We start from the raw sequence: 72,089 nt of genomic DNA, 5'->3' as shown, positions 1-72,089 counted from the left end.
AAATACTGTTAAAAATAGTATCATCAGACTTCAACGGACCTCTCTATCTTTGCTGGTAAGTGACCCAGTTATGGGGTACATAACACTACCCAAAGAGACATGTTTGTGGATCTTGGGTAGGATGTAGAAGACAGCTTTGTGGAGTAAGGGAACTAGAAGTCTGGTGGCAGTGAATGTGGGTTCCCCAGGTGGATTCATTGATGATATCGGAGACAATTTTGTGATGGTCCAGAGTGTGGTTCTCTCCAAGGTGTAATTAAGAGGGGGTATCTGAGAGTTGCTGCCTCGCTTCAGTAAGGTAGATGTCAGTCTGCCACATCAGATTAGCATGCCCTTTGTCTGTGGAATTGAGAGTAACTTTGGGTTGATGTGGCAACAGTGGAGTCCAATGCATTCGAGGAGGACTGAGGAGTGCTGACAGTGAGCTGGTTGATGTCTGGCCAGCACTTAGATTCGAAAGATCTAGGGAGGCAAAGAACAAGTGTGGGGTGTCCAAGAAGAACATTAGGGTTGGAGCTGGGAGAAGAGGTTATTGGTGCAAAGTGCGGAATTCTCCCCAAAGAAACAGGCTCAGAGATGGAAAAGATGGAAGAAGATCTTAGCATCATGGCAGGCATGGAACTCACTGAGGTGCAGATGTGGGGGGTAGGGGTCAAAGGTAAGTCCTTTGCTGAGGACAGAACACTTCACCACAGAGAGGGGAATGTTGGAGGGAATGGTGAAGAAATGGCTGAGTATAAAGTTAGGGTTAGAAGATTGGGTGAGCAGGGGGTGACTCTTCTTCAGACTGATTCAGATTCAGAGTCTGATTAGTTTATTGCATGGAACCTATTATGAAAATGCTCTAAGCAAGAAATTTAGAGTAAGAAGTAAATGTGACAAAAATAAAAAGCAACAATAAATACAATGACTAGCGTACAACCCTCTTCAGCTGTGGCAACGGAGAATGAGTTCAGACGTTTATGGGGCACACACGTAAAAGAAAACTGGAGCACTATGTCTGAAATTAACTTGTTGTTAGAGTAATTTGGGAGGTCAGCAAAACATAGTGGGCTGAAGGGCCTGCACTGTGCTGTAGTATTCTATGCTCTCTGTAACAGCTGCAGAGTTTTACGCATACTGTGATTTCTGTCACCCACAACACCCTTTAGTTTTACAGACTTACTATCTTTATTTTAGTTGTTATGTAAGCTCAGTGGCCACTTTATTATGTACCTCCTGAATGTACGTTTGTGGTCTTCTGCTACTGTTGTCCATCAACATCGGCTTTAAGTATACCCAGTGATTTGGCTTTCACTGACTTCTGTGGCAATAGCTTCCACAGATTCACCACTCTCTGACTAAAGAAATTCTTACCAGTCTCTGTTCTATGGTCCTAGACTCCCACACAACAGGAAACATCCTCTGCACATCCACTCTATCTGGGCCTTTCCATATTCGGTAGGTTTAATTGAGATCCCCCCTCATTCCTGTAAATTCCAGCAAGAATGGGAGACATCAAATGTTCACTCTCAGGATCATTCATGTGAACTTCTCTGGACTCCCTCCAATGCCTGCACGTCCTGACTTAGATAAAGGAATATAGGATCCAAAACAGCTAATAATACTCCAACGTGTTCTGAATAATGTCTTACGAAGTTTCAGTATTACATTCTGGTGTTGACATTCCATTCCCTTTGAAATGACTCCTAACATTGCATTTGCCACCGTTACTACCAATTCAACCTCAAAAGTATATCCTACAGTTGGACTCCCAAGTCTATTTGCACTTCTGATTTCTAAATTCCCTTGCCATTTAGAAAACAGTATTTTCCTTTATTGCTTCTACCAAAGTGTATGACCATACATTTCCCTGTGCCACTTTCTATTTGCCACCTCTTCACTCATTCTCCTAATTTGTCCAGATCCTTTTGCAGATTTCCTGTTTCCAGACCATGACTTGCTCCTCCTATACATCAAGCCTTTACTGATCAGATCTCAGACATTATCTTCCAAATTTGTCACATAAATAATGACCAACAAAGGCATGAGTACCAGTTGCTGTGGCGTACCAACAGTCATTGGCCTTTATTACAAAAATCCTTCAACCCACACTGTGTGTTCCCTTCTTCAGAACCGTTTTTTAATGCACCTAACTCATTCTTCCTGGATGCCATGGGAACTAACCTACTAGGTCAGCCTACCATGTGGAACCATGACAAATGCTTTACTAACGGCAAAATAGACAACATCTAGACAAATAATTTACCTTCAAAAATTATCTAAACAGGTACAACAAGCACGACTTTCAAAGCACAGACCCATGATGATCTTTCTAATCCAACTTCATCTGTCCAAATTCTGGCAGACCCTGCCCTTTAGAATTGCTCCCAGGAACTTCTCCCCCTGCAGATGTTGTGCTTAAAGGCCTTTAGTTCCATGGCTTGTTATTGCTCCTTTTCTAGTCAATGAAATGGCATTAGCTACCTTCCATTCGTTGGGAACTTCATCAGTGTCTAACAAAAAGAGCAAACATATCCAGATGGAATTCCCCAATTTGTTCTCCAGTTTCTCACAAAGTCCCTGCTTGCACCCAGGCTATGAGGGTTTATCATTCTTAATGTGCTGTAAGGCATAGAATACAAGTGTCTTCCAGATCACCTCCACTTGCTTCTCTTATCACTCGAAGAACCACAATTATTTACTCACTGGACATCTGGAAGAGATATTCGATAAAACTCTCACTCATCTCTCATGTCTTTAGAGATAAGCGTAGCTGTCAAAGGAAGCCGCACTCTCCCCTCTCCTCTTTTTACTGTTTCCACAGCTTTCAAACTCTTGAGACTTTCCTTAACCTCACCTCCCAGGTGCATTTCATAGCTCTCTTTGCACACTTGATTTCCATCTTCAGAATGTCCTTAATCTTCTCATCATCATTGCGCAATGCTATTCCCCAGACCTACAAACCTCTCTAATTGGTAGTTTTTTCTGGAGAGCCACAATCCCTCTCTTGTCAAGGGGGTAATGGTGGGGAGGGATTTTTTTTTATAATTTGAGGTCTGTGACCAGTAGTGCACCACAGTAATTGACGCTAATACTTTTGCTATTTGTGGTTTATATGATTACTTTGGGAGGTTATATGGGAGGTTTGATTAGTAAATTTGTGAATGACATGCAGAATGATATGAATGTTGGTGATGTTCTGGTTCGCAAGCGTGGTTGTCTAAGGTTGCAGAAATATATAGAACAAATAGAAACATGGGCAGCTCATGGGGAGATGCAGTTTAATTCACACATTCGTGATGATGCATTTTGTTAATTCATATGCAGTAAGTGACCAGGTACTATGGGATGTTGCTGATGACAAAGAACTGGAGGTCTATATCCAAAGCTTCCTGAGAGTGACAAAGCCAGGCTGTAGGGGGTAAAGATGACATACGGCATGCTTGCCTGTGCAGATCTAGGCATGGAATATATGAAAGAGTTGCAGCTTCCGATTGTGTATTGTGTGCAGTTCTGGTTGCCAAATAATAGGAAGGATGAAACTGTACTGGATAGAATGCAGAGAAGATTCACAATAAAGGCTGAATTAGACAAGTTGAGTTATGGGGAGAGATAGGAAGAGGTGAACCTGTTTTCCTTGGAGACCAGAAGTGTAAAGGCTGACCTAAGTGACGGATATAAAGTGGTCAGGCTTCTGGCATTCAGTCTGTCTTTACGGTATATAGTCAGATCTTCATTCCTCATTGTAGGATATCCATGAGAAGCAGGGAAGACTGAAGGTGAGAGGAAGTACAAGTATAACCCTTAGGCTCACCCAGCTCATGTTCATCTAGGGAATCAGCCTTCAGCCCTGCATAATCACGTTTGTGTGGATGCTGTGTAATGCAGCCCCAGTTAAAAACCCACAACGCAAAATATCAGACAGTACACCATATGCAATTAAATGATAGAGTCTATGAAACTTACTCTGAATATAAGGTTAGTAATGAAAATAAAAAATTGACCAAAGGCAAGTCAAAGTCATGTTGGAGCTCACTCAGTTGTCATTCTTCCACTATTGGTCTCCTTCTAATGTTCCCAAACTTTGGACACTCCGATCCCAGTTCACTCCGTCCAGTGGTCTACCAGCTCTCTCCACATGTGACTTCCCTCTTCATCTCTCCTCAACAAAAGACCGTGAAAAACACAATCCTTCCAGCTACACAAGACAAAACACCAATCCTCGGTACCCAGGTGTTCCTCGTGCAGTTCCTCCAGCAATCTGGTGCGTAGCTTGGAAGGAATCACAACTCATGAACCACACATTAGTGTTCCCCGACACATTGACAACTGCTCCTTCCTCTCTCAGAAGGCTGGAAACAGTGTGATACCCCATGCTGGCCACCCCTTTACCGTGATGTCATACATTTTTGACAAAATAGGGTCATTGCGTGTTTCCCTTTCACTGAGGCTGTCTGCTGCTGGTAACTGTTCAACTATGCTTGTGTAAAAGACCTCTGCTGAATCCATTTGTGTAGTTATTTCAGAAGTGGGCAGTGGTAAACGTGACAAACCATCTGCTTTGCTGTGTTGCTTGGTGCCCTTGTGTTCAATGTCATACATGTGATCTCCTAAGAAAAGAAACCATCACTGCAGCCTTTGTGCTGTCATCACTGGAATGCCTTTATTGCAAAGGCTGATGGCCAGTCAACAGAGTAAACTTTTGGCCATACAGGTAGTGAATGAATTTCTTCACTCCCCACATGAGGCTTAGGACATCCTTGTCAATCCGTGTGTAGCTGCATTCAGCTGAAGTTAGCGTTCTTGAGGCAAAGGCTATTGGTCTTTCGGAGCCATCTGGAAACTTGTGCAATAACACAGCTCCTACCCATGGGGCGAGGCATCACAAGCTAGTCAGATAGGTAAGGAGGGGTCAAAGTGCACGAGCTCCACTTCTGAAGTTATGAGTCTTTTAGTTTCTTGAAACGCTTTCTCACAGCTCTCAGTCCACTTTCATTGTGTCCTTGTCTGTAATAGTGCATTTAGTGGGTGTAGGACTGTGGATAGGTTAGGAAAGAACTTGTGGTAATAGTTCACTAGACAACGATATGCTCTCAGCTGAGACACATTTTCAGGTGGTGGTGCCTTAAGCAACATTCTATCTTATCTTGAGACATGTGTAAGCCATCCTTGTTGATCACATGCCCACAGTATGAGATTTCCTTTTTGAAAAACTCACATTTGTCGATCAGCTTTGAACCCATATTCTCATAACCTGGTGAGCAATTGTTTTAGGTTAGAAAGATATTTGTCATCATCTTTGCTGGTGACAATAATGTCATCCAGGTAACACTGAGTCCCTGGATTCCCCTGCAGGACCTGGTCCTTTGCCCTTTGCTAGATTGCAGGAGCTGCTGCTATCCCAAACACCAACCTTTTGTACTGTAAAGTCCTTTGTGTGTATTTATTGTCAGGTATTTCTTTGATGCTTCCTCGATTTCCATTTGGAGGTAAGCCTGGGCCAAATCTATTTTTGTGAAATATTCCCTCCTGACAGGGAAGCAAATATGGGGTAGGGGATACTGTACTCTGTGGAGAACTGGGTTAACAGTCACTTTAAAGTCTCCACATATGCACACCTTGCTTAGTTTTTCTGGTTTTGTGCTGGAGGTCTTCTTCATCACTGGAACAATAGGCATGGCCCATTCACTCCAATCCAACTTTGATAGGACCCCAGTCTGCTCCAGATTTTTCAGCTCTGCCTCTATTGTAGGACGGAATGCATATGGCACTGGTCTGGCTTTTGAAATTTTGGACATGCATTTTCCTCAATTTCAATCTTTGCCTTCACGCCCTGAACTGTTCCTATTCCTTTCATGAGCACTTCCTCAGAGTCAGCAAGTATTTGTGACAGTCTCTCAGATGTAGTCTTGCTGCCCTCCTTCATGGACACATGTAGTGCCTTGATGGTGTGCCAATCCAACTGGATTTTCCTGAGCCATTCATGTCCCAGTAATGGTGGTCCTCCATTTTTCAGTATATAGAGGTTCATCTGCTGTGTTTTGTCTCTGTAGGTCACTGTCACTTTAATTTTGCCTTTGGGATGCACTTTTTGCCCTGTGTAAGTTTTTAGCAGCAGTTTAGTTTGTTTCGGAGGTGTGTGAGAAAACAGTCATTTGTAGTTGTGTACAGGGATCACTGTTAAAGCTGAGCCTGTGTCCAACTTCATTTTCATTCTCACTCCTGCCACTTGTGGAGTGATCCATATTACTCCACAATATTTTTTGCAGTTTTGCAGTTTTGGTCTCCAAATTTGAGGAAGGACATTCTTGCTATTGAGGGAGTGCTGCGTAGGTTCACAAGGTTAATTCCCGGAATGGCAGGACTGTCATATGTTGAAAGATTGGAGCGACTGGGCTTGTATACACTGGAATTTGGAAGGATGAGAGGGGATCTGATTGAAACATATAAGATTATTAAGGGATTGGACACACTGGAGGCAGGAAGCATGTTCCCGCTGATGGGTGAGTCCAGAACTGAAGGCCACAGTGTAAGAACGGGGGTAGGCCATTTGGAACAGAGATGTGGAAAAACTTTTTCACCCAGAGAGTGGTGGATATATGGAATGCTCTGCCCCAGAAGGCAGTGGAGGCAATTCTCTGGATGCATTCAAGAGAGAGTTCGATAGAGTTCTTATAGATAGTGGGGTCAAGGGATTTGGGGAGAGGGTAGGAATGGGGTACTGATTGTGTATGATCAGCCATGATCACAGTGAATGGCGGTGCTGGCTAGAAGGGCCGAATGGCCTACTCCTGCACCTACTGTCTATTGTCTATTTTTCGATCATCTGTCTCTTTCACGCTGTGAAGTTGCAGACAAAACAATTCACTTTTGTCTGAGTCATTTTCATCAGAACTGCTTTCTTTCATTTTGTGTACATTGTTGTTCCTTTCTGGGGTCTCTTGTATTTTGTCCTTTTCCTGCTGTTTACTAGCTTTGCACACTCTGCCAATGTAGCCCTGTTTGCCACAGTTTCTGCATTCTTTATCTTTAAACCAATGGTCATCAGGGTCATGTGACCCGTTCCCACAACTGTAACGTTTCTTTCCTTCATTTCTATTCAGTGACATTTTATTTGTAGCATATTCCAGAGAGGTTTTGTTGTATTTCTGAAGTACCCCGTGCTGCTGTTTCCTATGATATTACAATGTTCAGCACAAGGTAAGGTCTTTTTCACACAGGAGTTTCTTTTGTGTGGTTTCACAGTGCAAGCCACACTCTAACCTGTCCTTCATTATGTCCAATAGACCAGCTCCAAATTGACAATGTTCTGATAATTTGCACAATTTAGCACAATATTCCAAAATGCTTTTCATTTTTGCTCTGATTCCGATTGTGAAATTTAATTTTTTAAGCAATGACCAGTGGTTTGGGGTTTAAATGCTGTTGGAGAGTGTTTATTATTGGTTTTCTTTTCATCCTTAACACCATTTGTATGGTGCTGTCTGGCAATTCCCCATTATCTCTTTAATTGATCCTTAAATCCCCTTACTTGATTTCCAATTGCTCCCAATCCAGCAAATTATACACACCTGCTTTCTGTCAGTAAATGCAGGATAAAAACTCTGAAATCACAACAAGGAACTGCCAGTTTGTCGATCAACTCTTGTATGAGTAACCTTGTTTCATGGTTATTTAGGACTGTCAGTTCTAAGTTCTGCATCATCTCCTGGATTCTCTACATGAATGTTGTCTCTGTATAAAGACTCTCCTGGATACTGGCTCTCCGTTTGCAGTGGTGCTAATGCCTAATGACTCTGCCTCAGTGCCTGTGTCCTGCACATGATTTCGTCCCCAGCCACGTCCTTGCAACAGAACAAACCAAGAATGAACCCAGCGGATACGGACCCCGTGCTACAGGCCCTTGTCAGCCAGGGCTACTTACTGGGTGCCCACAACCAGCTGCTCAGCGAGTCATGGGAAACCTTCGTGCACTATCCACGAATGTGAGGAAGGTCAGTGAACAGGTGGACCAGGTGTCCGCTTGCCTTACTCCGTCCCCTCCAAGAACCCTGATAACCGAACCCCAGAGTCTGGGATGGCTACATCCCTGGGATCAGCAATACATTCCCCTTGAGAGCTGTATGTACCCGAGCTGAAACCCTATGCTGGGGACTAGGGAGGTGCCGGACCTTCCTATTACAATGCCTCTTGGTCTTCGAGCTACAGCCACGTACGCACACTTCAGATGGATCAAAGATTGTGTATATCATGGGCCTGTTATGAAGGGATGCCTTGGCCTGGGCCACCACGATATGGGATAACCGACCAGAGGTTTGTTCTTCCTTCCCCTCCTTTGTCACTGAAATGCAGAAGGTCTTCGAATAGTCCATTTGTGGTAAGGACCCTGCTAAACGCTTGCTGACTCTTTGTCAGGGTTCGCGGAGCGTAGCGAAGTGCTCCACGGAGTTTCGAATCTTCGCAGCTGACGGTGGAATGATGAGGCCCTATGGGAGGTGTTCTGACAGGGCCTCTCAGATAAGATAAAAGATGAACTGGCAGTAAGGAATGACATGGTCAGCCTCAACTCTCTGATCTCTCTAGCCACCAGGCTAGATAATCGACTTCAGGAGTGTCTGAGAGAAAAGATCAGTTGCCCCGCTCCTCAGGTCAGCCCATGTCCCACCTTACCATCTTCAACCAGCCCTAGCCTCTCTCTACCCTCTGTTCCTCACAGAGCTCCTGCTCCTGCTGTTCTGATGAGTCAGACGACACTCCCTTCAGTTCCTCGAACCTGGACGCAGATTCCGGCTACCATGTATTATCAACAGCAATCCCTGTCCCTATCCACCTTGGTGGACTCTGGTGCACGAAGGCAACTTAGTGGATGAGGACATAGCCTCCCAGGTCAGAACACCTTGGAAGCCATTAAATACCCCTCTGGAGGCCTGTGCACTGGATGGAAAACTGCTGGCACGGGTGACCCACTGTATGCTGCCCCTGACCTTGATTCTAAGGGAAACCATCGGGAGGAGGTAGGATTCAACCTCATCCATTCGTCTCAAGCCCCGGTACTTCTAGACACCCATGGCTAAAATACCACAATCCCCACATCGACTGGTCTACTGGGAAGATAGCCAGCTGGAGTCCGTTTTGCCACGCCAACTGTCTGCGGTGGGCCCCATCTCCCAGGGAGACTACAGTGACCCTGCCAGCCTTGGAACCCCTCAACTTGTCCAGAGTCACCACCAAATACCATGACCTGGGGCCGGTGTTCAGAAAACAACTGGCTCTTTCTCTGCCTCTGCACCGCTCATATGATTGTGCCGTCGACCCCTTCCCCGGGGCCTCAATACCCACCAGTCGTCTCTATAACCTATCCCAACTGGAGAGGGAGGCCATGGAAAAATATAGTAGCGAGTCTCTCGCGGCATGCATTATTAGACATTCGTCGTCATCAGTAGGCGCCGGTTTCTTCTTTGTAGAAAAGAAGGATGGGTCACTTCATCCTTGTATTGATTACAGAGACCTAAACAGTATAACAGTTAAAAATAAGTACCCACTACCCCTCATTAGTTCGGCATTTGAACTACTTCATGGAGCCACCATGTTCTCAAAGTCGGACCTTGGTGACGCATACCATCAAGCCTGGATGAGGAAGGGTGACAAGTGGAAGACGGCATTTAATACACCTCTGGGCCACTTCGAGTACTTGGTCATGCCGTTTGGCCTCACCAATACTCCCATCATTTTTCAAGCCCTAATCAACGATGTGCTGAGGGACTTTTTCAACTGCTTCATATTCGTTTACCTCAGTGATATCTTAATATTTTCTAGCAGCCCCCAGGATTACACTCACCATGTCTATCTAGTCCTCCAGAGACTGTGGGAAAACCAATTATTTGTGAAGGTGGAAAAATGCAAGTTCCACGTTCCTTCGGTCAGCTTCCTGGGTTATATGATCGAGAGCGGGCAGGTGAGAGCAGACCCTGAGATGATCCGGGCGGCGGAATAATGGCCTAGGCCCATGACCTGCAAGCAACTTCAGTGGTTCCTGGGGTTTGCAAACTTCTACCTCCAATTTATCAGGGACTACAGTCAAGTGGCGGCCCCCCCTTACCCAACTTACCTCGTCTACCAAACCCTTTTGTTGGGACTCTGAAGCTGACTCTGCATTCACTGACCTGAAGCGACTTTTCACAACCACTCCCATCCTGGTCCATCCGGATCCAGCCCATTAATTCATTGTCAAAGTGGATGTCAATGAGTCCGGGATAGGAGCAGTCCTGTCCCAACGATCAAGTTCGGACAAAAGATTCACCCCTGTGCCTTCTATTCCGGCTAAGTGGAATTACAGTGTGGGGAATTGGCAGAACACCCATTTATTGTTTGGATGGATCATAAGAATTTGGGATATATTCAGACCGCCAAACTTTTCAACTCCCGCCAGACCCGTTGGGCATTATTTTCTGGACATTTCAAGTTTTTTCTCACATACCCTCCAGGGTCCAAGAACGGGAAGCCGGATGGGCTCTCCCACCAATCCGACTCCAATGTGGACATTTCCAGCCCAGAGATCATCCTCCCACCATCCTGCATGGTGGCCACCCTCACTTGGGAGATCAAATCCAAAGTAAAGGAAGCACAATGGTGTGGCCCTGACTCCAGCAATGGACCCGGCGGTCGCCTGTATGTGCCCGATTCTGTCAGGTCCCAGGTTCTGTGGTGGGGGAAAACATCCCACTTCGCCTGCCACCCCGGGAGTGATCAGTCCCTGGGCCTCCTGAAAAGATACTTTTGGTGGCTTTCCTTGGGGGCGGATACCCATTCCTATGTCTCTGCCTGTTCCATCTGTGCCCGTGGAAAAGCCTCCCATCATCCACCTGCAGGATTACTTCATACTCTACCTGTCCCTGGTCACACACTGTCCTAGACTTCGTCACCAGTCTACCCCCTTCCCACGGAAACACCACTGTCCTCACCGTGGTAGACCAGTTCTCCAAGACAGTGCACTTGGTAGCCCTCCCAAAACTCACTTCTGCTCAGGAAACTGCATACCTTCTCGTCTGCCACGTCTTCCACCTCCATGGAATCCCTGTAGACATCGTCTCTGATCGAGGTCCCCAATTCATCTCACAGGTTTGGAAGACCTTCTGTCAAGCCTTAGGTGCGTTGGTCAGCCTGTCATCTGGCTTCCACCCCCAGACAAACGGGCAGACGGAACGGGTCAACTAGGACTTGGAGGCGACGCTATGTAGTGTAACAGCAAGCAACTCATCTAACTGTAGTGACCACCTTCCGTGGGTTGAGTACGCCCACAACTCTTTAGTGAGCTCTGCAATTGGGAGGTCTCACTTCAAGTGCTCTCTTGGGTACCAACCCCCGCTGTTCCCCGTGCAAGAAGAAGAAATTGCAGTACCATCTGTTCAGGAACACATCGATCGGTGCCTTAAGGTGTGGGAGGAGACACGCAGGATCCTACTCAGATCAGCAAATCGCAATAAGAAAACTACCGACCGACATCGGACTCCGGCACCTGAGTACCAACTGGGGCAGATGGTGTGGCTTTCATCCAAGGACATCCCACTCAAAAACAAGCCTAGGAAACTCGCCTTAACTTCCTGGTACCGTTCAAGGTCGAAAGGGTCATCAATCCCACAGCAATCCAGCTTAAACTCCCAAGTCTATGCACATCCACCTTACATTTTATATTTCTCAAGTAAAACCAGTTTCTGTCAGCCCTTTGTGTCCTCCGACCAAAACCCCTCCATCCACCCGGATCATCGACATATGTCCAGAATACACCGTTCATCGGCTACTGGATGTGCGCCGTTGGGGCAGGGTCCTCCAATACCTGGTTGACTGGGAAGGGTACGGCCCAGAAGAATATTCCTGGGTTCCCTGCTCTTTCATCTTGGACCCCTCCCTCATCCAAGACTTCCATCGGGACCATCCGGACAAGTCTGGAGCATTGCCTGAAGGCTCCCGTTGAAGGGGGGGGGGGAGTTAGTATTTTCATGGTCCCGTCTGGCAATTCCCTACTACCTCTTTAATTGAACCTTAAATCCCCTTGCCAATCATTCTCAATTCTGCAAATTCCACGCACCTGCTTTCCATCAGTAACAGCAGGATAAAAACCCTGAAATCACAACAAGGAACTGCCAGTTTGTTGATCAACTCTCGTATGAGTAACCTTGTTTCATGGTTATTTAGGACTGTCAGTTCTAAGTTCTACATCATCTCCTGGATTCTCTATGTGAACGTTGTCTCTGTATAAAGACTCTCCTGGAAGCCAACTCTCCTATCGCAGTAGTGCTATCGCCTCTGTCTCAGTGCCTGTGTCCTGCACCTGGGTTCATCCCCATCCATGTCCTGGCAACACTGTTAGCCTCACAATACAACTCCACTCTTTCAAGGTAAGTTGCCCAGTCTTCATGCCACTGTCAAATGCTGTAATGGTTCCAATCATTGCCATCTTCGTTATGTTAATTTAGCCCGTTTTCCTCTTGTTTTCTTTTTGACTCACTTAACCCTTTTGCCTGCACCATGAGTGCTTTCTGCCTAGCTGTGTGTGTTGCTTCTTTTTATCTCCCTTCAGGGGCAGGCAGACCCTCAGACCCTGTGGGTCAGCGTCGGCTGTGGTCTCGCCTGGACGTCCTGCAGCTCCGACTGTGCTCTTGTCTCCCGACGTTCCGGACCCCAGCAGTGCTCCTGTTTCCCTTCGGACTCGTGGTCTAACTCGGCCTCCTTTTGCCGCTCCTTGGCTTGTTCCTTGCGCTCTTCCACCGAGTGTCTTTATCATCTAAAACACGGGGTTCCAACAAGATGTAGGTTCATTAACCTTGTCACCAAATTGTTGTGTATGTGGCCTGGTTACACAACAATGTTATTAATGAAAATGCTGGAGACAGGAGCTAAGTTTCATGGTTCTTTACTGGTAGAAATCTGAGCTGGACACACACGTAGAGATCAATACTCCACTTTTACCCGCTCAAAATCTGAACCTTCCCTCTCTCCTGCTCTCACCTATTACCTGCTAACTTGTATTTTATAAATACCCCACCCCACCATCCCCTCTGCTCACCACCTTCTCAGTCCTGTCTCTGTTTCCCCTCCTTTCCAGTCCTGATGGAGAGTCTCAGCCCAAAACCCTGACTCCTTATTACCTCCATAGATGCTGCCTGACCCACTAAGTTCCTCAGCATTTTGTGTATGGTTATAAAAATAATGGTGGTTTCCCATAAGAAAACAGACATGGGAAAATGTGTTGGTCTGCAGTGAAATGTATTATCAAGAATCAATCACATATTGTGCTGTTCATGATGTGCTGGGACCATACAATGATGAAGAAGCGGTGCACATTGGACTGGTCTGTGCTGAGATAAGCCATGAGTCTGGTTTCTCCTTCTCTCCTCCTAGCTATGTGTGATGATCCATTGTGTAATTTTATGTACCTTCTTATCCATGCCTTAATCACGTCCTTAAGGGTAACAGGGTGACCAGCAACTGCATACGGTCCTCCACGTGTAGTCTCAGAAATGTCACATACACTTCTCATATCACATCTCAACTCTTATCCTCATTGCTCCAACTGTTGTGTCAAATGTGGCCAATATGTGAAATACCTTCTTCACCGCTCTGTCTATGGTGCAAATACTGCTGTGTAGCTGAATCGAATTCTGCTGTGAAAATCAGTGTAGCAGCTTGTGTAATGCTATGACAGTGACAGTGACTGGGGTTCAATCCCAACGACTGAGGTTCAATTTCAGCTGCTGTCTTGAAGGAGTTTGTTGGCCTGCCCCGTGAATGAGTGGGTTTCCACTGAGTGATCAGGTTTCCTCCCACATTCCAAAAACGTGTTAGTAGCTTAATTCATCATTTGGTGTAGGGATTATACCCCTCCATGACTCAGCATGGTTGCAGCGGGGTCACCATCAAAGTGAATGGATGGTCTTTAGCTGTAATAAGGACAGCCTGCAGCAGGTGGCAGTGGTACAGCACAGTGCCACAGGGACTGGACTCTTGTCACAAGTTTAATGTTAGATGGGGGAAGAGTTGAGCATTAAACAACTTAACAGGTAAATCAGGAGGGTAAAAAGACATTTGTTAGCTTTGGCAGACAAAATGAAGGAGAATCCCAAGGGCTTCTATAGAAATACTGAGTAAAAGAGTAGCAACAAACAAAGTTGGTGTGTCTGAGAATCAGCATGGTTATCTATGCATGGAACCTCAACAGATGAGGATGATCTAAAACCTTTTATTTTGCCATCTTCTTTTATATTGGAAATACATACAATAAATATGGAAACAGTAGTGAGCTCATGGACTGCATCCAGATTACCTAAGGTGATGTTCTTTTTGAAGTGAATTAGAATTGGTTAGTTCCCAAGACCTGACAAGGTGTGTCTTTGGATTTTGTGGGAGGCTAGTGAAGGAAATGATGGACATTGGCAGAAGCATGTAAAACGTCCTGAAGTCAAAGGTGAGGTGCCAGAGGTCTGGAGGATGCCTAATCTTCTTCTATTGTACAAGAAAGCCTGTAAGGACAACCTGGAAATTATAGGATGGTGTTGGTCATTGCTAAGTTAGTGGAAAAATTCTAACAGCAGGATATATTAATATAGGAGTAGAAAGTTCTAATTAGTGATTATTAACATGCCTTTGTGCATGGTTGGTCGTGAGTAGCCAGTCTTGTAGAGCATTTCAAGGAAGTTATCAGGAACATTAATGAAGAAAATGTAGTGGATATAGAAAACATGTTCTTTAGTAAAGCATTTGACAACGTCTTACATGGGAAGCCTGGTCAAGAAGGTTCAATCACTTAGCTTTCAGGGTGAGATGGCAAATTAGATTCAGATTTGACTTACCAGAAGAAGCTAGAGCATATTGTAAATGATTGTCTCTTTTACTGAAGGCCAGAAACTTCTGGAGTGTTGCAGGGTTTGCTGCTATGTCTGTTATTACTTGTCATCTAAAATGCCAATGATCTGGATGATAATGTGGTAAAATGTGCGGATGGCACTGTCATTGGTGTATAGCGAACATGGAAGAAGGATACCAAAGGCTATATTGGGAAATGGACTCATTGGAAATATGGGATGAAAAATGGTAGATGGGATGCAGTGCAGAAAAGTGTTAGATGCCAAACTTGAGGAAAAACTAGGGAATATATACACAGTAAATGATAAGGCATTGAGGACTGCAAAGAACAAACTGAACTGGAAATTCTTGAAAGTAAAATCACAGGTAGATAATTTCCTAAAGACAGTTGTTGGCGCATTTGCATTCACAAATCAGAGTACTGAGTGAAAAGATCATGATCTTGAGTGTTAGGAAATACACTCAAAAATTTCTCTAGATGTACTCTGGACAGCATTCTGACAGGCTGCATCACTGTCTGGTATGGGGTGGGGGCGGGGGGCTACGGCACAGGACCGAAAGAAGCTGCAAAAGGGTGTAAATCTAGTCAGCTCCATCTTGGGTATTAGTCTACAATTTACCCAAAGCATCTTCAGGGAGTGGTGTCTCAGAAAGGCAGCGTCCATAATTAAGGACCACCAGCACCCAGGTCATGCCCTTTTCTCACTATTACCATCAGGTAGGAGGTACAGAAGCCTGAAGGCATGCACTCAGTGATTCAGGAACAGCTTCTTCCCCTCTGCCATCTGATTCCTAGATGGACATTGAATCCTTGGACGATACCTCACCTGTTTTTAATATGCAGTATTTCTGTTTTTGCACTATTTTTAATCTATTCCATATATGCATACTGTAATTGATTTACTTATTTATTATTATTATTTTCTTCCATATTATGTATCGCATTGAACTGCTGCAGCTAAGTTAACAAATATCATGTCACATGCTGCTGAGCCTCTGGCGATGATCTTTGCATCATCAATGGGGATGGGAGAGGTTCTGGAGGATTGGGGGGTTGTGGATGTTGTTCCCTTATTCAAGGAAGGGAGCAGAGATAGCCCCAGGATATTATAGACCAGTGAATCTTACTACAGTGGTTGGTAAGTTGATGGAGAAGCTCTAGTGAGACAGGATTTATAAACATTTGGAGAGGCATAATATGATTAGGAATAGTCAGCATGGCTTTGTCAAAGGCAGGTTTTGCCTTACGAGCCTGATTGAAGTTTTTGAGGATGTGACTAAACACATTGTTTAAGGTAGAGCAGTAGATGTAGTGTATATGGATTTCAGCAAGTCATTTGATAAGGGTTATTGGGAAAGTCAGGAGGCATGGATCCAAGGGGATATTGCTTTGTGGATCCAGAACTAGCTTGCCCACAGAAGGGAAAGAGTAGTTGTAGATGGATCATATTCTGCTTGGAGGACAGTCAGGAGTGGTGTCCCTCAGGCATCTGTTCTGTGATCCCTACTCTTTGTGACTTTTATAAATGACCTGGATGAGGAAGTGAAGGGATGGGTTAGTAAACTTGCTGATGACACAAAGGTTGGGGGTGCTGTGGCTAGAGTGGAACGCTGTCAGAGGTTATAACAGGACATTGATATGATGCAAAACTGGGCTGAGAAGTAACAGATGGAGTTCAACCCAGAGAAGTGTGAGGTGTTTCATTTTGGTAGGTCAAGTATGATGGCAGAATATAGTATTAATGGTAAGACTCTTGGCAGTGTGGAGGATCAGAGGGAACTGGGGGTCCGAGTCCAAAGGACACTCAAAGCTGTTCCGCAGTTTGACTCTGGTTAAGTAGACATCTGGTGCATTGGCCTTCCTGAATTGTGGGATTGAGCTTAGGAGCCAAGAGATATCATTGCAGCTAGATCGGGTCCTTGTCACACTCCATGGTTCTGGTCGCCTCACTACAGGAAGGGTGTGGAGACCATAGAAAGGGTGCAAGAGGAGATTGACAAGGATGTTGCCTGGATTGGGTAGCATGCCTTATGAGAATAGGTTGAGTGAACTCGGTCTTTTTTCCTCAGAGCAATGGAGGATGAGAGGTGACCTGATAGAGGTGTATAAAGTGATGAGACACATTGATCGTGTGGATAGTCAGAGGCTTTTTCCCAGGGCTGAAATGGCTAGCACAAGAGGGCAGCATTTTAAGGTGCTTGGAAGTAGGTACAAAAGCAGCATCAGGGGTAGGTTTTTTACAAAGCCAGTGGTGTGTGCGTGGAATGGTCTGTGGTGATGGTCGTGGAAGCAGATAATCTTATCTGCTTCCTGGATAGCTGCACGGAGCTTTGTGGGCCAAAGGGCCTGTATTCTGCTGTGGATTTTCTATGTTTCCAATAAACCTGATTCTGATTCTGTTGGAGTTGCATATGATGGTACTGAGTTCATATTTATTGTGTGTAGTTCTGATTAGCTATCTACAGGAAAGCAATGAATAATATTGAAAGAGTACGGGGAATACTTACAAGGATGTAGCTGAGAACTGAGGTGTAGAGAATGAAGGCTGATTTGATAGAGGTATGCAAATCTATGAGGGATTTGGCAGGGGAACTGCATTGATTTGCTGCTGGTAAATTAACAAATTTCATGACATGACATAATAATTAACCTGATTGTGATTCTGATTGTGAAGTGCAAGCAGGATTATACCACTAATGTTATGAAATGGAGTTCATAGTTTAGGGGTCAAAGGTGAAACATTTAAAGGAATCTGTGTGAGAACTTCTTCACTCAGAAGGAAATGTGAGTGTTCACTGAGCTGCCAGTAGAGCTGGTGGATGTGGATTTGATTGCAGTGTTTAAAAATAAAAGCTTGGATAAGGGCATGGATGGAAAGAGTATGGTGGCCTATGGTTCCAATCGATGGGACTAATCTGAATTGATTTTATGCACGGACTAATATTGCTGAAGAGCCTGTTTCTGTGTCGTAGTGAGTCACTGTAATCATTGTTTTCACTACTTCATCCCCATTTGGATTAGTTGGAATAAAATATACCTGTTCAAGTGGGAGAGCATTTTGGTTGCAAAGACAACAGGAAGGACAATGATAACCAGCATGTATCAAGAAGGGACAGGGTCTGTCCACAAGTGTACCAACAAATTAATTCAGGGGAAGAACTCATAAACAAAATTAAAGACACGTGTAAGAGGAAAAGTGAGGGCACTTTAGATTAGGCCTGGTTAGGGATTTCAATAGTAGTGGAAGCAGTTACAGTTGAAGTCAGAAGTTTACATACGCTTAGGTTGAAGTCATTAAAACTCATTGTTTAACCACTCCACAGATGTCATATTAGAAAACTATAGTTTCGGCAAGACATTGAGGACATCTACTTTGTTCATGACATAAGTAATTTTTCCAACAATTGTTTACAGACAGATTATTTCACCTTTAATTCACTATATCACAATTCCAGTGGGTCAGAAGATCAGAAGATTACAAACAAAGTCAAAAGAAATCAGCCAAGACCTCGGGGGGGGGGGGGGGGAATTGTGGACTACCACAACCTGGCTCATCCTTGGGAGAAATTTCCAAATGCCAGATGGTACCACATTTATCTGTACAAACAATAGTATGCAAGTATAAACAACATGGGCCCATGCAGGCATCATACAGCTCAGGAAGGAGACACATTCTATCTCCTAGAGATGAATGTACTTTGGTGCAAAATGTGCAAATCAATCCCAGAACAATAGCAAAGGACCTTGTGGAAATGCTGGAGGAAACAGGTAGACAAGTATCTACATCCACAGTAAAATGACTCGTATATCGACATAACCTGAAAGGCTGCTCAGCAAGGAAGAAGCCGCTGCTCCAAAACCACAATTAAAAAGCCAGACTACAGTTTGCAAGTGCACATGGGGACTAAGGTCTTACTTTTTGGAGAAATGTCCTCTGGTCTGATGAAACAAAAATTGAGCTGTTTGCCCATTGTTATGTTTGGAGGAAAAAGGGTGAGGCTTGCAAGCCGAAGAACACCATCCCAACCGTGAAGCATGGTGGTGGCAGCATCATGTTGTGGGGGTGTTTTGCGGCAGGAGGGACTGGTGCACTTCACAAAATAGATGGTATCATGAGGAAGGAAAGTTATGTGGATATATTGAAGCAACATCTCAAGACATCAGCCAGGAAGTAAAAGATTGGTTGCAAATGGATCTTCCAAATGGATAATGATCCCAAGCATACTTCCAAAGTTGTGGCAAAGTTGCTTAAGGACAACAAGGCCAAGATATTGGAGTGGCCATCACAAAGACCTGACCTCAATCTGACAGAAAATTTGTGGGCAGAACTGAAAAAGCATGTGTGCGAGCAAGGAGGCCTACAAACCTGACTCAGTTACACCAACTCTGTCTGTAGGAATGGAACAAAATTCCAGCAACTTATTGTGAGAAGCTTGTGGAAGGCCACCCAAAATGTTTGACCCAAGTTAAACAATTTAAAGGCAATGCTACCAAATACTATCAAAGCATATGTAAGCTTCTGACCCACTGGGAATGTGATGAAAGAAATAAAAACTGAAATAAATCATTCTCTGTACTATTATTCTGACATTTCACATTCTTAAAATAAAGCTATGATCCTAATTGACCTAAGACAGGGAATGTTTTCTAGGATTAAATGTCAGGAATTATGAAAAACTGAGTTTAAATGTATTTGGCTAAGGTGAATGTAAACTTCTGACTTCAACTGTATATGGAACATGTAGTGTTAGTGTGATAAGTATAAGTATCAGAATCAGGTTTATTATCACTGGCATGTGACATGAAATTTGCTAACTAGCAGTAGCAGAGAAAAATAATAAAAAAGAAAAAGAAATACTATATATTTGAAAAATATTTTTAAATAGTGAAGTAGTGTCCAACTATTCAATGTCTATTTAGGAATAGAATGGCAGAGAGGAAGAAGCTGTTCCTGAATCACTGAGTGTGTGCCTTCAGGCTTCTGTACCTCCTACCTGATGGTAACAGAGAGAAAAGGACATGCCCGGGGTGCTGGAGATCCTTAGTAATGGATGCTGCCTTTCTGAGTCACCACTCCCTAAAGAAGTCCCGGGTACTTTGTAGGTTAGTACCCAAGTTGAAGCTGACTAGATTTGCAACCTTTTGCAGCTTCTTTTGGTCCTGTGCAGTAGCTCCCCCCCCCCCCCCCCATACCAGACAGTGATGCAGCCTGTCAGAATGCTCCCCACAGTACAGCTCGAAGTGTTGACTGTTTACTCTTTGTCATAGATACTGCCTGGCCTGCAGAGTTCCTCCTCCTTTTTGTGTGTATTGCTTTAGATTTCCAGCATCTGCAGATTATCTTGTGTTTTTGGTACTGTAATTCACTTTTTTTTATATTATTATGTGTAGCTTTGTACAGCCGTCCTAAAATTAACACATTTCACAACACATACCACTGATATTGAATCTGATTCTGATTTGAGATGCAGACATGGATATAATGGGAATGATGATATGCAGGAGAAGGACAGTCAGTATGAATTACATTCAAATCAGCACAACATCCGGTAGTGAATTGCCAGACAAGTGCTGTATTTTTGTCTTGACTATGCTATATTTCAGGGTACTATGCATTCAGGAAGTGGAGAAAGAAGCAATGTTAGTTGAAGGGGATATTATGGTGAAGGGAGAGAATAGTACAGAGGGATTAAAGACAGAATTAATTTAATTCAAGCTCAGAAACAGTAGATGGACATTTAAACTGTCATAGTGTGCAAACCTTGTAAAATGTTTCTGGGATAATTTTTTGGAGCAGCATGTTTGCCCTGCAGTGAAGAAAGAGGCTGATTGTGTGGAACAGGGTGGGTATATGCACCGAGATTTAGTAAAGTTGTGTTTTGGAGGTAATAGCAATAACATTGATTTTTAGCATATTTGGAGGAAAAGACGTGTAATCCTATATATTAAAAAAATCATTAAAGGCAGGATGTTTTCAGTGGGGTGTGTGTGGATCTGTAGCGGGTAAATTAGAAGCAGATCATGCCAGGCAAATGAAGGAAGAGATAGTTATCGAGTAATACAGCACAAAAAGAGACTGATCGCAGCATCCTCCCTGTAAGTCGCAGTTGCCGATGTTCTTCTGATAACATTCTAAGCTGCTCTTGTACACATCCCGATCTAAATGCCCCTCCAGGTTTTCATTTATACCCTATTGACCACCTACTCTCTTACTCTGTCAGCTCATTCGTTTGAAGGAGTTTCCCCTCAGGTTTCTTATACCCAACCTTTCCCCCCCCCACCCCCATCGTGTATCAGTGCCCTCTAGCTGTGGCATCACCAACTCTGTGCAAAAGACTCTGACTGTCCATTTTATCTAAACCCCTCATGAATTCATTAATTTACTTGAATTCACTTTCACTCTCCTGTTCTCCAGCTGATTAAAAAAATCAAGCAATACACACAAAATGCTGGAGGAACTCAGTAGGCCGAGCAGCATCTGTGGAAAAAAGTATGGTCGATGCTTCGGACTGAGATCTTTCAGTAGGAATGGAGTAAAAAAGATGAGAAATAGATTTAAGAGGTATAGGGAGGGGACAGAGGAATATCAGGTGACAGGTGAATCTGGGAGGGGTGGAATGAAGTAAAGAGCAGGGAAGCTGCTTGGTGAAAGAGATACAGGGCTGGAGAATGGGGGGTCTATAGGAGAGAACAGAAGTCAATGGAAGAAAGAAAAGTGGGTGCAGCACCAGAAGAATGGCAATGGGCAGGCAAGAAGATAAAGTGAGAGGGCAAAAAGGGGATGGGGAATGGTGAAGGGTGGATTGGGGTTCTGTACTGGAAGTTTAATTGGAAGTATCAACATGTCAATCCATGAGCTCGTCTACTGTTGCGATGAGGCCACACTCAGGTTGGAGGAACAACACCTTATATTCCGTCTGGGTAGCCTCTAGCTTGATGGCATGAACATCCATTTCTTAACCTTCTGGTGATGGCCCACCCACCCTTCACCTTTCCCCATCCCACTTTCCCTCCGTTACCTTATCTCCTAGCCTGCCCAAACCTCAGGAAGGGATGAGTACCTTTAAATTCCTGGGCGTTATCAGATCAGAGGATTTGTCCTGAGATCAGAACTTAATTGCCATCACAGAAAAGGTCAAAGGACAACACCTCGTCAATTTTATTTTAGAAATTTGTATTAATTTGGTCTGTTTCTAAAAAAAGGAACCCCTTATTTAGATGTATCTGCACACATGCTAGCCGCAGAATGTACATTCACATCCAAATCATTTACGTGAATAGTTCATAACAGAGATTCCAGTACTGATCCCTGGGTTTTTAAATCTTCACAGGCCTCCAGCCAGAAAATCAGCCAGCAGCCATCACTCTTTGCTTCCTGTCAACAAGCGAATTCCAAATTCACCTCATTATATCCCCCAGAATCCTATTCATTCCAGTCTTTGAGATAAACTTGCCTCGTGGGTCCTTGACAAGGGTCTTACTAAAGTCCATATACTAGCCAGTATCCACTATCCTATCACAATCTGCTGTTTCCATACTTATCTCCTCAAAAATAAGCCCAACAGTTAATTAGCCATGACTTCCCACCCACAAAACTCACTGACTATTCGATGCTGGATATAAACTCTCAAAATTACCTCCAGTAAGTTCTGTACAACAGAAGTCAGGCTCACTGGCCTGCCATTGTTACCCCTTCTTGAACAGTGTAACATCATTAGCCACCATCCAGCCTTAATTTAATGGTGAATACTCAAAATGTGGTTTTGTGATTTGTTCCCCACCTCCTTGAAGTGCAGGTTGCATTTTGTCATCCCCGGTGTTTTGTCACCTGAATATGCTTCAAAGCCGTAAATAAGTCCTGATGAAGGGTCTTGACCCGAAATGTCAACTGTTTACCTTTTTCCATTGAAGCTGCCTGGCCTGCTGAGGTCCTCCAGCATTCTGTGTGTTGTACATATTCAGAACTGTGTTTTCCACAAGTAATGTTGCCAGTTTTGAGTCAAATGTTGAGAATGTTACCTGATAAGCGATTTTCTAAGGGTTGCTGGAATTCCGAACCATCATCTTTTTAAATAAAAAAAGTCACACGATTTATTTAAACTTTATTTATTTTTGATAAATTCTAAACATTCAATTTCTTGCACACTGCAGCTCAGCAGGTTTATACTTTGGATTTCCAAGGATTACAAACATTAACTGTCGGATTACAAACATTAACTGTCCTTCTTTATACCACAGACGATTTATGTGATTTATTGAGTATCTTCCCATATACTTTTTTACATTCGCTAATTTCAGCTACCATCAGAATACCCGTCCGTAGACGGCAAGATTACAGTATGAGGCAGTACGTGGCTCCATAGATCAGCACTTTTAAGATGTAATTATGAGATATTTGTCAATATTTCTGACCATATTATCCAAAGCATACAGGGCAAGAATGCATTTTGCCCCCTTGATATTATCACTTGTCCAGTGATTTGACACCACAAACATGAGGTGCTTCTCTATCTGAGTAGATTCTGACAACTTCTGAAACTGAGGAAAACAAGTAGAGAGATAAGTATTAATGCAATTATAACCTCCTCAGGATAATTACACATTTTGCATCATGAACCTGAATATGAGAACCAGTTCCTCCACAATTATTCCAAAGCAGTTATGGGATCTTGCTCTGCACAGATTTGGTGCTGTCTTCCCATGCCTTATAACAGGATAAACATAACTGACTGAAGTTCTACGGGACCCCCTTAATCCATAAATACAATGGCATGGAAACAGTGGCTCACTTTTATCCATCAAAGGTTTTGAGCACATTTGCACCATCCACAAAAAACAGGATTTCCCACTGGCCAATCATTTTAATTCCTATCTTCATTTCTTTTCTGGCATATCAGTCCATGGCTTCCTCTACATCCTCGATTACTCCAGCTTCTGGTAACTTTTTTCCTACCTACCCAACCTCTTTTTTTTCTTCTCCTCATTTGCCTATCACCTCCTCCTTCTCTTTCCCCAACATATTCTGTCTCCAGCCTTTACTATTTCCACCTACAGTATCAACTATCAGCTTCTTACTTCATACCGCTACCCCCTCCCATCCTCCAATCTGTGCTTCACCTATGACCTTCTAGCTTGCAGTCCTTCTCCTATTACACATCCTTATCTGGTTTTGTCTCTTGTCTTTTTTAGTCCTGATGAATGGTGCTGGCTCAAAATGTGGACAATTGCTTCACTTCCATCAATGGTGCCCCATCTGCGGAGTTCTTCCTGGATTTTGTCTGTATTGCCATGCATTTACAGCTTCTACAGAATTTTTGTTCTCACTGTTATCTGTCTGAATCTGATCAAGAATGGACAAGAAATGATGGATGTGTCAGCACATCCGCACAGCAGGAGTGGTACGTGCTAAAGACGTTGCACTAATACAGGCATGGGCAAACTGCGGCCCATTAAGCTTTTTCATCCAGCCCGCAGAACTTGATGAAATTATATTAATAAACCTTGTTAACGTTTTTTCCCCGCAATTCTAGCATTTTCCCAATAGATGACGCACTCTATATACATTGACCTTTGTTGAGGTGCAGCGTATTACTCCACATTTGCGCTTTACACTTGTTCGGCTCGACCTATTTGTGCGAACAGGCGTTCAGCGTCATGAACATCAACAAAGCCAGCCACAGATCCAAGTTAACTGACCAACACCTCAGATCCATCCTGAGAATCGCCACAACAAAACTAAATCCAGACTTTGATGCGCTGGCTAAAAAGGGAGACCAACAGCACTGTTCCCACTGAAATTAAAAATAAGTTTCTTCATTGTGTTATGTAAAAAATGCATTTGAAAATATTTTTTTCAATAAGCCTTACATGTTACATGTCATTTCTGTTAAGTGATGGACATGAGTAGTGCGCAGGTGCACGTACATTCTCAAAATAAAAAATGCGCTCCAGATCAAATAACACGCTCTGCATACTGGCGCGCTGTCACTGTTCTGTCCTTGTGCTGGTCGTTGTTGAGTTTTGGCACAGGGGACAATTGAATAAGAAGGAGCAGGACAAGTAGACCTGCATCTCCTACCATTTTTGAAATAAAGACAGTCAGGAGGAGAGTGATGATGATAATATCTTGAAGGATAACAGAACTTTCAGTGCTTTAAAATAATAACTGTTACTATTTAAAAAAAGCTGTATTTTATTCATTTAATTTTCAGTGTTTTAGAAGTCATTTCAATAAATAGCTAAATACCATGGGACTTCAAAGACAGATATTTTGTTGTAATGCATTTGTTCATTTTCAATTGAAATTAAAGCACGTTTTCTACATATCCCATGATATTTTATTTTCTCTTATGAGGTGTATTACCAAAACACTCTGTCCATCTGCTCCTGGTCCGGCCCCCCTGTCAAATTTTAGAACCCTTTGTGGCCCACAAGTCAAAAAGTTTGCCACCCCTGCACTAATATCATTGCTTCCGATTCTACTGATTATTACCTTCTTCTGCAGTGGTCTGTATTCATAAATCCGCTCATGGTCGCTCTCGTCTATATCTAATAGGTCAAACTTGGTCCTAATGACAATACTGTAAACACCTGGAAATGATATTGATCAAAGTACCAATAATAGTTTATTACAGAATGTTGGCAATGGTGACACATGCCTGCAAAAAGTACTTACATTTTTGTGCCACGAGCATCTGTATTTCCTGAAACTTGTTAGCTGTGTCGTCACTGATGTCCTTAGTGCTGACGTCAAAAATTAATGCGACTCCATGAATATCATTTTCCGGATTTTCTGGATGATCATTAACATTACAGTCACGTTCCAATTCATACAACTAAATGTGACAAGGAGAAATGGTTACAGTGAAATCTGAAAAGTACCGATCATCATATTCACTTCACACTAAGGTTGAAATAACAACTGGGACTATTGGGAAGACATGTCAGAACAGGCAGCATCTATGGAGAGGTCAATGCTGTAGATCCAAGAGCATTCAAAAGAATTAGAAATGTAGGAATGTTCAGTTTACAAGAAGGATCAATGGGGCGTGTCAGTTAGGCTAAAGAGAATACCTTTGATAAGGTGAGGCCAGTGCACATGAGGCACTGTCTTGCCTCGTTAAGCTCCTCTGCAAGCTCCTTCGAAAAGTTAATCAAGTTTGTAACGTATAACCTGCCCTGCAGAAAATCACAATCTTCTGGATGAGCAGTGTCTACAGTGAGTAAGAAACTGCCAATATTTTGGGTCAAACCCCTCTATTCAATCTGCAGAAAGACATGCTGACTGTCCTTAAACAGGACACAGCTTTTTAAATGCATATCAGTCCTACTCCTCAGTATCCTCTGCAGTAGCTTCCCCTCCATTAAGGTGAGGCTCACAATTGTAAAGCTTTATGGATGGAACTGAAGAATATAAAAAGTGTGACCATGTTAATTGGGCTATAGTATCCAATCAATAGTCAGTGGGATATAGAAGAACAATTTGTGGAGAGTCTGTTTTAAGAAACATAAGGGTGCTAAACTATGTGATTTTACCTTTCCACATATTGACTGAGACTCCCATACTGTAATAGGACTAGATGGGATAGAGTTTGTCAAATGTGTTTAGGGAATTTTTTAAAAATCATTACATAGAAGTCCCAACAGAAGAGTTGACGATACTTGAACTCTTATTTGGGAAGAAGCAGTGCTCGTGGCAGAAGCTTGCATATTAGGAATATGTTGCATCTAGTGATCATAGTGCCATTACTTTCAATTTTAATCTGGAAAGACTTCAGTGGCTGAGATTCAAAATTGGTTAAAGGCCTATTTTGATGATATCAGAAAGGATCTGGTAAGTGTATATTGGGACAGGCTGTCTTCTGGCAAAGGTGTACTTGGTAAGTTGGAAACATTCAAAATGAAATTTTGACAGTACAAAAATTGTATGTGCTTGTCAGAATGAAAAGTAAACACAGCAGGTTTTAGGAACCTTTGTTTTCAAGAGATATTGATGCCCTAGCTTTAAAAAAAAGAGGAGCTTAATAAATAAAATAAATTAAGTAAAATAAAGGCAGGCAGGAACTAATAAAGTATTTATTAATAAGTATTAAAGTAAATAAAGTTTATTAAAGTATTTAGTAATAAACTAATAAGAAAAGGAGAACACATAAGAAATAAATCAGGAGGGCTAGAATAAGGCATGAGGTTGTCCTAGCAGACAAGGTGAGGGAATATCAAAGGATTCTACAGACATGTCAATGGCAACACCACACAGGATGAAACTGCTCCTCTGTAAGATCAGAATGGTAATGTATGCATGGAATCAAAAAGAGATGGGCAGATAATGAATGCTTTGCATCTGTAGTTACTTGGGAGATGGACAGAGTCTGTAGCAAGAAGGCAAAGTAACAGTGAGATTGTGCACCCTGTATAGATTACAGAGGAGAAGGTCTTTGCTGACATGAAGCAAATTAGGGTTGATAAATCCCCAGGACCTGACAAGGTGTTCACTCGGACCCTGTCAGAAGCAAGTGCAGGAAAAGCAGGCAACTTAGCAGAAATATTTAAATCATAATTAGTGACAGGTGAGGCTCCAGAGGAATGGAGGATAGCTAATACTGATCTGCTGTTGAAGAAATGCTCTAAATATAAACCAGGAAATTATAGGCCAGTCATTCTGATATCATTAGTGGGATAGATATTGGAAGGTATTGTAAGAGACTGGATAATTTGTATTTGGATAGACGAGGGCTGGTTAGGGATGTCAGAATGGCTTTGTGCATAGTATTTATGTCTAAGCAATCTGATAGAGCTTTTCAAGGAAGTTGCCAGAAAAGTAGATGAAAGCAAGCAGTGGATGTTGAAGCCCACAGACTTCAGCAAGGCATTTGGCAGGTTCTTGAGTGGGGAAAAATCCAGTTGAGGTAATAAACTGGATGAGGCATTGGCTTTGTGGAAGATGCCACAGAGCAAGAGCAGATGGTTGCCTTTTTGACTTGAGGCTTGTACCAGCGGAGTACAGCAGGGATCGGTACTGGTCCTTTGTTTGTTACCTGTATACATGATCTGTAGAATAATGTGCTCAACTGGATCAGCAGATTTGCGTAAGACACTAAGATTGGGAGTGTCGTGGACTGCAAGGAAGGCTGTCAATGCTTGCAGTACTATTTGAACTAGCTGTAAAAACTGGACAGGGAAATGGCAGGTGGAATTTAATGCAGACAAGTGCGAGGTGTTGCACTTCAGGAGGGCCAATCCAGTAGTTCGGTAGGGCACTGAAGAGTGTCGTAGAACAAAGGGATCTGGGAATACAGCTCCATTGAAAGTGATGTCATAGGTAGATGGGGTCAAGAAACCTTTTCGTACATTGACCTTTGTATATTAAACATTGAGTACAGGAGATGGGATGTTATGTGGAAGTTGTATAACACATTGTTGAGGCCTGAATTGGAGTATTGTGTGTAGTTTTGGTCACAAATCTGCAGGAAAAATGTAAATAAAGTAGAAAGAGTACTGGGAAAACTTACAAAGATCCTGCTAGGTCTGGAGGACCTGAGTGAAAAGTAAGGATTGAATAGGTTAGAACTTTATTCAATGGAAAGTAGAGAGGGAAGATTTGATAAAGATACGTACATTAAATTAGGAAGTGTACAGATAGGGTAAATGCAAGGAGGCTTTTTCCACTGAAGTTGTGTGACACTAAAACTAGTGATCATGGGTTAAGAGTGAAATGGGAAAAGTTTAAGGGGAACATGAGGAGAAACTCCTTCACTCTGAGAGTTGTGAGAGTGTGGAACGAGCTGCCAGTGCAAGAAGTGTATGCAAGCTCGAATGTAGCGTTTAAGAGATGTCTGGATAGACAGATGAATGTTTGCGGTATGGAGGGCTGTGGCCAGGGTGCAGATCAATGCTGTTTAAGTGGGTAAGCATGCACTAGATGGGCCTAAGGTATTGTTTCTGTGTTGTATTTTCTGATGATGAAAACATGCCCACTCTGCTTTTGCTGATTCTCACAGCACCTCTGCTCTGCCCCAGAATTACCAATTCAAAGTCTTCCTTTACTACCTTAGTCTCTTGCTCTAGTTCCAAGTTAAAATCCCTTCCCTGACCCCCAGGGACATACCATCTCCTAGATACATATAAACTGCCTTGTGATTCTCTTTAATCCTACCCAGCAAAAACAGACTCAGAATCAGAATCAGGCATATTTGTTAAAATTTGTGGTTTTGTGCAGCAGTACAGTATAACACACAATAAAACTCAATGAATTACAATGCACAGAACATGTAATGGTGCAGCACAGGGATAGGACATTTGGCCCATGATGTTATGCCAAACCATCTAAACAGAAAATCAAAACAACCGAACACTATTACCTGCAACTTACACCATGTCCATATCCCTCCATCTTCCTTATGTCCATGTGCCTATCCAAACATTTTTTTAAAAGCCTCTAATGTATTTGCCTCCACCACCATACCACACTGTGCTTTTGAGGCATCCACCACTCTGTGAGTAAATAGCAGTACAACATTAACCTTTTGCCAGTCCCCCGGGACCTCATCTGTGGCTAGAGCTATCTAAGTCAAATCAGACATGCAAAAACAGTGAAAAATATCAAAGGAGTGTTCATGGACTGTTTGTCCATTCAGAAATCTAACCTTGGAGAGGAAGATGCTGCTGCTAAACTCTGTGTATTCGTCCTCACAGTCCTTTACCTCCTCCCAGATGCTAGCAATGTAAAGAAGACATGACCTGGGTGATAGGGGTCTTTAATGATGATTGAGGTATTGTCTTTCAAAGATATCCTTGATTCTGAGGAGGGTAATGCCAATAGTGGATCTGCAAGAGTTTTCAGGTTTCTGCAGGTTCTCCCTAGTTATTTCTTTTTGCTTAGGATCCCTATGAACTGCATTGTGATCCTGTGCTGATATCATAAACCTGCCCCACCCCTTCTAATTTTGTACCTCCCCTCAGGATCAAATATTGTCCTTGCTGATAACTATTTTAAAAGAATGAGATTTGGTTACTATTTCCAAACAATGGATAAAAAGTTACTTGTGCTGTCACCCAGTCTGGCATACTTCCTAAAACTTGGCATAATATAATTTCTCCTCTAGCTGGGCCCTCACAGACTGTTGTAAGAAACCCTCTTTTTTGTTCTGAAGACATACCCATCCATGCTTCTTGTATTAAGGGTGTTCTAATCATTTAGGGGCAAGATGAAGTCTTCCACTATGATAACCCTGTGTCTGTTTTTCTGCAGCTATCAATAATCTGTTGGCAGATCTATTCCTCCAAATCTTGGTGGCTATTAGAAGATATATAGCATGATCCCATCAATGTACTTGTATATTTCTTACTTCTGATCTCCACGCAAATTTCCTGTTTGTCTTCCAGTTTGTCTTGTTTGGGTACTGCTCTGTCTTTTTGCCTTATGAGTAGTGCAAACACTTCAATATTTATTTTGCCCCTCCTTCTATCACGTCTAAAATAATGAAACCCAGGAATATTGAGTCACTTGTTCTGTTCCACATTCTTTCTGAAAAGGCAGCAGCATTGCAATCCAGGTTCCAAGTTTACCCTCTTTCGTCGTCATATCCCTAGCATTGAAATAAATATGGTTCAGCCCATCAGTCCACCATATTTACTGGCATTCCCTTATATTAATTCACTCTTGTTTATCATGCTATCCTTCCTGCCCTTAACCATACTTCCTGTTACCTGACTGTTATGATTACCATCGTCCTGTCACTCTAGCTTAAACTGCCTCGAGTAGCATTATCAAAGCCCCTGAAGTTCAGATGCTAGTTGTTCTGATTCTATAGGTCCCCGTTGCCCTGAATGATCCTTAAATAAGAAGAATACCCTCCCACCTGAAGCAGTTCCTTAGTCACATATTGAACTGTCACTTCACTGGTGGATGGCATGGGTAGTAATCCTGAGTTTGCAACCCAGAAGTACTGCTTCATCATTTTCTAACTACTTCTGATGACTTCAGCCTTCCCTCCTTTGTCTCAGAGATGGGTACAATGACATTGACCTGACCACAGCTGCTGCACACTGTACAGTCATAACCACAATAATATCCAAGGCGGTACACCTGTTACTGAAGCAATTTGCAACTAGGAAAACCTGCACTCTCTGCATACTCCCATAACTTCTTGTTTGGTGGTTACCAATCCAACAGTAGCCTGCATCATAGTTGTGACCCCTTCAGTCTTTTATCCTTAGCCTCCCGGTTGTCCTGTCAACATTCCACTGAACCTCAAATTACTTGGCTCAGTTTGTCAGGAGCTGCACCTGCATGAACTTCCCACAAATCTACTCATGATGATTCTAGACTTCTCATTTCTTGCTGGAGGAGCATTCCAAGGCCATGACATCCATTTGCCCACTGTAAGTCATAGCACAAGGGTAAACAGAAAAATAAAAGCCTTATCTGTTCTTACCTGAAACTCACCTGTTTCTCAACCCACTTTCAAATAGAGAAAGCCATTCACCTGAACTTGCTTTTATAAGCTGAATGACAACACAATAAGCCAATTGGGGGAAAAAAAAGTTGAAAAAGCTGGTGTCACTACCTCCCTCTGCCGCTCCATCCCCACATCTTACTGTAGAACCAAACGCAGACGCTGAGCACCTGAGATTAGCTTACTTGTGTATGGAAACATACTGTGAAATAAGTTTGTGTGGGTCAACCTCCAACAGAGTCGGAATGTGTGCAAAGGACAGACCAGAAGTGTCTCCATGTTCCAGTGCCAAAATAAAATGCCCTCAACTTACTAACCCTAATCCCAGCATCTTAGCAAATTTGGAGAAAACTGGAACACTTGCAGGGAACCAGTGCAGTCACGTGGAGAACGTACAAACCGCTTTCACACAGCAGCATGAATTGATGATCGATCGCTAATGGTTCACGCTGAAACATATGCTAACTGCTACATTACCTTTCATTCCACTTAAATTAATCTCTTCCCATGTGTCCTAGTGTGCTGTTCCAAGGGCAATCTCCATTACTATTTCTCTGCGTATTACCTTTTGGTCTGTGTGATACTATTATTTATCTTTAATGTACAGTGCACCACCCCATGAGCCAAGATCGTAAGTTCAACTCCAACATATCTGGTAACCACACCTTCTGAACTATAGGTGATGTGAAAGAAAAAATGCCGGGGCAGATTGCTTCTTTCTCTCTCCTTTAGGTTGCTCAGTGTTTATTGAGACTCCAGTGGTGTGTATCCAAATTATTAAGTGATGTAGAAAACTCACATGTGTTCCAAGGGGAACTCTTCCTTCCAGGATCATCTGTAACACTCTCTTTCTCTGATCTGCGTTCTTCAGTGCACTCAATCCAGGTAGCTCCCAAAACTGTAATTTCTCTTTTCTGTAGGATCTGAACTGTGAATTTTCAAATATACATATCTTTGTATGGCACTTTCAGCATAAAGATCATTTAAACAGTACAATAGTAACCAGTAGAATATCTGCCACTTTGTTTTGAACATAGAACAATACAGCACAGTACAGGCCATTCGGCTCACAACATTATGCCAACTCTTATACCCTGCCTCCCATATAATCCTCCACCTTAAATTCCTCCATATACCTGTGAGTAGTCTCTTAAATTTCACTAGTGTATCTGCCTCCACCACTGACTCAGGCAGTGCATTCAAGGCACCAACCACTCTCGGGGTAAAATACCTTCCTCTAATATCCCCCTTGAACTTTCCGCCCCTTACCTTAAAGCCATGCCCTCTTATATTGAGCAGTGGTGCCCTGCGGATGAGGTGCTGGCTTGTATTGAGCAGTGGTGCCCTGGGGAAGAGGCAATGGCTGTCCACTATATCTATTCCTCTTAATATCTTGTATAACTCTCATGTCTCCTCTCATCCTCCTTCTCTCTAGAGAGTAAAGCCATTGCTCCCTTAATCTCTGATCATAATCCTATAGTGAGGCAACCAGAACTGGACACAGTACTCCAAGTGTGGCCTAACCAGAGTTTTATAGAGCTGCATCGTTACCCCACAACTCTTAAACTCTATCCCTCGACTTATGATAGCTAACACTCCATAAGCTTTCTTAACTGCCCTATCTACTTTTGAGGCAACTTTCAGGGATCTGGGGACATGTACCCCAAGATCCCTCTGCTCCTACCACTCCCAAGTATCCTGTCATTTACTTTGTACTCTGCCTTGGAGTTTGTCCTTCCAAAGTGTACCACCTCACACTTCTCCAGGTTGAACTCCATCTGCCGCTTTTCAGCCCATTTCTGCATCCTATCAATGTCTCTCCGCAATCTTTGACAATCTTCAACTCTATCCACAACACCACCAACCTTTGTGTCACCTGAAAACTTGCCAACCCATCCTTCCACCCCCACACTCAGGATGTTAATAAAATCATGAAAAGTAGAGGTCCCAGACACCACTAGTCCCAATCCTCCAATCTGAATGTACTCCCTCCACCATGACCCTCTGCTTTCTACAGGCAAGCCAATTCTGAATCCCCCTGGCCAACCTTCCCTGGATCGCATGCCTTCTGACTTTCTGAATAAGCCTACCATGTGGAACCTTGTCAAATGCCTTACTAAAATCCATGTAGATCACATCCACTGCACTACCCTCATCTATATGCCTGGTCACCTCCTCAACGAAATCTATCAGACTTGTTGGACATGATCTGCACTTCAGAAAGCCATGCTGACTGTCGCTGATCAGATCATGATTCTCTAAATGCCCATAGATCCTATCTCTAGGAATCTTTACCAACAGCTTTCCCACCACAGACCCCTGTGGAAAATCACTAGTCATCAGCAACCTAGCAGAGAAGGCTCCTTTCATTCTCACTCTGTCTCCTGCCAATCAGCCACTGTTTTGTCCATGCTAGAATCTTTCCTGTAAAACCATGGCTTGTTAAGCAGCCTAATTTGTGGCACCTTGTAAAAGGGTTCTGAAAACATTAACTGATTCTCCTTTGTCTCTCCTGCTTGTTATTTCTTCAAAGAATTCAACAGATTTGTCAGGCAAGATTTTACCCTCAGGAAACCATTACGATTACAGCCTATTTTATCATGTGCCTCCAAGTAGCATGAGAGCTCATCCTTAATAAGGGTCTCCAACATTTTCCCAACCTCTGAGGTCAGTCTAACTGATTTACGAGTTTCCTTTCTACTGAAGAGTGGAACAACATTTGCAAGTTTCCAGTCTCTCAAAACCATTCCAGGAGAGAGTGTTCTTAAAAGATCATTACTAATGCTATCTTGATCTATTCAGCTACCTCTTTCAGAACTCTGGGGTGTAAATCATCTGGTTCAGATGACTTATCTACCTTCAGACCTTTCAGTTTCCCAAGAGCCTCCTCACTAATCATGACAACCTCACACCTGGAACTTCCACCATACTGATCATGTTTTTGACAGTGAAGATTGATGCAAAATATTTATTCAATTCTTTAGCCACTTAGTTGCCCCCCACTACTAACTCTCCAATAGAGTTTTCCAGCAGTCTGATGTCCACTCTGGTCTCTTTTTTAATCTTCCAGCTCCCGTTGTAATTTGTTAGTCACATCCTCGCTATTGCTTGGGGTCTGTACACAACACCCGTCAGAGTCTTTTTACTCATGCAGTTCCTTAGCTCTATCTGCAATGATTCAACACCCTCCGAACCTATGTCACCTCTTTCTAATAATTTGATGTCATTGTTTTACCAATAGAGCAAAGCCGCGACCACCCCTTCTGCCTTCATGTCTGGCCTTCCCATACAATTCAGTATTTTTGGACATTAACCTCCCATCAATAATCTTCTTTCAGTCATGATTCCGTGATGCCTACGGCATCATATCTGCCAATCTGCAACTGTGCTGTAAATTCATCTAGCTTATTCTGCATACTGTGTGCATTGAAATACAACACCCTCAGTCCTGTATTTGCCTTTTTCTATTTTGTCTGCCTTTTACATTGTAACTTATCCTGTTGACTGGAATATGGGGAAGCAGACCCTGAGGTAGTTTGACTGCAGCAACGTTATCATGGATCTCTGTTTAAATAACTGGATTAATCTTCAAATCCGCAACATTCCGTTTCACGGAGAAATAAAATTCACAGGAATAGAATTGTGGTATGAGAACAAGTGAATATTCATAAGATTAGGCAACAACCACGGAGAAGGGAACATGGAATGTTTCTGAGCAATGTTCTTTTAACAATAACCATGTGTGTTTCTTTCCCCAATGTCAATGCCTAAATGGTTAAGTATTTTCAACATTAACCATCGCTATTTCACCTACAGATTCTGCAATTGTCTGCTTTCCCTCTGCCAGACTGATCTGAGAGTCCAGTTATCTAGAAGCTCCATTCTGGCCCAGTAACCGGGAGACCAAGATTTCACTTCGCATCGCAGTGACTGAGGCCTGGAGTTCATTTAAAAATCTATCAGTGATCACGGAAATCAGTGAGAGTGATTTTCAGATGTTGCTTGCTATAAACATGAAACTCTTCCAGTTCTGTCCATTAATGAATGAAACTTGCTGTCCTCACACAGTCAGGGTCCAAATGAATCCCAGCAGCTTCACTGATATTAGGGACTTATATTTAACTGGCCCTTTTCCTACTGTCAGAACCTCGCCAGGTGCTTTGCAGCCAATAGGTAGAGTGAAGTTTATTGTATGTGAACTACTTATGTGAACATTAGGGTACAGAGAGTGGGAAATAAATACAACAATATATATTGCTCGTTTGTTTCAATTAAAATAACAGCAGTGCGTATACCTGCTGTGATAGAGAGCCAGAATTGTCTCTGGTCAGGACCTGGGTTATAGTTCCACTATCCTCAGACAGAGCAGCGAGGAATGTGTTGATAACAGATGTTGTTCCAGACCCCTCCGTGCCAAACAACAAGATGTTTATACAGTCTGCACGGCCCGTGGGAGGGTTGTAGTCACACAAGTCACTCCTAAGCGTCCTCAGCGTCCTGTTAAAGTTCAGGAAGGGAAAGTTTAGCTACTTGGAGAAAAAAACAGGTTAACGAAATGATCATATTTCACTCAGTCCAGTTGGGAAAACATACCCTGCTTAAAGGAACCCACCTAAGGTCCATGTTTGGGCGGTGAAAGCAATCCTCTTTTGAGAAATCTGAAATTGAAAGTAAAAGAAGTAAGGTGCACATTTCATCATGGCACAACACGGCAGACCAACAGAAATAAGATTAACCAGAAAATAAATAAATGAAACGATTGAGAAAGGAACAGGCAGAATATAATTGGAATCTTGTACATGGGAATTAATTAAGTATGGCCAGTCAAAGAGCAATAATGATAACATATAGACATAACACAAGGATACAAACTTCATACAATCCACTTGTGTGCATAAAAATTGGGCTAAATGATTTGACTTGGAACAGATAAGGCAGAGCAAAACCGGATACAAATGAGACGAAAAGGATTGCGGTAGAAATGTTTACCATGGCACTGTGTAACACATGGCCCAGCATAGCCCACTCCCAAACCCAGGAAACTACAGTACTTGAATGAAAAAGGCACACCGAGGGTAGAAACGGTCATCGTCTACATATGAGAAAGTTCTTATCTAGTGTAGCTTTAGTATGGGAGCCAGACAACCTGAAAAAGGCAGAGCTAACCTATCTTGCAGCCAAGAGATCATATCAAATTTCTGCAGCCCGACTAAATCTGGTTCTGTACCGGGGTAATGAACTGCAACAGGGGCGAGTGGATCCCCAAATTTCCTCATTATTATTAATGACAGTGTCCTTCGAATGATGCCGAAGAAAAGGATGGAACATTTACAACCACAGTAATTGCCAAACTGAATATCAATCTTTGCAGAAGCCAGTCGCAATACCAGCTTATTTTCTCCACGTGATATCATGAAATTTCCAAGACCACTACATGTGCCAAAGGTCATGGGGCTGGATAATATCCCAGTTGTAGAATTGAGGGCTGTTCTTCAGTACCAACTGTGCACCTAGCCCAAAACTTCGACTGCTTATTCATTTCCATAGACATGCTTAGGTGCTCTGGCATTTTGTGTCTGTTTTGTTTCAGGCATCTGCTAACTTTCTCATGTTTATGGATTTCCACTCATTCAGTCTAGTCTCAGGATGGTGTAAGCTGTTATGTACAGAGCTAACAAGCACTGTTTTTGCATCGATAATCTACTCATTGATGCCCAGTTTGGAACTCGCCAGGACAACAATCATATTTGCTCAGAGCCTCGCCCCGAGTACCAACCGAAGTTCTGTGAGAATAACTGCAATCAGCATGAATACAATTTAATCCAGCGTGCAGACCTAGCAAGACTGGTCAAGGTCGACAGTGAGAGCATTCGCTGATGATTGCACCATGAAGCATGTCCATGCATATCTCAGCAAATAAAACAGTGCTTGGGTGCATGCGACAAGATGAGGTATGAGATGATAAGTAACATTTGTAGCACAAAAGCTGAACAAATACATAATGATAATCTCCAGTGACAGAATCCAAGCATCTATCCTTGGCATTCATAGTATTCCCTTCACGTTCAGCTTGATTGAACAATGCATCTTCTTGAAGGTGATTGTGAATGGAGGATGCGTGCTGGACTTGCCAGCGTTGGCCCGAGCCTCCAACAGACCAGCCACAGAAACACAGTGGCATCAAAATCAGATCAGAGACTAGCCATCTTGCGAATACCCACACACCTCCTAACACATCGTCACTTTTTCCAACCTACAAATCACAAACCAAGGTTGATACTTTCCATTGTTTGGCTGAAAGCAGCTCCTACAAACCTTGAGATACTCGACGCTGCCCATATCCAGCCTGCTAGATCGGCACCCAATCTACACCCACCCCACCACTACCCAAACACACCCTTTCTCTTTCCACCAATCATGTACGGCGGCTGCAGTGTGCATCGTCTGCAGAACACACTGCAGTAACTTGCCTGAGCTACTGTAATAGCCCCTCCTGAATCCTGAAATGCTCCACCAAGAAGATGAGGGCAACAAGAGAACCCCGCAGGTTGAGGCTGCTGTGTATTGGCTATAGCTCAGCGGTCAACACAATCATAACCTCAGTTCCAATCAGCATCCTCCCAAGCTGGAGCCCTTGTTGCTCCTTCTGCAGCTTCCTCATCGGGAACCATCGTCCGCACAGACGGGAAATAGGATCTCGTCCTCGCAGACCATCGGCACGGTGCACCCCAGTAATGCGTGTTTAGCCCACAGCTCTACTTTCTCTATACCATGAATGTGTAGCCAGGCACAACAATGCCTTCTATAAATTTGCCGACGAAACAACTATTGTCGGCAGAATTTCAGAGGGTGACAAGGGGCGAGATAGATAAGCTAGCTGAGTGCTCACGACGTCAGTAATAACAGCAAAAAAGTATGTAGACTTGAGGAAGGGTAAGTCGAGGAACCCACACAACAGTCCTGATCGAGAGATAAGAGGAAAAGGTGAGCAGTTTCAAATTGCTTTGTGTCAACATCTCTGAGGAACTATACTGGGCCTAGCATATTAACTGAATTACAAGGAAGGCAGGAGAGGGGCAAGGTTTTATAAGGAATTTGAGGAGAATCTGTATATCACCAAAGACCCTTGCAAATTTCTACAGATATATAGTGCAGAGCATTATAAGTGGTTGTATCACCTTCCGGTATGGAGGTCCCATTCTATAGGATCAGAAAACACTGCAGAAAATTGTAAAGAGGCAGCTCGATCATGGGCACTGGCCTCTCCAGAATCCAGAACACCTTCATATGGCGATGCCTGAAAAAGGCTGCCTCCATCATTAAGTACCTCAGTCACCCAGGACATGCCTCTTATCATTGCAACCATCAAGGAGGAGGTACAAAACCCTGAAGACACAAACTCAAAGTTTCAAAATCAGCTTTTCCCCTCCGCCATCAGATTTCTGAATTGACAATGGACCTGTGAACATTATCAATATTTTCACCCTTTCTGCATTGCTTAATATCCATACATATGGTAATTAATTGTTTTATTACTAAGGATTGTAATGCACCGCTGTCGTAAAACAACAAATTTGACAACATATGCCAGTGATGTTAGAACTGATTCTAATTCCGGATCCCCCCTCCACTGTCAACTTCCCCACATGGACCGCAGGGTTCAAAGAGCTGATGATCGATGGATGATAAGTACTGGTCTGGTAAATGAGACCCAGATCCTGAGCTGCAAATAGTCAAAATGAAACTTCCCATCACGGACATAAATAAGGGGTGACAATGTACAAGAATTATCACCCTTCACCCTGCCTTTTTACTTTCATTTGTATATTCTGCTCTGCCTGGAAGAAACTGCGCAAGATTACGCAGACTTTATAACATCGGTGATGCGTTACACAGACAGAGTTTCACATCCTCATAAAATCCATTATTTCTCCCTGGAGAAGGCGTTCCCTCTGTTCTTGCCAACCGCCCATCCTACCAAGACTAGCATGTTTCTTTTTCAGTTTTGACGAAGTTCTTCGACTTTATCCGTTACTTCTTTCTCTGCCCACACATCTTGCCAGGCCTGCCGAGCGCCTGCAGCATTTTTGTAGAAATTTTTGTATTCCATGAACCTCAGTCCTCACTTTCAGTAACTGTCCACACAAAGTAAGGCCTTTCAAAGTACAGACACTGACCAGATTCAGTATGTCGCAGCAATATTTTGTGTCGGGCTGGGATTTCCTGGAGCTATGGGCAGTCCACAATGGGATTCCCCTTTGATACAGCAGAAGGACGACCAAATATATTACAAATTGGTGCGCCAGCCACCTCACAACAATCCCCACCCACTCCAGGCCCGGAACACAGAGGAGTACAGGGCAACTCAAGGGCAGTAGTCTGGTTCCTGTTCTGAACTAAGCATTAGTTTCTCTGTAGCTCAAAGGGGAACATTATCCAAGGATTCCTCATTATCCAAGGATTCAAGTTTAAATCCCATTTCAAGAAGTAATCGAGTTTATTGCCATTGAACGTTGAATGAGGAGTGTAGTGTCAGATTCACAGGGGACCATCCACCCGAACTGCACAGTCTCCCTCTAGCTCTAAGTGCCTTAAACCTGAGTTGCTGAGGGGACTAAACCTGTTTTTGAAACCGCCATCGCCAGTACCACGCATGAACGCAACTACTTCATCACAGAAGGGTAAGAGAGGCCAGGGGAAATTTCACATGTCAGTCAGTGACACTGTGTTCAACTCCGAGTCACTTTAGAGCTGTTTAAGGTAATGAATGAGTAAACATAAAGCCCCTACTGCCTCCACTCAAGGAATTTGCATCTGTGTTATTGGCATGTTCCTGAAGCATGACATTGTATTGTAAAACAAAGAACAAGAATGTTCCCGGGAGAACAAGGCAGATATGTTCTTGATAGGGTGGGGCCACAGCAAAAGGTGCGTGCTGTTAATGGGGATTTCTACTGATGCAGATCAATGCGGCGAATGGAGACAGCAAAGGGTGCAACAGCACCAGCTGACATTCAATTTCTTTGTTAGGATATACTATTTAAGGGATAACACAACGGAAGAAGATAAGAGTTTACAACCCAAGTGTGCAACGGGCACAGACAGAAAGAAATGGTGGGCCCAAAGGAGAAACTTTGGAAAGATAGGGAAGAGGGGAACAGGAATGGCAAGTGTTGTTTAGGTTACAGAGATACTAAGAGTAATAGCGAAAAAAAAGGTCATTCGATCCACTCCATCCATGTTGAACAAGATACCCGTATAAACTAATTCAGTGTTGGTGTATTTGACTCATAATCCTTTAAAACGTGCCTGTCAAAGTAACGATGCTGTGTTTCCACTATCTGATAGCTCACTTTATAAGTGAACTATCATATGTGGAAGAATTTGTCCTATCGGGTCCCTTTTAAATCTACCCATCTCATTACTGAGTCGGACAGCTATGTCCGTTCCGGGCAGTGGAGCAGGAGTAAGGTGTGCTCGAGGTCGACAAACAACTGCAGATCGGAGGATCAGCCGTTGTAGGTAGGCCGAGACCCTCGGGCCCACCTGGACAGTACCTGAGGAGGAAGGTAAAACTGCGCAGGCGTGGTGACGTCAGCGGCGAGCGCGGGGTTTAAAAAGAGGCCCACTTTCAGCAGCGGGCTTCGGTGAGAGGAAATCAGTGAGCCTGAGTACGTGCTTGCTGAGGTAAAAAAGGTAAGGTCAGTAGGTACTTTTTTCATTTATTCTGACTAATCTGGGATCAGGTAAAGGGGGAGACAGTTCGATCAGTGGTGTGCTCCGTATGCAGTATGTGGGAGGTCAGGGTCAACTCAGTTGTCCCTGTTGACCACACCTGCAAAAGGTGCATCCAGCTGCAGTTCCTATCAGACCGAGTTAGGGGATTGGAGCAGGAGCTGGATGAACTACGGATCATTCGGGAGGCAGAGGCAGAGATAGATGAGATATCAGGAGGTAGTCACACCGAAAAGACAGGAGATAGACAAGTTGGTGACAGTCAAGAGAGGCAGGGGGAGCAGACAGAGAGAGCAGAGCACCCCTGTGGCCGTTCCCATCAACAATAAGTATACCATTTTGGATACTGTTGGTGGGGATGATCTACCAGGAACAAGTTGCAGTGGTCCTGTCTCTGGCATTGAGGTTGGACCCTCGACCCGGAAGGGGAGGAGGGAAGAGACGAGAGCAGTAGTGATAGGGGATTCTATAGTCAGGGGGGTGGATAGGAGATTTTGTGGGGAAGATCGGGAGTCTCGGATGGTATGTTGCCTCCCTGGTGCTGGGGTCTGGGACATCTCAGATCAGGTGCAGGTTATTCTCGAGAGGGAGGGCAAGAACCCAAATGTCGTGGTCCATGTAGGGACCAACAACGTGGGTAGGATGTGTGAGGGGGTCCTGCGTAATGAGTTCAGGGAGTTAGGTGCGAATCTGAAGTGCAGGACCTCCAGGGTAACAATCTCAGGATTGCTACCTGTGCCACGTGTGAGTGAGGCAAGGTACAGAAGGATTATGCGGATTAATACGTGGCTGAGAGGATGGTGCAGGAGGGAGGGCTTCAGGTTTTTAGATAATTGGGCTTTGTTCCAGGGAAGGTGGGATCTGTTCCGACGGGACGGTTTACACCTGAACTGGAGTGGTACTAACATTCTTGCAGGAAAGTTTGCTAGTGCTTCTCGGGGGAGGGGGGGGGTTAAAGTAAATTTGCAGGGGGCAGGGATCCAGAATGCGAGAGAGGATAGCGAATAAAGGACGGTTGGGGACTACACGGTTCCAGAATATTCAAGTGTGTAGTAGAGAAAGGTGAGGTGGAACAAGTGATAAGGAGGACACATGTACAGAGGGACGGTCTGACGGAACATGCAGTTAAATGTGCAGAAAGAATGAGCAAATTTAGGAAGGACAACAAAATTCAAGGAGCGTATAGCCCGATGGGAGTTCGGGGAGCTGGGATAAGCACAATAGGCAGCGATTTAAACAGAGAAATGGGCTAAAAATTCTATACCTGAATGCAAGAAGTATCAGAAATAAGGCGGTTGAGCTTGAAGCTCAGGTGCGAATGGGTAACTATGATGTTGTTGGGATAACGGAGACATGGCTGCAGGAATATCAGACCTGGGAAATGAATGTACAAGGGTATACGTGCTATCATAGGGACAGAAATGTGGGCAGAGGGGGTGGGGTGGCCCTGTTGGTGAGGAATGAGATTCAGTCCTTTGCAAAGGGGGACATAGGATCAGGTGAAGTAGAGTCTGTGTGGATAGAACTGAGGAACAGTAAGGGCAAAAAGACCCTAATGGGTGTTGTCTACAGGCCACCAAACAGTAGCATGGATATTGGGTGCAAGTTGAATAGGGAGTTAACATTGGCATTTGGCAAAGGTAATGTCGCAGTAGTTATGGGGGATTTCAACATGCAGGTGAACTGGGAAAATCAGGTTGGTGCTGGACCCCAGGATAGGGAGTTTGTAGAGTGCCTACGGGATGCATTCTTGGAGCAGCTTGTACGAGAGCCCACCAGGGACAAGGCTATTCTGGATTTAGTGTTGTGTAATGAACAGAATTTGATAAGCGATCTTGAAGTAAAGGAGCCATTAGGAGGTAGTGACCATAATATGATAAGTTTTTATCTGCAATTTGAGAAGGATAAGGGCAGATCTGAGGTGTCAGTGTTGCAGTTGAACAAAGGAGATTATGGAGCCATGAGGGAGGAGCTGGCCAAAGTTAACTGGATGGATATCCTAGCAGAAAAGACAGTGGAACAGCAATGACAGGTATTCTTGGGAATAATGCACAAGGTGCAAAATCAGTTCATCCCCCAGAGAAGGAAGGATTCAAAGGAGGGAAAGGGGCCACAGTGGTTGACAAAGGAAGTCAGAGATTGCATAGCATTAAAAAAAGGAAATATGACAGAGCTAAGGTGAGTGGGAGGACAGCTGATTGGGAAATTTTTATGGAACAACAGAACTTAACTAAAAGGGCAATACGGGGACAAAAAATGAAGTATGAACACAAGCTAGCCAGGAATATAAAGGAGGATAGCAAAAGCTTTTTTAGGTATGTGAAGAGAAAGAAGATAGTTAAAAACAATGTTGGGCCCTTGAAGAATGAATTGGGTGAAATTGTTATGGGAAACAGAGAAATGGCAGAAGAATTTAATAAGTACTTTAGATCTGTCTTCACTAGGGAAGACACAAGCAATCTCCCAAATGTATGAATGCGCCAAGGACATAGGGTAACAGAGGAAAATAAACAGTTTGACATTAGGAAAGAAACGGTGATGAATAGACTGATGGGACTGAAGGCTGACAAATCCCCAGGTCCAGATGGTCTACATCCTAGAGTACTTAAGGAGGTGGCCCTGGAAATTGCGGATGCATTGGTAATCATTTTCCAAAGTTCGTTAGATTCAGGATCAGTTCCTGAGGATTGGAGAATGGCTAATGTTGTTCCACTTTTTAAGAAAGGAGGGAGGGAGAAAACAGAGAACTATCATCCTGTCAGCCCAACATCAGTAGTGGGGAAGATGCTGGAGTCCATTATTAAAGATGAAATAGTGGCATATCTAGATAGCAGTGATAGGATTGGGCCGAGCCAGCATGGATTTACCAAGGGGAAATCATGCTTGACTACTCTATTGGAGTTTTTCGAGGATGTAACCAGGAAGTTAGACAAGGGAGATCCAGTGGATGTAGTGTTCCTTGATTTTCAGAAGGCATTTGATTAAGTCCCACATAGGAGATTGGTGGGTAAAATCAGAGCTCATGGCATTGGGGGGGAAGATATTGACATGGATAGAAAACTGGTTGGCAGATAGAATGCAAAGGGTAGCGGTGAATGGGTGTTTCTCGGAATGGCACATGGTGACTAGTGGGGTGCCATAGGGCTCGGTATTGGGACCACAGCTGTTTACGATTTACATCAACGATTTAGATGAAGGCCTTGAGAATAACATCAGCAAGTTTGCTGATGATACTAAGCTGGGTGGCAGTGTGACATGTGATGAGGATGTTAGGAGAATTCAGGGTGACTTGGATAGGCTGAGTGGGTGGGCAGATACTTGGCAGATAACGTTTAATGTAAATAAGTGTGAGGTTATCCACTTGGGAGTAAGAACAGGAAGGCAGATTATTATCTGAATGGTGTAAAGTTAGGTAAGGGAGAAATACAAAGAGATGTAGGAGTCCTTGTTCATCAGTCACTGAAGGTGAATGAGCATGTGCAGCAGGCAGTAAAGAAGGCTAATGGAATGTTGGCCTTTATTACAAAGGGAATTGAGTACAAGAGCAAGGAAATCCTTTTGCATTTGTACAGGGCACTGGTGAGACCACACCTGGAGTATTGTGTACAATTTTGGTCTCCAGGGTTAAGGAAGGACATCCTGGCTATAGAGGAAGTGCAGCGTAGATTCACGAGGTTAATTTGTGGGATGTCTGGACTGTCTTACACAGAGAGGTTAGAGAGACTGGGCTTGTACATGCTGGAATTAAGGAGATTGAGAGGGGATCTGATTGCAACATGTAAGATTATTAAGGGATTGGACAAGATAGAGGCAGGAAATGTGTTCCAGATGCTGGGAGAGTCCAGTACCAGAGGGCATGGTTTGAGAATAAGGGGTAGGTCATTTAGGACAGAGTAAAGGAAAAACTTCTTCTCCCAGAGAGTTGTGGGGGTCTGGAATGCACTGCCTCGGAAGGTAGTGGAGGCCAATTCTCTGGATGCTTTCAGGAAGGAGCTAGATAGGTATCTTATGGATAGGGGAATCAAGGGATATGGGGACAAGGCAGGAACGGGGTATTGATAGTAGATGATCAGCTATGATCTCAGAATGGGTTACAGGCTCGAGGGGCCGAATGGTTTACTTCTGCACCTATTGTCTATAAAACTTTTCCGTCCAGACTTTGATTCCCTTTCTCAATGTAAAGGAACTCTTTGCATTCACCCCATCTATGTGTTTGATAATTTGTAAAGCAAGGTCACCCCGCAGTCTTTTCTGCTCCAAGGAATGAAGCCCTAAACTGCCCAACCTTTTCCTTTTCTTTACAAAGCTATAAAAGTTTATCTTCAACACATATACACTAAAGGGCAATCAATATTTACAAAGACAGTAAGTATACTCAAATTAAAATATGATTACTGGCGTCAATAAAACAGTCTATACCGCGGGGGGAGGGGGGGGGGAGGTTGGCGGACACTGCTCCCGGAAGTCCCCCCAATATGCCCGCCGCGATAGCGTTCTCCCTCTCCAAGGACAGCCTGGCACGGACGTATCCTCGGAAAGGGGGAAGGCAGTCGGCCAGGGCAACGCCCTCCAACTTCCGCCGTCTAGACCCATAAATAGCCATCTTGGCCAGGCCCAGGACCTAGGCCACCAAGAGATCCTCCTTTCGCCCCGCTCCCTTCCAAACTGGGTACCCGTACCTGAGGAGTGCCAGAACCGTAGCCGCAGCTCTCTGAGGAACTAAAAGAGCGACTACAACTTCTCACATTCCGTGTTTGCGTGGTACACCGACTCCTCCTGCCCACAGAATGGACAGCTGGACGGGCTGTCAGTGAAACTGCTCAAGAATCAGTTGTACAGTACAGCCCGATGCAACACCTTCCACCCGAGGTTCCCAATGTACAATGGAAGCAGCCCTGCCTGAAGAGACCTCCTCTGCTGCCTGACGGTAACACGGACTGCCAAGGTGAGTCCGGTCGGCAGACGCAAGCAAGGAAGTGAAAGGTGTTCAGGAGCAGCCCGTACAAGAAACGCTTCGAAGCGTCATGGAACGCAATGCCGTGAGTCGGCTCACGTTGTATGGGACCCTCTCCCTCGTGGTCTCCCGAGGCCTGAGTCCGATAAGCACATTGTTGGTGGTGCAGTCGGAATCCCTCCACTACCCTACGTCTTCCCGACACCCACCGTAATAGGGTCGGGACCAGAGACTTCCGCACCCCACCCCCAACCTTCAGCAGCCAGAACACAGTTGTCCAACAGCTCAGGAGTACCGTGCCCGAATGAAAGCAGAGCCCATACCCTCTACCGTTCCCGGTGGAACTCAGAGCGGCACGGCTGACGCCGTCTCAAACCTTCCCTCTAGCAGGCCCTCGTGTCCTGGCAAACTTCCTTGTAAATACTTCTGCGCTCCTTTTAACTTCATTGCTTTTTCAACAGGATTATCCAACGTTCACAAAGTATTTCATATATGTCACCTGACGGACTTGTTGTAAAATTGCAAGATAGGTATATAAGCCAGAAGGCATTACAGAGAAGGGAATGGCAACAGACGGTAAAAGGTATGCAATCGTTGGAGGACATGACAACACGGGAAAGGTTGGGGGCGGAGGAATATAGAAACAGAGAGTTGGTGTTGGCAGAGCGATTTAGGAGCCGGTGGGCGGGTGGGGTGGAGAGCATGCCTATAGCATGATATATCGACTCTAAAAGAGATAGTAAGAACCCGACTAACATCCGTTAGTCTCCCCTCCACTGCCTAGAAGCTGTAAGACCGCTGCTGAGAAGCCACAGTTGAGCATTAGGATGTACAGTGAAGGGTCATTCCAGCCCAACGCCGGCAATTCTGATTTCTCACCATAACTTTGAGAGTCCTTCCCAGTCCTGTTTGCAGTCCAATAGAAAACAGGAAATGAGTCCTTCTCTTCGTCTTGACCGGTTCTCACTTCTCTGTAGCATCTTCCAGGGCCCTATTGACAACACACATGTGATGCACCATCAATAACTCTCGGAGACGGGAGGTGAACTTTAGGCTTTTTTAACAGCAAAATAGAGCACGGCATCTTGGCGACTGAGGGGGGAGCACTGTTTCCAATCACCTTTATACAGGGGTCTGTGGGAGGAGCCACTGTAGCAGTCAGCAGAGGGGCTTGTCCAGACAGGTATACATAGTTTACCACAACACGTCAGCCGTAAGCTTGATGATTGGGAATTAATGACAAACTGACATCAGCCCATGTAGGAGCCCAGCAGTGTACGGTTCTGTCAGTCTCCCACTATTCCCGCCCTGGAGATATTGGATGCGTGGATGACTTTCTATGCGGGAATTTTACAACACTCTGTGACTTGCGGCTAGGGAGAGCGGATTGTACCCACCGTAGCGGTTAACTTGGCTGGATATCGCCCTGTCGCTCGGGTGAGCTGATGATTGTTGGGGACTCCACTTGCAACCGGTGTCTGCCCAAAATATGCGGAAACATTGTGTTCCTTCATGGAATAACTCCGAATCAACCATTACATTTTTTGCAATATTCGGAGATCCAGAGAAAATCATTTCCAACAGAATCACGACACAAATATCTTCCTTCCGTGCTCTATTATCTCCTGAAATACAGAGTAACAGAGTGATCCTGGTGAGGCTGTGGGAGGGCTGCATGTCCCACCCACTGCAGGAACCCGCGGGGTACATCAGTCATGGGCTCAGCATCTTCGAACTTTGTCCTAAATTTCTGCCCCAACGCGTGTCCGAGTGGTGTATGGGAGATGCAGTCCTTCCACCTCTACTACTGGAACTCAGGAGGCGAAGCACTGTCAGAGGCGCCGTTTCTACTCATAATCTTTCAGTCCATTCCCTATGTCGCCTTTCAGGTACACATAAAAATCCCGCACCCCATTGCACACCGAGCAAGGGACCTCACCCGTGCCTCTGACTGTATTGCAGCGGGATTCCTAGTTGACTGACTCACTGATGTTTCTGGCAGCTTGCTGTGCACCAAAGCACACCTCCCATCACAGTTAAGTACTGTACAGTTTAGCGTTAAATAGGGCAGTACATTGCAAGAACTGGGAAGACGCTAACTCGATGCAGACCCTTCCTCTTAAATGAACAAATCCCCGGGATCATACCTACTCAGGATTATTTAGGAGGAAAGACGCAGCAGTCAACAGAAACCCTCAAAGGTGACGATGACTAGAGGTAAATTCTACAGGTAACGACACGGACTGGCAGATTCAGTTTATTACCATTCAATAAACCGCAAATACAATGTAGTTAAAAATGAGACAACGATCTCCGGAATGCTCGACTGGCGGGTACCCGGAGACAGGGAAGGGTATCGGTCTGGAACGACTCACGAAGCTGTGTATGGGTGAAGGGCCGGAGCAGGTTCCAGGTGGTTATACGGTTCGGAAGGGAATGAAAAACTAACATAATTACGTGAGGCACCGATGATACGGGAGAAAGTGTGGAGCGCGACTCAGGCATGCTGAGAAGCCAAAGCTGAGCTTCGGGCTACGTCATCGGGAGGCAGCGGCCTGTACACTGAAGAAACATTGCACCCAGCCCCACTTCCACAGCCCTCATATCTCACCATTACACTGAAGTTTCCCCGAGCTCCTCGCGTTCTTTTCTTGGCTGCAGATGGACAGCACAGTCAATCCCTCGCTCAGTACAGACGGGCTCTCACCGCCCTGCAGGATATTCCCCTGTCCAACTGGAGAACACGCACTTCAGTCCGAGCCTTGTTAACTGGGTATTGGTGAAAAACTGACCTCTGAGCCCAGGGGTGCTCCTTCTCTGCTGCTGCTCTCGGTGCTGTTACTGACTGACCGGATACAGTTCTCTCAGCCTACTCCCCACAAGCTATCCCCCACCCTTAACTGCCACCCCAGGAACACATCAGACACGTCACTGATTTTACTGGTTAGAAGTTTACAATGAAGTGTGATGTGCGAACAGCGAGAAGAAGATTATACCCACCGGAGCAGGAACCTCCTCTGGATCCGATCCTGTCGATAAGAATCTCTCTAATCTTCTGAAGTACATTAGTACACAAATTCGTGTCGAGTCATCCATCGTCGGTCTGTCTGCAATATACGTGATTAGATTGCATTACGTAACACAAATTTTGTTCTTAAAGTTTGCGACGAGGTGTGGTACGCAAGCACGTTCTGTCCATGGAATAACCTCGGTTCAGTCACCAACTCCTCTCTCGCAATCTTCTATCTGTGCGGTTCCACCTTCTAAATGGCTGAGTATCAGCTGTTAGGGCATTGCTGTAGAAGGTGTGTCTGTCCCGCCCACTGGACTAAACCGCTGGTATATCAGCTCTGGGTACAGCACTTTCCACTTCGTACTGTCCCTACCTTCCTGTCCCGTGTGTGTCTGGTGGTTTTGGATGTATTTCTGTCCGTGTACCAGGCAATCCTCTAACCCCTGCTAGTAGCACTTAAGTCCTCACAGGAAGAGCAGCATTGCAGTGGCACGGGTTCTCCTCCAGAACTTTCATCCCAGTCCTGAGCTCCTACTCACCATTTCACACAGCGGAAGAATTCCCACACGTGTCCCGGACTATGTTGTAATAGGGACCACAGCTTGTTGCCTCACAGGAGTTTGAACAAGGTAACCACACGGCATCTAAACTTCAAGGACCACAGAAAAATGGTTTGTCTCTATTGTGGGGTAGAGACCCTCTCATCCCAGGAATTAGTCTCATGGTTCTCCTTTCCACTCTCTCCAATGTTTTTGCAGGTTTGGCTGCTAACACTCTACTCATTCTTCTAGATGAAGTAATTGCAACATGGAGTCAGAATACCAATATTTTTAAACTTTAAACCATTTGCAATAAAGAGAAATTGTTGTTTACATTCTTGCATACTTGTCTGCATGTCAACTTCTTGGCAAAACACCAACATCTTTCTGAACATTACTAACGTTCATTTTTCCATAGCTATCCAAATCTGTCTGTTGTTTTCCCTTACCAATGTAGATACCCCTAACTCCCCCCACATTACGCTCTGTTTGCATGTCTTTTGCCCACTCAGTCTATGTTGCCATCTTTACCCAATTGCAGAAAAACATTCTCCTTCCTTTTTGTCTATCTATACTGTATGTAAATTTGGAAATTTTACATAAGGTTCCTTCTCAGAATCAAATTTAATATCACTTACATATATATTGGCTGCTTTGTGGCAGTAATGCATGCAAGGAATAAAACATTGCCGTAGTTATAATAGGAAATAAAATATTTACAGGTTCATGGACCATTCAGAAATCTGATGGTGAAGGGGAGGAAGTTATTTATTAAATGTTGAATTAAGCCATGAACACTCACTCAATGCATGTTGTCACAGTAGACATGAGAGCTCCAGGTCACAACTGTAGCTACTGCAGCAATGTCAAGACCCCTTAGCTAGGGAGAGATGCCAGGGGCCAATAACAGAAAGGTACATTGAGGGATGGAGAGTGGCACAATACTTATATGTGAGGAGCAAAGGGAGCTGGAAATCATAGTGCTGGATTGCCTTCAGGTTAACTTGCAGGCTGAATCAATAGTAAGGAAGACAACCTTAATGTTAGTATTAAATTAAAGAGGAGTATTGTATATATTTAAAAATACAGGGATATAAACTGCATTTGGAAGAGAAAAGAGGCATTGCATCAATGTCGGTATTTCTCTTTGAGTCTCCTTCTACAAGCCTGCTAATTTGATCATTATGAATCAATAATTTCCCCTCACTATTACTTAGCATTCCCCTTCAATGCAGCTCTGCTCATCAACTCAGCGCAACCCACCACCCACCACCCAGTGATGCTGAGGTCCACATTTATACCAAATTCCAGGTAAAGACATATCTATCCCTGAATTCTTGATTAGACATACCTTCTTCAAATCTAATTCCTGAAACACCTTCTGAATTTGAAGAAATGTAATATTCACTGCTGGTTAGTGTCATCCCTAAAGGTAAAAACTCCAGCAAATTTCCACAGATGGGCAGTGTACTTCGCAGAATAAACCTCTAAATTGATATATGAAACTCTGGTGTGACTTGTCACGCATACAACTGTGGTGTTCAGGACAGTAGGCACGGACTAACACACTCAAAGATTCTGCAGGAACTATGCAGGTTAGTTGGCATCTGCCAAGGTGAATACACGATTGAGTCTTTCATCAGGATTGGCTAGGAAACGGATGAAAGCCAAAGTAGATAGGTGGGGGAAGAGGGAACATTTCGTTGTGATGTGAGATCAAAAGAGTGGTGGTTGGGGGAAGAGGAGTGAAGCAAGAAGCTGGGAACTGATAGGGTGAAGAAATAATGACTGAAGGTAAAGGAATATAATATAAAAAGTGAAAGGATTGATAAGGTGGATGCTGTTTGGATGCAAACCAAACACCGGGGTTCGCTGTCTCAGGTTCAGCAACCAGGTCATTGGGACTAGGGTTGTGACCTTAGTTGTTCCCTCACCCTACAGAGCCACAACTGCTCGAGCAACATGTAGGGAATAGATGAGACAAGACTTTCTTCACAGCTTCTCTATCACCTCCTATTAGATTCCATCTTCTTGAGCCCATTACCTAGTCCTCATATCCCCTACCAACTTCTAACTTCATCACCCCTCACAAGCACCCAGCTCACATGATCCAACTTATCACTATCTGCGTTGGAAAACCCATCGTTCAACCAGCTTGCTACTCTGGCTTCTGCCTGTTCCTTTCTAGTCTTTTTGATAGTAAGGAAGGACTGTTGTTCATTAACCTCCACAGATGTTTTTTGACTTGCAGATTTCTGACAGCATTTTGTGTATGTTGATCAAGCCTTTCAGTATCTTCCGGATCTCTTGTGCAGACTTGAATACCATATCTATAAAAACTTGTCTTACCTGATCTGGGAATAAAACAATTCCACGTGAACTGGCTCGCGAAGAATGCAGAAAACACTCATTCCATGGCCCAGGAGGTAAACAATGCAGATACTGCTCTAAGACAAATTCTGCAGCTCCACGCAAATCATTCTTTGTGTCATACCCTTTCTGCTTATTTCAAGTATTCTTTCCAGGATTCTTTCATTCGAGGATACCTGATCTATTTTGGGGAGCTGTGGACTTTGGAGGTTTTATAAGGAAGCCGTAGCTCGAACACAAAGTTTATTTCCCTAGCATCCAACCCTTTTTCTGTGACCACTTCAATCCACTAAACAACATTAATGTAATCTCCTCCCAACTAACTCCATTCCATGTCTCCTTAGACAATCAGTTCTACCACTTAAAGCTTCCCTGTATTGTCAGACTCAGCCAACACACAATTTCCATAATACCTTCCGTCCCTACACCACTTGACATCTATATGCCTGGTCACCTCCTCAAAGAACTCTATCAGGCTTGTTAGGCATGATCTGCCCATCAGAAAGCCATGCTGACTGTCCATGATCAGACCATGATTCTCTAAATGCCCATAAATCCTATCTCTAAGAATCTTTTCCAACAGCTTTCCCACCACAGACGTAAGGCTCACTGGTCTATAATTACCTGGACTATCTCAACTACGTTTTTTGAACAAGGGGACAACATTTGCCTCACTCCATTCCTCCAGTACCATTCCCGTGGACAACGGGGACATACAGATCTTAGCCAGAGGTTCAGTAATCTCTTCCCATTCCTCATGGAGCAGCCTGGGGAATATTCTGTCAGGCCCCGGGAACTTATCCATCCTAATGTATTTTAACAACTCCAACACCTCCTCTCCCTTAACATCAACATGCTCCAGAACATCAACCTCACTCATATTGTCCTCACCATCATCAATTTCCCTCTCAGTGGTGAATACCAAAGCTCACTTCCACAGCTTCCAGGCACATCTTCCCACTTTTAGCTCTAATCGGTCCTACCTTCACTCCTGTCGTCCTTTTTTTCTTCACATAATTGAAGAATGCCTTGGGGTTTTCCTTTACCCTACTTGCTAAGGCCTTCTCCTGTCCCCTTCTTGCTCTTCACAGCCCCTTCTTAAGCTCCTTTCTAGCTACCCTATATTCCTCAATAGACCCATCTGATCCTTGCTTCCTAAACCTCATGTATGCTGCCTCCTTCCACCTGACTAGATTTTCCACTTCACTTGTCACCCATGGTTCCTTCACCCTCCCATTCTTTATCTTCCTCTCTGGGACAAATTTATCCCTAACATCCTGCAAGAGATCCTTAAACATTGACCACATACCCATAGTACATTTCCCTGCAAAAATATCATCCCAATTCACACACACAAGTTCTAGCCTTATAGCCTCATAATTTGCCCTTCCCCAATTAAAAATTTTCCTGTCCTCTCTGATTCTATCCTTTTCCATGATAATGCTAAAGGTCAGGGAGCGGTTATCACTGTCCCCCAGATGCTCACCCACTGACAGATCTATGACCTGACCCAGTTTGTTACCTGATACTAGATCTAGTATGGCATTCCCCCTAGTCGGCCTGTCAACATACTGTGACAGGAATCCATCCTGGACACACTTAACAAACTCTGCCCCATCTAAACCCTCGGAACTAATCAAGTGCCAATCAATATTAGGGAAGTTAAAGTCACCCATGATAACAACCCTGTTATTTTTGCACCTTTCCAAAATCTGCCTCCCAATCTGCTCATTGGTATCTCTGCTGCTACCAGGGGCCCTATAGTACAGCCCCAATAGAGTAACTGCTCCCTTCCTGTTCCTGACTTCCACCCATACTGACTTAAAAGAAGATCCTGCTACATTACCCACCCTTTCTGCAGCTGGAATAGTATCCCTGACCAGTAATGCCACCCCTCCCCCCTCCCCCCCCCCCCCTGTCCCATTTAAAGCACTGAAATCTAGGAACGTTGAGAATCCATTCCTGCCCTGGTACCAGCCAAGTCTCCGTGATGGCCACTACATCATAATTCCATGTATGTATCCAAGCTCTCAGTTCATCACCTTTGTTCCTGATGCTTCTTGCATTGAAGTACACGCACGTTAGCCCTTCTACCTTACTACCTTTATACCCCTTATTCTGCTGCTCTTTCCTCAAAGCATCTCTATATGTTAGATCTGGCTCATTTCCCCTACCAGCTTTTTACTTCATTCCCCCTCTCTCACCCACCCAGCTCACCTGATCTTTGAGGTGTAGTACCCCTCCCCTAATCATCTTAATATTCTGGCTTCTGTCTCTTCCTTTCCAGTGCTGTTGAATATAAGAAAGGACTGTTGTTCATTAATCTCCAGAGATGTTGTCTGACTTGCTGATTTCCTGCAGCATTTTGTGTATGTTGATCAAGCTTTTCAATATCTTCAGAATCTCTTGTGCAGGTTTGAATACCGTGTCTTTGAAAACTTGTTTCACCTGATGTGGCAATAGAACAACTCCACCCGAGCTGGCTCACAAGAATGCAGAAAACATGTTATCTGTGGCCCAAGAGATAGACATTGCAGATACAGCTCTGAGACAGATACTTCAGTTTCATGCAAAACATTTTTTGTGCCCTACCCTGGCTGCTTACTTCAAGTATTCTTTCTGGGAAAAATGTATGTGCAGATGCTTTCATTTGCTGATACCTGATTTATTTTGCTTTCCTGGTGGGGGATTTGTGCACTTTCGGGGTTGTATAAGTAAATCGTAGGTGAAACACAAAGTTTTTCTCCATAGCCTCCAACCCTGTCTCTGTGACCACTTCAATTAATGTAATCTCCCATCTAACACCATTCTTTGTCCCCTTAAGTACTCAGTTCCACCACTTAAAACATCCCTGTATTGTCACACTCCGCCAAAACACAGTTTCCATAATTCCCTCCAGCCCTACACCACTCCAATTCTCTAAAAACACCATTATAAAGTGTTAGGAGATAAGAGTGCAATTAGGTCAACAAACTCATGGAGTCTTTCTGTCATTCAATTATGGCTGATATATTAACTTCTCTCAACTCCGTTCTCCTGGCTTCCTCCATCCCGCATTAACTTTGTCACACTTTCTGTGGTGATGCTGTTTGGCATCTGTCAATGGACAGTGGGAGAATGGGTGATGATCAACATCATGATCCTGGGCAGAAGTTATGGAGATCCTGAGATGCACAGTCATCAAGATCCCTGTCTCAGCCTTACCTAAGTAGTGAAAAGGAAAGCTTGTAAAGCAATGTGTTTGGCACCAGCTTGGCCGCAGGAGTCACTGGATGGATACTCAATGACATTCAGCCACCTTAAGGTCTCAATTCTGGATTTGCTGTCTGGGTTTACGTCTCTCCTGAGGCTGCCCACAAGGCAGTGTGTCTATTTACCCACAACTGTGCATCTGGTTCACTAGCACCAAGGCATATCCATGCACCCATGGGCCTGCCTGCTACGTGTGCAGGGCCTGGACTTCCTTCCCATTCTCTATCGTTCAGCCTGAGTCCAAAAGGAGTTCAGTATCTGTGTGTTGCCAGCGAGGAGGCATTACATGACGCTCGCTGTTGGGGAGGTTATGTACTGGCAGGGTTGGTCTTAACCATTCAGCTCTCTTTTCACAAGAGTCCTAGCCAGCGGTGGAAGTGGGAAGTGAAAACACCCAACAATACCCTACCACCCATTGTATTGCCACACTGGACATGTCACAACAACCATTTTGAGGCTATTCACCTCTGTTGCAAGTATCTCCAATGACATGGTCTCCACAGTAATCTATGGCCATCAGTTTCAGAAATTCACCACCACTGGGCTAAATAAATTCCTATTCCTCTCTGTTCTCAAGGGGCATCCTATTCAGCAGCTTTGTCTTCTGATCCTAGGATCCCCTCTATAGCAAACATCTTTTCAATGTAACACACATAAAATGTTGGAGGCACTCAGCATGCCACGCAGCATCTTCAGAGAAAAGTACAGTCGACGTTTCAGGTCGAAACTGCACTTTTTCCATAGATGCTGTCTGGCCCGCTGCACTTCTCAAGGGTTTTGTGTGTGTTGCTTGAATTTCCAGGATCTGCAGATTTACTCTTGGTTGTCATCCGCTCTAAGTCCAGTCTATCTAGAACTTTCCATTTTCAATAGATTTTTTTTATCTTACCCTGCCTCCTCCCCCATGCACAACATTCTTTTGAACTCCAGGGAGTACAGTAGGTAGCTGTAAAAAAAAGCCTCATGTGTTAACCCTTTTATTCCCAGGATCATTCTCGTGACAATTATCAGTCCCTCTCCAATGCCAGCACATCATTTCAGAGAAAAGTTACCCAAAATTGCTTGCAACACTCAATGTGCAGTTTGATTAATGATTTATAAAGCTGCTGTATTACTTTCTATCGTACTCGAGTTTAATCAAAATCAATGCTATCATTGCGTTTGCCTTCAATATCACTGACATAACCTAAAATAAGGACTCCCATTCATTTGCATCTCTTTCTGAAACTTCTCCACCTTTAGAAAATAGTCTGCATGTTTACTTCTTCACTAAAGTCCATAGCCATATACTTCTGTACACTGTATTCCTGCAGTCACTTATTTGCCCATTCACATGCATTCCCAAAAACTTCACACCACCCTAAATCTACAGTTACCTCCTGCACTTAATCAACTTACAATCTAATTGACACCCTGCAGCTTCTGCACCCACCCCTGCCTCTGTGACCTTCTCTGGTCCCAGCGCATCTCGCTTTCTGTGTAGTACCCTCAAGCCACTGCACCCATCTGTCCACGTAACTCGAAGTTCTGTAGTTTCCCCTCACTTATGTAATATCCTCTGAAAAATGCAGCCCTTGTTGTCCCCAAAAACAACTCTGGCCCCAATACAACTCATTACATGTATAAATACATCCTTTCCTGTAGCCTTTCCTATCTCTATACCCCATTTCAATCCTTACATTCAGCCAAAGCATTCCTCTCTAATTCTGTAGCCTCTGTTTCCCCTATACCTCTCCTAATCTATGCAACAGCCAGTAAACCATGTGCGTAGTCTCAATGTGAGTTGATCTGCGTTACTCTCAAATCCTGCTCATTGATGTTTTTGGGAAAAGCCACGCTTTTGCCAAGAGTTGCCAAGTGATAACCAAGTTATTCCCAATTGTTGACAAAGGCAGCTATTAATACAGTCTAATTCTTTTTGTGTTTTCCACTCTCAATATTCTCCATTCTATTCATGTTACTAAGAACCAGATCATCAATACTTTCAGGTAGTCAGGCCTGATGGAAATGGTGAAGGGGACATTAGATTTATCTGGCCATTACTGAAGAGCATAGCCTGACTCTAATTGCTGTTTATTCTGGTCCTTAACAACAATTCAAACTGGTTGCAGTTATTCGTCATTCCCAAATCCAAGCCTGAATCTGTGCAGAAGATGGTGAAGTCATACATGTACAGGAGATATTGAACTGCCTCCTGTCTCTATGTGGCAACATCACCCCTTTTATGGACTTGTCCTTCTGATGTATTCTGCAAGAGTCTGTCTGAAGCACACAGTTAAGACTTGGAGAGAAGATAGCCAGTCTGATTCCAGAGTTGACAGGGTAAGTTATCTGTCTTGCACTCACTGATTTGGTTTACACTATAGAGAATTTTGTTGAGCAGCTGGATCCAGTTTCTGTTTCCTTCCCCACCTACCACCTTGAGGAGCAAATCCATTTTGTATCTGGATTGTATTACAATCTCATTAGTATTATTTTCACATTACCCAGCTGCAAAGGAAAACATAACTTTCATATTGTTCTTGAAGACTCATAACTTCAACTTGAATAAAATTCTAAAAAGGACAGTTTATTGGCTCAATTCAGTTCTGCGAGACAGGATGGGCCAGGAATGCTGGAAATGTACTTGAAGATATGGGCTTGGCTGGCCTTCACCATTCACAGGCCATCCCTACTATCCACCTCCTCAACTGCACAAAGAGAGTTTCCTACAACTCTGTGAGAATTTTGTACAATCCCATCTGGTCCTGCATGGCTTTCCAAACCCATTTGTAGCTGAAGAAACACTTTATTTTTTTCTCCTTGATTGCTTCCCACCAGGGAAATTGAGAGGCAGTGAAGGTTTTCATACTTCTCCAGCACAACGTTCTCTCGTGACAGCAGCTTGATTTCAAATTTGACGTCCCCCTGACTTCTTTCCAATCATTTTGTGTGTGACAGGCTCAAGAGGAGGGAGTAGTCAGTAACGAACACCAATATGACTTTGTGGATCTGACTGTGACTGCCTTTGATGAGAAGAGTTGTATCTGCAACTGTTCTGAGTTGTCCATTCATGTGCAGGTAAGGTTGTGGCTGTAATCCTCCTGCAGAAGTGCAGAATAAGTAACTCAATGAGGCATTATTGCTGCTCGATCTCTTGTGGGCACTGCCATGTTGTTGAATCACATTGATAATGCAGTTGAAGTTACCAGTCATAAGAATTGGTACTCAATTAACACTTTGATTTCAGTGTATGAGGAGTTATCCACTTGCAGTGTCTCCATGCGAGATGTATGACTATTGAACACTGCTAACCATATAGAGAACACCTGGGACTACCATTGTGCCATTGCCTTCTTTGCAAATTGTTACAGAGTTAGAAAAATCACATCAGCCTTGACCCTGGTAATGTATTCGGATGGATTGACTCTCCACAGTAGCACCTGTTATTTTCCTTTCTGCCATCTTTTTGTGATTCTTATATCAATCCTGGTGTTTTCCTCAAATAACCAATTAAGTTTTTGTACTCTCTTTTCAGCTTTTCAACTTGCAGTTTTATATTACTTCAGCATCTTTTGAAATACTCTTGTCTTTTTCCAATGGTGAATGCTTGATATTTGACTTGATTCCCCTTTCCCCTGCCTGAACTCTCAACATCATCAACATCCATGGTTTCTGTATTTGGGGGCTTTTAAATTTGTTCATTCATAAACTACCAGTCCAAACCCATATTGTCACCAGTGAAAAACTTACCAATGCTCCACCACACCATCGAAACATTCAACTTCCTACCTTCAAGTAACTATGATGAGACAGGAGATCACAAGAAATGTAGAGGAACTCAAAAGCATGAAGGAGATTTAGTCTCAACTCCTTCCATCATGGCCACAAACAACCTTGCTATCTAGGGCTTTTTCAAAAGAACATTGTTTGGAAGGCTGTTGGTGCATGCTATGACCATCCTCTCAAATCACTTAATGCTGATAGATGTCAGAAGCACCAGGTGGTAGTTGATAAGATACATCATTCAGTTTTTTACTATCTTACTTGGTTGTCACCTAAATACATTGCCATCTCCAGTGAAGCTCCATATTGTAGAAGTTAAAGATTGGAAAGATGCATTGCATCAATGTCAGTATTTCTCCTCACAAGAGTCTCCTCCTGCTACTCTCCTCATTATGAATCATTAATTTCCCCTCACAATTATTTAGCATTGCCCTTCAAAGCAGCTCTGCTCTTTGGCTTAACACAACCACCACCCAATGAGTTCTACAATTACACCAAATTCCAGAAAAAGAGACATATTTCCATGAATGCTTGATTAGAGATATGTTCTTAAAATCTACTCTCTGAAACAACTACTGAATTTGAAGATATGTAATATTCACTGTTGATTAGTGTCATCTCTGGAGGTAAAAACTCCAGCAAATTTCCTTAGACTTTGCAAAATAAATCTTGAAATTTCTATATGTACCTATAGAAAATCTGTTGTGACTTGCCACGCATACAACTGCGGTGTTTGGGAATGTTGGGACTGACACACTCCAAATGTTGCAGGAGCTCTGCAGGTCAGTCGCCATCTACTGATGTGAATAAACGGTTGACACTTTAGGCTGAGACTTTCATCAGGATTGGCTAGCAAGGGGATGAAAGCAAAAATAAGGAGGTGGGGGAAGTGGGAACATTTCATTGTGTTGTGAGGCCAGGACTGGAGGGAACGTGTATGGTTGGGGGTGAGGAATGAAGCAAGAAGCTGAGAACTGATAGGTTGAAGAGACGAAGACTGATGATAAAGGAGTAAAATATGAAGGAATATAATATAAGATGGGAAGGGATTGACATGGTGGTTGCTGGTTGGATGCAACACAGCTTCTGCCTCGGAGAGGATCCTGACATCGGATTTCGCTGTCTCAGGGTCAGCAAAAAGGTCGCGGGGTCTGGGGTCGTGAGACTTAGTTATTCTCTCACTCCACAACTGCTCAGGCGACATGTAGGTGGTAGGTGAGTACAGTCTTTCTTTGAGGGTTCTCTATATCCACTATTCTTGAGCCCATTCGCACATCGTCATGTGCCCTACCAACTTTTTAATTTGTCTCTCCTCACTCACCCACCCAGCTCACCTGTTCCATGAGGTGTAACCATCTTAATATTCTGGCTTCTGCCTCTTCCCTTCCAGTGCTGTTGAATGTAAGAAAGGACTGTTGTTCATTTCCCTCCAGAGATGTTGTCTGACTTGCTGATTTCCTGCAGCATTTTTGTGTATGTAGATCAAGCCTTTCAATATCTTCAGAGTCTCTTGTACAAGCTTGAATACTGTGTCTTTGAAAACTTGTTTTACCTGATGTGGGAATAGAACAACTCCAACTGAGCTAGCTGATAGGAATGCAAAAAACATGTCATTCATGGCTCAAGAGATAGACATTGCAGATACTGCTCTAAGACAAATTCTTCAGCTCCACACAAACCATTCTTTGTGTCTTACCCTTGCTGCTTATTTCAACTATTTGTTTCGGGAATAATGTATGTGCAGATTCTTTCATTCAGAAATACCTGATCTATTTCCCTTTCCTGTTGGGGGTTTTCTGGATCTTGGGTGTTTTATAAGGAAGTAGTAGCTCGAGCTCAAAGTTTTTCTCCCTAGCCTCCAACCCTGTCTCTGTGACCACTTCAGTCCACTAAACATCATTAATGTAATCTCCCAGCTAACACTGTTCCTTATCTCCTTAAGCACACCATTCTGCCACTAAAACGTTCCTGTATTGTTACATTCACCCAACACACAGTTTTCATAATTCCCTCTGGCCCTACACCTCTCGAAGTCTCTAAAAGCACCATTATAAAGTGTTAGGAGATAAGAGTGGAATTAGGTCATCAAACTCATGGAGTCTGTCTATCATCCAATCATGGCTGATTTATTAACTTCTCTGAACCACATTCTCCTGGCTTCCACTACCCTGCATAACCTTTGACATAATTTCTGAGATAAAAGTATGAGATGAGATGTCCATGGACAGAAAGACACTGCGTGATGATGATCATCACAAGGCTAGGCATTAGGTATTGAGATCCTGAGATGCACAGCTATTAAGATCCCTGTCTCAGCCTCACCAGTGTACTGCAATGGAAAGCTTATCAAGCAATGTGTTTGGCACCAGCTTGGCTGCAGGAGGCACCAGAAGGATATTCAATGACATTTAGCGGCCTTATGGTCGCAACTCTGGATTTGCTGTCTGGGTTTACTTCTATCCTGAGGCTGCCCACAAGGCAGTGTGTCTATTTACCCACAACTGGGGATCTGGTTCACTAGCACCAGGGAATATCCACGCACCCATAGGCCTGTGTGCTATGTGTGTAGGGCCTGGACATCTTTCCCATTCACTGTCGTTCAGCCTGAGTCTGAAAGGAGTTCAGTTTCTGTGTGTCACCAGCGAGGAGGCATTACATGAGGTTTGCTGTTGGAGAGATTATGTACTAGCAAGCAGAAACTTAACCTTTCACCTTTTTGCAGGAGTTCTATCCAACAGTGGAAGCTGAAAGTGAGAATGACAAACACTACCCCACTACCCACTGCACTGCTACACTGGACATGTCTCAACAACCATTTTGATCACTTACTAATCAAGCAAGAGTTTATCAAACTCTGCTTTAAATATATCCAATGTCATGGCCTCCACAATAGTCTATGGCAATGAGTTCCACAAATTTACCACTAATGGGCGAAATAATTTCCTATTCCTCTCTGTCTTAAACAGGCATCCTTCTATTCAAAAGTCTGTAGCCTTTCCTATCTGTACACTCCATTTCAATCCTTACATACAACCAATGCACTTCTCTTTAATTTTGTTGCCTCCAGTTGCACCTATACCTTTGCTCATATATTTTACAGCCACTAATCCATGTGTAGAGTCTGACAGTGAGTTGATCTGCTTTGCTCCTTACTCTCAAATCCTGTCATTGGTATTGATGTGAAAACCACGCTGCCACCAAGAACAACATCAAGTGATAGCCAAATTATTCCCAGTTGTTGAGAAGAACGCCTCAGTATGCTCCAACCTACTCATGTTACTAAGAACTGGCCTCTAAGAACTAAATTGTCAGCACTTTGATATAGTCAGGCCTGATTCTGATGATGAAGGGGACATTAGGTTTGTCTGCCCATTACTGAAGAGTATGGCCTTACTCTAAGTGCTGTTGATGCTAGTACTTGACAACAGTGCAAAGTGGTTGCAGTTATTTGTCAATTTGCAAAGTCAGCGAGGATCCATGCAGAAGATGGTAATGTCATTCATTTACAGGAGATATTGAAGTGGCTCGTGTCGCTATGTGGCAACTTTTATGGTCTTGTCCTTCTGATGTATTCTGCAAGAGTCTGTCTGAAGCACACAGTTAAGACTTGGAGAGAAGATAACCAGTCTGATTCCAGAGTTGACGGGGAAGTTATCTGTCTTGCACCCACTGCTTTGGTTTGCAGGACAGAGAATTGCATTGAGCAGTTGGATCCAGTTTCTGTTTCCTTCCCGCTCCTTGGTAGGCATGTTAGTTTCGCATCTGGATTTTATTAGAATTACATTATTATTATTTTTACATTTAAAGAAAAAAGAATAAAAATAAAAATATAAGACCAGCGCTTGATGCGCAAGAGAAAGAAGAAGCACAAATTCTCCAAACAATGGAAGTGAACAATAGTGTTCTGAGGCCAAAAAGAGTCATTGGATCTGAACCCCGGAGCAGTACATAGTAGGCCCAATGCTTCACTGTCAACAATTACTCATAGTCAACTATGACTTTTCTCCTGGTGGTCAATCTGTTCACTTGTGGGTCTTGAGATGACTGAAGAGGCCGATCCCTGATACTAAAGTTCTATTGCAGTGTTGGCAGGTGTAGTTCATTGAAGTGGTGGTGGATGTAGCTGGCTGGGACTTTTCCAGCCTCTCCTTACGTTGAAGCCGTTTTGTCTCAGCAGCATGGTGCAGGTATTCTTCGAGCTGTGCAGTCTCCTCATAGACAGTCCTTCTCCAGCTTTTCCTGTCCTGTGCTAATTTCTTCCATTCATTCATGTTGATGTAGCGCTTCCTCAGCTTTGTCTTGATATTGACTTTGAACTGCTTTTTCTGCCCTCCAGGAGAAATCTGCCTTCCTTGAGTTGGCTGAACAGGAGTTGTTTAGGGAAACAGGAGTCAGACATATGGTTGATTCGTCTGACCCATCACAATTGGTGCTGAGCCATGACTGTGGCTATGGAGTTAATGGTAGCTTCATTCAGGATGCTGGAGTTAGTAGATCTGTGGTCCAGCTAACTCTCAGAATCTTCGGAGGCATCTTTGATGGGAAGTTTCTGGGGATTTTATGTGCATGCTGTTTCTTGTCCATGACTCCTTTCCATATAGCTAGGAGGAGAAGACAATAGGTTTTAGACCAGAAGCATAGTGTTGGTCTTGATATCCTGATCTTGTAAAAAACCTCTTTCTCAGCCTGGCAAAAGCTTCACTCGCACAGCCTATTCTGCAATTTATTTAAAGCTCAATGTTGGCTCTTGAGGAAGGAAGACTGCCAAGATATGGGAAATAATCAGTGTTCTCCAGAGGGATGTTGTTAACTTTGATGGCAGGAGGTTTAGGAGTTTAAACAGGAGCAGGCTGATGCTGGTCTTGGGATTTCTTGATCAAGTCCCAAGAGCTTGTGTGCTCATCATCTTTCTTAATGTCTATATGCTCAAGCGTTTCAGTTCTCTCAGTCATCCCCACAATTGTCAAGGTCTTTTTTTCTGATGAATACTGAAGCAAAGTGTTCATTATGTACCTCCACTACCTCCTCCAACTCCACGCACACGTTTCCACTATCGCACCTGATTGGTCCTGTTCTAACACGGCTGATCAATTGGAGTATTGTGCATAGCTTCAGCTTCCCCCACAACAGGGAAGACATGATACAAAGGGTGCAGAAAGCAGATTGAAATATCAGGTTTTTGTTTAGAGTGAGGCTGGCATGATCGGGAGAAATTTTAATGAGCTCAAATGGGTATGTGTTTCCAGATGGAAGGTAGTGAGAATCTGGAGTGAATTCTCAGGTAGGAAAGGAGTGGAAGTTCTATGATCTAATTGTTTTTGCATAAATAGAGGCAGGTAGATAATTCTGTGGACACGATAACCACATGGTATTTTGCCTGAAGACATCAGGGTTGTCTCAGATGAGGAGCACAGCATTCTAATGGGGGAAGGTGAGTTACCAAGTAGATGTGATACATATTTGTACCAACAACATAGATAGGGAAAGGGAGGAGTCCTGAAAAGGGAATATAGGGAGCTAAGTAGAGAACAGAAAAGCAAAACGTACAGGGTATCATCTCTGGATTGCTGCCTGTGTTACGTGGCAGTGAGGGTAAGAACAAGATGACTTTGCTGATCAATGTCTGACTGAGGAATGGATGCAGGCATAGTGTTACAGATTTTTAGATCATTGGAATATCCTCTGTGGAATAGATGACCTGTACAAAAAAGGATGGGTTGTGCCTGAACCCGAGGGGCAACCAATATCCATGCAGGCAGGTTTTCTCAAACTGATGGGGAGGAAGTAGACTAATTTAGCAGGGGGACGGAGAGTGGAGTGATAGGGCTGAGGATGAGGCAGTTGGTATTCAAGTAAAGGCAGTGTGTAGTGAGACTGTGAGGAAGAATGGGCAGATGATATGGACACTCAATGGCTGTGCTGGTGGTGTAGTGGTATCTGCACCAGGACTTCAAAACAAAGCATCCTGGGTTTGAATCCAGATGGCTCCTTACAGGCTTTCTATAGGTGTAGCGTTGAGCATCAGTATAGAACCTTAAAATCGTAAAACAGATGAGCACTAAAGAAGTGGTAGTGTTACCACCCTGTGCACCAAACAAGCATGGCAAGGAACTTTGTAGTCAGTGGGATGGGTTGAAATACAACATGGGGCATAATTGTAAAGGATGAAGAATACAGGACTGAAGGTCTTCTATTTGAATGCACTCAGTAGGAAATAAAGTGGATGATCTTGTAGCACGGTTAGAGATTGGCAGGTATAAATTTGTGGCCATCACTGAATTGTAGCAAAGGAAGATCATGGTTGTCACCTTAACATCCAAGGATACAGATTGTATTAAATAGGTGACTCTTTAGGTAAAAATGAAATTGAAACTTTATAAAGAAGTGACATAGCATAAGAAGATGTAGAGATGAAAAAGTACAAGCGTAAAAAAGACCATGATGGGTGTTAAATAGGGGATTCTGAGTCATAGCCAGAATGTAGGATAGAAGGTCCATATGGAAAAGTCATGTAAAAAGGGCAATGTTGACAATCAATGTGGGATTTGCACATGCAGGTAGATTGTGCAAATCAGGTTGGTGTTTCATCCCAAGAGAAGCAATTTATAGAATGCCTTTGAGATCGCTTTCTAACACAGGCTGTGCTTTAGCCCATTATGGGGAAAGGCAGTTCGGGATTCGGTGTTCTGTGATGGACCACAGGAAAATTCAGGAAGCATTAATCATAATATGATAAAATTTACCCTGTAGTTCCAGAGGGAGAAGATAAAGTCAGATGTGTCAGTATTCTAGTAGAGTCAAGGGAATTGCAGGGGCACGAGAGAGGAGCTAGCCAAAGTTTATTGGAAAGGGACACTAGCAGGAAAGATGCCAGAACAACAATGGCTGGAATATCTGGGAGCAACTGAAGATGGAGGAAATATACATCAAAAAGTTGAAGTAGCATGCTAAAAGCGGTATAAAGGCCATGCACCTGACAAGGGAAGTCAAAGAAAATATAAAAGTAAAAGGAGATAGAATTGCAGAAATTAGGAGGAAATCAGATTGGTAAGTTCTTTTAAAAAAAACCAACAGAATATAACTAAAAAGCCATATGGAGAGAACCAATGAAATATGAAAGTAAGCTAGCCAATAGTATAGAGAACCATTTTTTTCCCAGATACAGTATACAGAGAGTAAAACAGAGGCCAGGATAAATATCAGAATGCTGGAAAATAACAGCGGATATGTTGTAATGGATTTCAAGGAAATGGTGGATGAATTGAGTAAGTACTTTTGCATCAGTCTTCACTGCGGAAGACACCAGCCTTATACTAGAAATTTGAGAGAGTTAGTGAGCAGAAAGAAGTGTAGCTACTATTACTATGGAATTATGTTTGGGAATATAGATAAGTCAACTGGAGTAAATGAGCTAAACACCAGGGTTCTGAAAGAGAAAGCTGAAAATCTTTCTGGAGGGCTTCATAATGATCTTCCAAGAATCATTACACTTTGAAATGGTTCTTGAGGTCGGGAAAATTTCAAATGTCACTCTACACCTAAGGAGGGGAGGGAGGAAGAAGGAAAGACATTCTGAGGCAGTTAGTGGTTGGGAAGATGTTGGAGTCCATTAATAAAAATCAGATTTTGCTGTACTTGGAAGCACCTGATGAAATAAGCCAGTCAGGATGGTTTCCTTAAAGGATATCTTGCCTTACAGATCTCTGGAATTCTTTGAGGAAATAACGAACAGGATACAAAGGAGGTTCATTCCATGATATCTACTTGGATTTTCAGAAGGCCTTTTTTGGCAACATGCCACATGCGAGGCTGTTTAACATGATAAAACCCAGAGTATCAATGGAAACAGATATTAGCATGGATGGAAGATTGCCTAACTGGCAGGACAAAAAGTGAGAATAAAGGGAATTTTTTCTGGTTGCCTGATGAGTGGGGCCAGTGTTGCTTCTTTTCAACTTATATGATTTAGATAATGAATTTATGCCTTTATGGTAAAGGTTGCAGATGATATGTAAGTAGATGGAAGGACAGGGAGTGTTGAAGAAGCATGGATTCTACAGAAGTACCTGAACAAACTGGGAGAAATGGCAAAGTAGCACATGGAATACAGTGTTTAGACTTCTGTAGAAGAAACAAAAGCATAGATTATTTCCCAAATGGAGAGAAAATTCAAATATCAGTGGTGCATAGGAACTGCGGAGTCATCCTGCCAGATTCCCTGAAGGTCAATTTGCAGATTGAATTGTTACGAAATTAGGTAAAATCAGGATTTGGTTTCATTTTGGGAGGACTAGAATATAAGGGTAAAAATATAATGCTGACACTGGTGATACAACATTTGAAGTATTGTGAGCAGCTTTGGGACATTATATAAGTAAAGGTGTGCTGGCATTGGAGACTTTCAGAGAATGATTCCTGGAATGTAAGGGGAGTGATTGATGGCTGTAAGCCTGTACCGCTGGAGTTTAAAAGAAAGGTGTAGGACTCAATGTAATCTGTCAAATATTGAACAGCCTAGATAGTGCATGCGCAGCATGTTTTCTATAGTGTAGTCTAGGACCGGCTTCAGAATAGAGGAATGTACATTTAGAATAAAGACAAATCAGAATTTCTTCAGCAATAATGCAGTGAATCTGTGTAATTTATTTTGACAGAATGCAATGGAGGCTTAATCATTGAATATATTTAATTGAATGTTTATAGTTCTTGATTAGTCAAGTTGTGTCAAATGGTACAGAAAGAAGGCAGAAGAGTGGGATTAGCGAAGTCCATGGTGGATCAGACTAACTGGGATGAATGACCTAATTTTGCTTCTCGGTCTTATGATATTATGGTCCTAGATAAATACAACAGTCCACAGTAACCAGATGTGCCCAGGGGTCCTTTTCTGTGCCATACATTTCATTGATTACAGCTTTGTTTTTAGGTTCAATCAACTTTCCTGAGTGAAATTCACTCATGTCATAGCTGAATTTGTAAACTCAGCCAGCTGCGTGTCTCTGGAGCTTTGTAAGTTCAAGTCTCCATGACCAATTTTAACTCATGCCAAATTTCCATGTATTACAAATATAAGCTCTCTTCATTTGAAGTACTGCAGATTTCTGATTTATTGAAAGATTCCATCCATAGAATTCTTACATCCTTAGTGTTCACAATAGACAGCAGCTTTACAGGGGAGAGGGCAGGAACGGGGTACTGATTGTGTATGATCAGTCGTGATCACAGTGAATGGTGGTGCTGGCTAGAAGGGCCAAATGGCCTACTCCTGCAGCTACTGTCTATTGTCTATTGCCTTTACAGGTTACGTCAGTGACCGGTCCAGTGAGGACATAATTTCCACAGTTCTGTACAAGCTCATGTCTAGCCATTACATGTCACTGTGAGATACTTGTCAATGTTTCTGACCATACTATCTGGAGCATACAGGGCAAGGATGCATCTTGTGTCACAATCTGATCATCTTTCCACTGATTCGACACCACAATCATGCAGCGCTGGTCTATCCCAGTAATGTGTGATAACCTGGCAAACTGAGAGAAAGGAAGAGAGAGGAATGCATTAGTGCAACAATAAACCCTTCTGAGTGATGATGTATTTTGCGTCAAAAGCTGAATCAACATGAATAAATTCTTTAATGCCTGGTTGGAATGTGATGGATACCTCCTCTGTGGTGGAGCGGAACTTACTGAGGGAAGGGCAAATCCAATTCTAGTGGTCCACACAAACTAATGAAATTGAGATGACACAGGTAATCCTGCTGAGGGACACTGAGCTGCTATGGGTAAGATTATAAAGTAAAATCTCAAGGGTGACAATGTTAAGATGATAACACGTGTGATGTGCAAATCGATAGAAGGTAAATAATATGAGATGAGGGAAAGTGTCCCAAAGCTTGGCATGGGTGAAATAGATTCTGATGCACAAGGCAGGTGCAGTAGGTCATGTGAATGAGATAGCTTTTCCCATGGGGTGAGCTGAACTGTCCAGAGATTTGTGACCACAAGACCAAGGCAAGTAACAAAATAAAAGGAGATGCCCTCCAAGTGTGGAATGTGTAATAAAAGAAAAGGAGGTGAGAGAGTTGTGACAAGATATAGTGGCAGGGATCTGAGAAAGTGTGATGGGAAGGTGACAACAAATATATAAAATTATGCTGTAAAGCCGGAGTTACCAATATTGTAAAATAATCAACGCTTAAAGTTTGTTTCCTGAAAAGACATAACATATTGAAGAAAAAAAATTGATGGCAGAGACAGCTATGGTAAGAATAACCATGATCCATATGGCATTATGGTGACATGGTTGTCCGTTGACAAGGAATAGGAGCTCAAAATTTCTGGGTTATCAACATACCCAGAGAAAAGGGACAAGAGGCAGGGGAGTGTTGTTAATTAACATGTCAACATTGTGGTGACTGGAGATGCAGAGGCAGCTGCAGTGAAGGGGAATCCTTTGGGTGGGCAAGGGGATAATTAACAGTAGGGAATGAAGGACACATATGGGAGTGGTCTACAGACTCTCAAAGTTAGGCATCATAATTGGAGTAAGCAGAAAGGGGAAATGTGACTGGTGTGTTTGCTGGGGTTGCGTTTATCATGAGACACTTTAATATACACATTAATTAGACAAACCAAACTGACAAGGCCATGGTAGCAGAATAATGTTCGGTACCCAGGTTTCAGCTTTCTTTGACATTATTTTGCATGCTAAGTCAGTGGTGAAGAAGGCAACTATATGTTATTGTTTATTTTGAGGGAGCAAGAATATTACAGCAAAGGCATGTCGCCACGGTTCAGACATGGCCCAAGTGCAGAGTGAGAGACACTGAAGCGGGTCGAGAGTTAACAAAACTTTAATGCGAACAGTGTTCAAATGAAAATCAAATAATAAACACAAGGCCAAAACAGGGTCGTTAACTAAAACTCTCAAATGGGAAACAAAGTCTACACTGCCCTGAAAAGAACATCTCATTATTAAATGAATACCACGAGTCTTCAGAGTCAGTTGATTCCACAGTCCAAGTTCTCAGGCAAGGCGGATGCAAAACAAAAGCAAAGCATTGCTGTGCTCTATCCACGTCTTGACAAGCACTACGATGACAAGTTTGGATTTAAATGCTATCGCGATTAAATAATAATCAGCTGATATGTGCAAATTCACAAGCGCCATTGCCGTATCTACTGCACTGTCAAATCCGTGGTTGTGACAGGACATTCCTCTGACAGTATTTAGATTATTGCAAGCAATTTTGGGCCCATATCAAAGGAACATGTGCCACAGCTGGTGAGTGGATAGAGGAGGCTGATCTCACTGAATGTTGGAGCAGGCTGAATACTGCGTCCTGGTACTCCTACACCTTCTCATCATTCGAGAAAGGGAAACAATATAGGGAAAATAAATAAAACATGACATGTTGAAATATTTCAACAGTTCACTGATAGAATATGACTCTGGATTAATTCTTTCACTTATTGAGCCTGAAAGAGGGAATGTCCAACTTAACTATGGCCAGACGAACAGACTGCAATAAATGCACAGGATCGCAAAGGACTGCAGGGTGTTTTAGACTCAGCAAATTCCATCACAGACACAACCGGCCTTGCCTTCGAGGACCTCTTCAAGAGGCAGTTGTTTAAAAAGCTGGAGTTGATGCATGCCCATGACCAGCCTCTCAAATGATGGTAGATTTCAGAAGCACTGGGAGGTAGTTGATAAGGTATGTTTGCTAGTTTATCTATCCTAGTTGCTTGGAGCCTAAGGGCCTTGTTATCTCCAGTGAAGCTCATGTTATAGAAGTTAAAGCACAGAATGAGGGGATTGCCAAAATACTTCCCAAAGTATTTTCCCTAAATCCTTAATTAGAAATATTTCTTCAAATCTTCTCTCTGAAACACATGAATTTGAACAGTTGGAACATTCACTGCTGGTTAGTGTCCTCGCCAGAGGTAAAGACCAGCATTTTTCATGCTCATTGGGCTTGCTGCCTTATCAGTAAATATCACTATCTCTATGGGCTTGCACACTTTTAAGTCTCAAAGTTACTAGCATTTTCAGATGTGGTATGTCATCAAAGAGTCAAGCAAATTGTGACTGACATGCAGAGTAAATCTGTAAATCTCAGTGTTACACTTTAGTGTGACATCTCATGCATACATCTGCCTTGTTAGAAGCACAACAGTAGATACTGACTAACACACTCAAAATGCTGCAGGGACTCTGCAGGTCAGTCAGCTTCTAATGAGGGGAATAAAAGTTCAGGCTTAAGGCTGAGACTTACATCAAGACTGGCTAGGAAGGGGACAGGAGCCAAAATAAGAAGTTAAGAGAAGTCAGAACATCACAAAATGGCTGCTGATGTGAGACCAATAGAGGTAGCCTGTGTGCACATGTTGGGGGGGGGGGGGGATGAAGTAAGAACCTGGAAACTGATAGGTTGAGGAGGTAAAGGACTCAAATGAAGAAATATAAACAAACAGAAGACCTTGGAAGAAAGGGAAGGAGGAGGAGAACAAGAGGGAGGTGATGGGCCATGAGGAGAGGACAACGGGTGAGAGAGTAGCCAGAATGGGAAAATGATTGAAGGGAGTGGGAATAATTGGTGAATGTTGGAGAAATCAAACTTCATGCCATCATGTTGGAGGTACACATGGAATTATTGATGTTGCTCCTCCAAACTGTGTTTGATTTCATCATGGCAATAGAGGAGGATAATGGCAGACATGAATTGAAATGGGTGGTAAGGAGATCTGCCTTTTGGTTTTGCACCCTTTCCATCTCGGGCACGTCTTTTGTGTAACTGAGGGACTGTAGCAGTGCATGATACTGCAGGTACGATGTCACAAACCTCACAACTCTTTGATCCATATCCCTCCCCTCTCACACTCAACATATTCTCAGACAGCATGAGGGAACATGCAAAAAACAGTGCTGGTCCAAGGCCACTCTACAAGGCAGATGCACCGAGGCCAGAGGAATAGCTTAGGAGGCAGAAACGATCTTGTGAAAGGATTGATAGAATGGATTCTGGTTAGATGCAACCCAGGTTTCAACATCGGACCATTTCCTAGCAGGGTGGTTCACTCTCTCAGGTAATGGTCCTGTGGCTGTGACATTCTCTCACCCTGCAGAACCACAGCTGCTCAGACATGCAGCTGATAGATGAGAC

At 43.5% G+C, this 72,089-nt stretch overlaps 1 long non-coding RNA gene across 1 annotated transcript; it reads right to left on the bottom strand.

Moving 5' to 3' along the window:
* Positions 1–25,559: 25,559 nt before the first annotated feature.
* On the bottom strand, positions 25,560–49,764 carry LOC132395464 (uncharacterized). The gene is made up of 5 exons (XR_009512623.1): positions 45,711–49,764; positions 35,909–35,954; positions 35,592–35,793; positions 32,096–32,224; positions 25,560–25,677 (listed from the first exon to the last, which is right to left on the bottom strand). It is a non-coding gene; the product is annotated as an uncharacterized LOC132395464 (long non-coding RNA).
* Between the last annotated feature and the right edge of the window lie 22,325 nt (positions 49,765–72,089).

This window comes from Hypanus sabinus, chromosome 1, assembly GCF_030144855.1.
Source record: "Hypanus sabinus isolate sHypSab1 chromosome 1, sHypSab1.hap1, whole genome shotgun sequence".
NCBI lineage: Eukaryota > Metazoa > Chordata > Chondrichthyes > Myliobatiformes > Dasyatidae > Hypanus > Hypanus sabinus.
The sequence above is the reverse complement of the archived record's forward strand: the minus strand, read 5'-3'. Positions and strand labels throughout refer to the sequence as shown.